Here is a 72,089-nt window from a genome sequence, read left to right as displayed (position 1 = left end):
GATCACCCAAAAGTTGAGCATAAAAACACACCCCAAAAATCTTCAATAAAACCAAACCCATTTCAAAACGAAATCACTTCCGAATCTCCAATCGCATCATTTCGTATACTTCAAAAATTCAAGGTCACTTCGGTCGTCAAATCCGCGTAATATGAAAATTTCAAGTTCGAATTTCCATATAAATTTCTCCCCCTTTTTATAATCGAAACGTGATTATAAAACCTTCAAGGAAAGAGAACGTGCTCTATTCGGAATTTTTCGTGTCAAAACTCCTCCTTAACATGTGGCATAAACTTTGTGCTTCAATTCGGAAAATCGAAAAACTATTCAATTTTTAACTTCGTTCACGGACCGCCTTTGACAAAATTTCTCAAAAATGGGTAGAAATGGTCAATTTCAAAATTCTCCAATGACCCGGTGCGCCCAAAACAGCAAAATATGCAAAAGTCTCCCCCTTTCCAAAGATGGGTAGAAAGCGTCAATTTGCATAAACTGCAGGGGCCTAAAATGTATTTTCTTCAAATTTCAGCAAAAACAGTCCTTTTTCGAATTTGGGTACGAACTGCCAAACATTCGAAGCCTCAGGGACTATTTTCGAAAATTCTGCCCTTTGTGCTCCAAACATACGAAGAGTTGTCCCAAACATACGAAGCTTCAGACAATTTTCAAAGTTGGGTGAAAAGTGTCAAAAGTTCGAAACTTCAGTCAATTGTCAAGGTTGCCAAATATTCGAAGGTTAAGGGACTGAATTTGAAAATTTGTCATTTTTTCAAATCATACGAAACTTTGATCATTCATACGAAGGTTGAACCTTTTATACCACTTCGTTAAAAGAGCAGGGACCAAAATTGTAACTATTTGATTTCTTCTTCCATTCATACGAAGCACTGTATCTCTTCGTACATTCAAAATCATAGACCCTTCGTACGAAATCCTCTCTACCCCTTCGTATGAAATTCAACTGCCCATTTTCTCTCTCCTCTTCGTATGAAACTTCATCTTCCCCAATCAAACGAAAAATTCTCAGCATACGAAGCATACGAAGCCTATCCAGTGAACAGTAACATCTTAATCATTCAACCTCTGAATCAACTGTAGAATCAACATACCAACATCAACAATTGACCCATCGTATCTTTAAAATCCAAACACAGGGACCCTTCGTACATTAACCCAGTTCTTTCCAAATCAAAGTCACAGCCTCAAACACCAAAATCAAATTCTTTAACCTTCGTATAAAAGCTTCATCTCTCTTCGATAGATTTCAATCAAACCTTCGTTATTTTGATTTCATGAATTCGTCTTTCTCAAACTTATTCACACTATCTGTTCGTTAATCAATCGTCGACTCCTGTTCCAAAAACCTTCGAAATTAAGACCCCGTCTCTTATTCTTGACTCCAATCAATAACATAGATTTCTTCAAAATCCTTTTATCATCAACCCCAAATTAAGTTCGATTCCAGTTCGTTCCTAAGCTTTGATTCACAACTCCAAAATCATCGATCAAAATCACGATTATACCATTCGATTTCACAGTTTGACTTTTCAAAGTCAAAAGACTGTAAACACGAAATTGATGATTATAACATCCACTTTCAGATCAAAAAGTGTTCCATTAACTGTTCTTCATCATATCCCCAGGTTGTTCTTGACCAAATTCATTCAAATCAAAAACTCAATTTTTCAATTTCTCAAACTTTAGTATGAACAAAATCGATTGCAACATATGACAAATCATACGAAATTGATTTTCAATCTCATATTAACAATTAACAACAATCATATCCAATCGATTTTTAGAAATAAAGAAACTGAAACAAAAACATAAGAACGACTTGAAAGAAATCGGTAGTCAAGAACATTGAGTCGTACAACCGCTTTAAGCATATGACAAAACTACTCAATCAGTGAATAAATGTCGACTGAATTACAATGACTCAATGAAATCGATAGAACGAAAAGAAATTGATTATAAACAGATGAATTATTGAAGGAACGATGAAGAACAGGCACAATGGTACAACCAGATAAAGCTGGTGTACAAGTCGACTGACGAACATCACATACGTCAATTGAATAATATGATGAACTCAATATATTGAAAAACAGATACGATAATGTTTTGTCTTTGAAGGAATCGGATCAAAAATGGGCTTCATTAGATGAACAGTAACCGATTCTTTTTGATTGCGCTCAAATCGGTTGAATCAAAAAATGGAATATATGAATCATGAATAGTAACAATCCACTTATTCGAAACTTTAAACAAATGAGATTTTGGGCTTAAACATGAACAGTAACGAATTTTGGATTTTGAAAGATCTAAAATGATTTTGTTTTGGATATGATCAATTAAAAAAAATATTGGATTAACAATGGGATTTTTCAAGAAAAATTTGATCCAACGAATCAAACGATCAAAAATCAAGAACGCAACGCACGAATCCAAATATTACGAGAGATCATAGAGAGAGACTCACCAAAAATTGCTTCAATTGTGACAAATATTGCCAAACCGAGAATCGTTCTTCAAAAATCACGTTGATCTTGAAGACCCGCTCTGATACCAATTGTACTGAACATGGTTTGACATGCGGAATTAAAGATTGCACAATGAACATGGTGATTTGGGTGTTCAAGAGATGTATTGATTATGTATTGTGTTACAAAAAGGGATCTAGATCTAGTCAACATAAATAACACACACTTGTACACTCAACTTTTACATCTCTCAAGCACACCTCTACAGGTGGATTAAACCCACCTTATATAGAGGTGTTTACATGTCTCTCTCTCACTCTCTATCTCATGCCACAAGGCTAATGCACCACATGCAAGTGGGTTTTACAAAAGTCAAACATTACAAAGTCATTCATGTAAAACTTTGTACCCCAACATTCTCCCCCTCAAAGTTAGGAATGAATGACCCACTTCAAATCTTCAAAAACCGAGCAACTACGCGATCCGAGCCCCAAGGGTGATACATATCGAAATAAACTTCAATCTTTAATTCTTCAATTTGGGCTCTAGGATGTGAGACCATACGAACCGAGCATCAACGAACGATCACGAGCTTCTCAAACTCCAAATTGATCACCCAAAAGTTGAGCATAAAAACACACCCCAAAAATCTTCAATAAAACCAAACCCATTTCAAAACGAAATCACTTCCGAATCTCCAATCGCATCATTTCATATACTTCAAAAATTCAAGGTCACTTCGGTCGTCAAATCCGCGTAATATGAAAATTTCAAGTTCGAATTTCCATATAAATTTCTCCCCCTTTTTATAATCGAAACGTGATTATAAAACCTTCAAGGAAAGAGAACGTGCTCTATTCGGAATTTTTCGTGTCAAAACTCCTCCTTAACATGTGGCATAAACTTTGTGCTTCAATCCGGAAAATCGAAAAACTATTCAATTTTTAACTTCGTTCACGGACCGCCTTTGACAAAATTTCTCAAAAATGGGTAGAAATGGTCAATTTCAAAATTCTCCAATGACCCGGTGCGCCCAAAACAGCAAAATATGCAAAAGTCTCCCCCTTTTCCAAAGCTGGGTAGAAAGCGTCAATTTGCATAAACTGCAGGGGCCTAAAATGTATTTTCTTCAATTTTCAGCAAAAACAGTCCTTTTTCGAAATTGGGTACGAACTGCCAAACATTCGAAGCCTCAGGGACTATTTTCGAAAATTCTGCCCTTTGTGCTCCAAACATACGAAGAGTTGTCCCAAACATACGAAGCTTCAGACAATTTTCAAAGTTGGGTGAAAAGTGTCAAAAGTTCGAAACTTCAGTCAATTGTCAAGGTTGCCAAATATTCGAAGGTTAAGGGACTGAATTTGAAAATTTGTCATTTTTTCAAATCATACAAAACTTTGATCATTCATACGAAGGTTGAACCTTTTATACCACTTCGTTAAAAGAGCAGGGACCAAAATTATAACTATTTGATTTTTTCTTCCATTCATACGAAGCACTGTATCTCTTCGTACATTCAAAATCATAGACCCTTCGTACGAAATCCTCTCTACCCCTTCGTATGAAATTCAACTGCCCATTTTCTCTCTCCTCTTCGTATGAAACTTCATCTTCCCCAATCAAACGAAAAATTCTCAGCATACGAAGCATACGAAGCCTATCCAGTGAACAGTAACATCTTAATCATTCAACCTCTGAATCAACTGTAGAATCAACATACCAACATCAACAATTGACCCATCGTATCTTTAAAATCCAAACACAGGGACCCTTCGTACATTAACCCAGTTCTTTCCAAATCAAAGTCACAGCCTCAAACACCAAAATCAAATTCTTTAACCTTCGTATAAAAGCTTCATCTCTCTTCGATAGATTTCAATCAAACCTTCGTTATTTTGATTTCATGAATTCGTCTTTCTCAAACTTATTCACACTATCTGTTCGTTAATCAATCGTCGACTCTTGTTCCAAAAACCTTCGAAATTAAGACCCCGTCTCTTATTCTTGACTCCAATCAATAACATAGATTTCTTCAAAATCCTTTTATCATCAACCCCAAATTAAGTTCGATTCCAGTTTGTTCCTAAGCTTTGATTCACAACTCCAAAATCATCGATCAAAATCACGATTATACCATTTGATTTCACAATTTGACTTTTCAAAGTCAAAAGACTGTAAACACGAAATTGATGATTATAACATCCACTTTCAGATCAAAAAGTGTTCCATTAACTGTTCTTCATCATATCCCCAGGTTGTTCTTGACCAAATTCATTCAAATCAAAAACTTAATTTTTCAATTTCTCAAACTTCAGTATGAACAAAATCGATTGCAACATATGACAAATCATACGAAATTGATTTTCAATCTCATATTAACAATTAACAACAATCATATCCAATCTATTTTTAGAAATAAAGAAACTGAAACAAAAACATAAGAACGACTTGAAAGAAATCGGTAGTCAAGAACATTGAGTCGTACAACCGCTTTAAGCATATGACAAAACTACTCAATCAGTGAATAAATGTCGACTGAATTACAATGACTCAATGAAATCGATAGAACGAAAAGAAATTGATTATAAACAGATGAATTATTGAAGGAACGATGAAGAACAGGCACAATGGTACAACCAGATAAAGCTGGTGTACAAGTCGACTGACGAACATCACATACGTCAATTGAATAATATGATGAACTCAATATATTGAAAAACAGATACGATAATGTTTTGTCTTTGAAGGAATCGGATCAAAAATGGGCTTCATTAGATGAACAGTAACCGATTCTTTTTTATTGCGCTCAAATCGGTTGAATCAAAAAATGGAATATATGAATCATGAATAGTAACAATCCACTTATTCGAAACTTTAAACAAATGAGATTTTGGGCTTAAACATGAATAGTAACGAATTTTGGATTTTGAAAGATCTAAAATGATTTTGTTTTAGATATGATCAATTAAAAAAAATATTGGATTAACAATGGGATTTTTCAAGAAAAATTTGATCCAACGAATCAAACGATCAAAAATCAAGAACGCAACGCACGAATCCAAATATTACGAGAGATCATAGAGAGAGACTCACCAAAAATTGCTTCAATTGTGACAAATATTGTCAAACCGAGAATCGTTCTTCAAAAATCACGTTGATCTTGAAAACCCGCTCTGATACCAATTGTAGTGATTATAGAACATGGTTTGACATGCGGAATTAAAGATTGCACAATGAACATGGTGATTTGGGTGTTCAAGAGATGTATTGATTATGTATTGTGTTACAAAAAGGGATCTAGATCTAGTCAACATAAATAGCACACACTTGCACACTCAACTTTTACATCTCTCAAGCACACCTCTACAGGTGGATTAAACTCACCTTATATAGAGGTGTTTACATGTCTCTCTCTCACTCTCTATCTCATGCCACAAGGCTAATGCACCACATGCAAGTGGGTTTTACAAAAGTCAAACATTACAAAGTCATTCATGGAAAACTTTGTACTCCAACATTTTCAACTGCAATTATATAAATTATTAGCAATTTTATATATATATATATATATATATATATATATATATATATATATATATTAGGATTCACAGCACCAAGCTTCAACTGCAATTATATAAATTATTAGCAATTATATATATATATATATATATATATATATATATATATATATATATATATATATATATATTCAAAGTTCAAACAAACACTAAAACATGATGCAACAACACCAGTTGTGCGACAAAAGCGGCGAAGCTCAAATTTAGAGCCGATTTTTAAGACCATGATTCTGTAAATGAATGAATCACACATATTAAATAATAATAATATACAAACAATTTGAATATATAAAAATATAAAATATAAAATGCAGTTAATAGTTCATACTTGTAACGTTCACAGAAGTGCAGAGCCATCTCTCCTACAGCTGCTCCACTAACAATAACCTTTGCACCCGAGTCTGCAACTGCTTTGATCAGCTCTTCAACCTTTGCTTCTTCAGTCTTTGCATGATTTTCAAGCTGATGTAAACAAAAATATGCTTCTTATTATACTAAACATCTACATATTCTTCCTAAACAATACAACAAAGGATACTAAAACTTCCCACACTTTGATGCATTAGATCAATTTCACACTAACAATCCAGTATTTGAATGTCATTCTTAATTATAAATGATCTCATCTTCCCAAACATGTGTAGAAGAAGGAAATCAAATTTTTTTCCCTTGAATGTTGTGTCTTTATTACATAATGAAAACAAGACTTGATATATTAAGCAATATATAGAGGAGTGTTTGCTTTTGACAACTTAATAGAAAAAGCCTTTCCACATTAATAACCAAACTTTTATATTAATTTTTCAAGCATGCCATTATTTTATCAAATACTTTTTTTGAGATCCACTTAATCCAGATAGCACTTAATACATGTTCAGCACTGTGAATGAGGACAGTTCCTTTGGTCTCGGTTGCAGTTGTATCAACACCACCAGCTATCACAACCACCTGACAAAACCAACAAATAATTTATGATGTGAATATGACAAATTTACCCCAACAACCAATACTTTGAGATTAAACAATATTGAACGAAAATACTTACAGTTCAATTACGATTCACCTGGGACCTCTTGCGTTAACACCTAAGTTCTCTGAATAATTCTTTGAATTCGAGGTTTTAGATTTGGTCGACGCCATTGATGAGGAGACCTCGCAGATCAATTACGATTCACCTTCGCTTTATCTTATTATTCTCCTCTTGATGATTTCAGACTCCGTCTCCACGCTTTACATTATATTTTTCAGAAAGGAGTCTTTGTGGAGCATTAGGGTTTTTCTTTATTTCATAACCCTCGCACGTACTGGGTTGAGAGAAAACGAGAGAAGCGGAAGCTTGGAAGAAAATAAAACCCTATCACGTGCTAGAGAGAAGGGAGGTGGTGATGTGTAACGCCCGTGTTTCTAGGCTAGGCATTAATATTGACATAATGGTTTAGGTTAACCTTTGTAACTCATTTAGAAGAAATGAAAAGGAATTATGTGAATTTTATGTGAATTATGTGTTTTATGCTTAATTATTAGGGTTTAATTAATTAAGAATAAAAATGAGCGTCAAAAATTAAATTTTAGATAAAGCCGATATCTATTAAGAAACTGGTAGTGGGCGTGACAAGGATTACAGATATATAAAGAATGCCGAAATCCGAGTTATAACGAAGAAGTTATGACCTGTCGAAGTTTCACGATAAACCGGCACGATGCCGAATGATTGGACCGCAGCCTCGCGTGGCACCCGCTGATTGGTCCGAAGTCGTCACCATCTTTCCCCATTGGACCGAAGTTCAGTCCACTTAGAAGCCTCCACCTGTCCGAGCTTCGCACGTGGCCTTCGCAGGAGCTGCCCCGTGTCCGACCTTGCTGAGTCATCCGAATCGTGGCACGTCCGAAGACCGACGCGTGTTTGCTGACTCCTCGCATCCGAAGCCACCTGCCTCGCCTCGCATCGGACACCTGGCCTTCGGATCTGCTGCCGCGTGTCCTCGGTGATGACTCTCTTCTCTCGGCCGACTTCGGATTCTCCCCTATAAATAGAGGGCATGCGAGATTGCCCGGGTACTTTTGGGAATTTGGCATTTTCACCCCCTTTTTCAATATTTTAGCCATTTTCGCTTACCCCGATGCCCCGAGATCATTTCCAATGCCCGGAACACGTCCCGGAGTGCCCGAAGGCCCGGAAAATTTATCTTTTCGGTTTTGAAGCCCGACCTTTCGCAGAGCCCGGTTTCTCAATAAAACTCTCGGGTTTATTAGAAACGATTGTTTTAGGAAACGAATTGCTGCCCGATTTTCATTAAAACAAGTGAGTGTGTAGTTACTTTCACCTTACACATATATATGAAGTATTTTCTTTAAAATACGTGCTATGTGTAATTATATTGATTGTTTAATTAAGGTGACTGTTGAATACATGTTTTATACAAGTTTTAAACTGTATATATATTTTTATCTACAAATATGTTGGGTAAAACATGGGTAGATGAATTAGATGATGAGTAATGAGAGGTATCGATGTTTAAGATGATCTAGTCATCTAGCAGAGTATAGACAACGGCCACAGACTATTTTAGATAGTTCAGTGGAACGTTATTAGACTTGTAATCGGTACGTATGTTTGAACTATATGTTCATAAAGTGTTCTTGAACTATATGTTCATTAGGTATTTTTGAACTATGTGTTCATCCATTAGTTCTTCATTTTGGCACTATTACGTGTCGGGGTACGGGAGCGTACGGGAGTACTTTATCAGTATTTTCCCTATACTTTAATTTGGAAGAGCTTTGGAGTCTTTGTTCTTTTATGAAGTGATCGGACGAACTTCATGAGTTAGTGATATAGATTATGAGTTAAATAGTTGGTGTGTGATAAAATAAAGTGATGAGAGGTCTCGATGTGATTTGAGATTCAGTCATCTAGCGGAGTTTGGATGACGACCACAGACTTTCTAGACAGTCCAGTGGGAAACATTAGCAGGCCCGCAACCTGTAGGTGTTAATGAACTTAAGTGTTCATTCGTTGTACTCTATTCCCCTCATGATTGCCTTTAGTGCATGTGTGGCTGGGGAAACCCCTTAGTATGTTCATCAGCTGTATGGAAAACCCATTGACATGTATTGCGGGGGGGAAAACCCGTGGGAAATACTGTCGATGAATAAGAGCTATGGACTTAGCATATGGAAAACCCATTGACATGTATTGCGGGGGGAAACTCCTGTGGGAAATACCGTCGATGAATAAGAGCTATGGACTAGCACATGGCGACGATGTGACTTCGTGCCTATTTGACATAAATTGCTGAAGGAAAGCAATGTTGTCAACTTGTTGGTTGTTTTATGTTAGGATGTCTTGTTTGACATAACTTGCTGATGGAAAGCAATGTTGTCACCCCGATGTTTGTTTTATTTGACATAACTTGCTGAGGAACCCCCAAAGCAATGTTGTCACCCTTAGTGATAATCCTTAGGCTAGGTCCCTTGTGATAGTTGTTTTAGGGACGTAAAGTGAGGATAATGGGAATGGGTAATTAGGGTTATTTTTGGTTGATGAAATTAATAAATTTATTATTGACTGAGAACTTAATAAGTTTATTATTTATAGTGGGTTGAAAACCCTATATGCTCACCAGGCTCCCAAGCCTGACCCACTCAGTTTATTTGTATCACAGGTATCGATACGAAGTTGCTTTACACTGAGAGATTAAAAGAGAAGTAGATCACTAGTGTAAATGAATGTAAGTTTTGTTTATGCTTATGTTTTTGTATTGACAATGACATCCCAATGGTTTAAGTGAATAAAATTCATTTCTTCGGAAATGATTTGATAACATAGTTATCATGTTTATCTGGGAACAAATTCCGCAACACTTTTAATGAAATGATTACTCTGAAATTATTTTAAAAGCATAAATTAAATCGGTCTTTTCTGGCCGTGAAATTGGGGATGTCACAGTTGGTATCAGAGCATTAGTTTAAGCGAACTAAGAAATTGTAGGATTTCTAGACTTAAACTTAGAATGCTAAGTGATGATTGTGAGATGAGTGTCTACCATATTTTAGACACGAGCACTAGTTTATTTTAGGAAAGATGCCTAAAATGCTTTTATGTGCTAAATGATATATGTTTGTCATATATGCTATTATTTGTTCAGATCTATGGTCTGTTGCCGACCGGATCTGGAAACCTTATGTGTGTAGGATTCTAAGCATATGATTACGAGATTAGAACTAACATGTAGACATTTCGAAGTAATAAGGAGATTTATACGTTTATCGTAAATAAAGCTTTCCTATCTTAAATTCTCGCCTGGTACACCGAACGTCTGCTTGGGTGTACAAAACGTTATGGTGAAGACTCATAGAGAATTGAGTAGATGGAGGAAATGAAAAGCTTATGATAGTGAATGATACCTATCAGAAGATATCGTAAGAGTGGTATCTTATCTTTAGAATATGTTTGATAAAATAATGAAACGTTTAGAGGAGTATGGTACGTATGAAGTACACCTTCGATTGGCAGGATGATGGAACGATTGGTGTAATTCTTGAAGTTTTCCCATCGTTTGAAATTTCCATCACCAACCAAGTTAAAGTAGAATTGATGATTGAAGATACGCATGGAAGAAGTCCTAGTAGAGTCTAGGAAAATTTTATGATTAATTGGACACATTCGTATGTGTTAAATTGTTTTGTGATTTTAGGACTTGGGGACTGCGAGACAGTACTTGGGACGAGTATGAGTAGGTGTGAATAGTAGTAGAGATCTATACTACTAGAAGCACATGACTCACACTTGGATCAGGGAAAGTCACAAGGTTACCAAGGAACTTGTAATTAATTTCGTCTTATTCTAGTCTGTCGTTACCATCGTTTCGGTAATGACTAAGAAGATGATTGTTATTCCGACCCTAGTGGTCATATCAAATTGAGTCCGACTACGATGAGTTGGTTATGTGGTTCAAAGAACCAAGTTCAATGTAGCAGTTCACTTAAGCCGAATTGAAGTAAAGGCTGATCAAAGCGATCAATAGAAGTATCGCATTCGTTGTTAAAGAAGTTGGGTTAGGTTGTGTTCTGACCCAAAGGGATAAAGTGATAGCGTATGCATTGAGGAAATTGAAGGAGCATGAAAAGAACTACCCCACTCATGATATGGAGTTGGCAGTGGTAGTATTCACCTTAAAGATAGGGAGGCACTATCTTTATGGTACTAAATGCAAACTTTTCGTTGATTATAAGAGTCTTCAATATCTCTTTAATCAGAAGGAATTGAACATGAGGCAACGGCGCTGGCTAGAGTTACTCAAGGACTACGACTGTGAGATACTTTACCACCCTAGTAAAGCAAATGTTGTTGCTAATGCTCTCAGTCTGAAGGTGAATCTTGAAAAGAAAAGGCCAAGAGCGTTGAGAATTGAAGTTGTCTCTACAATTGTGGGAAGTATAAAAGAAAGCTCAAGAGAAAGCTTTAGAGAAAAATGACTGAAATGAGGAACGTTTGGGATAAAACGTTGGTGTTTGATACGAACGGTCAAAGACTGAAGGTATTCAAAGGTAGGATTTGGGTACCTAAGACGGGAGGAGTAAGAGATCTTCTGATGGAAGAAGCTCACAAGACCATGTACTCAATTCATCCCGGCAGTGCGAAAATGTATAGGGATCTAAAACCGTATATTGATGGCCGACGATGAAGCTCGATGTTGCTAAGTATGTGGCTGAGTGTGTAACTTGTGCTAGGGTTAAGGCACAACATCAGAAACCATATGGGAGTTTAGATCCTTTACCTTTACTGATGTGTAAATGGGAAGGTATCACTATGGATTTTGTGACTAAACTGCCCAGAACAAGGAACGGTCACGACATGATTTGGGTGGTCGTTGATCGCTTCACTAAGAGTGCGCAATTCATAGCAGCCAACGAGAAATGTGATGGGTTTTGAGCATTCTAACACTCCTGTGGTGTACATGCAACCCTAGAAACCTTGGATCTATGTTTGACTAAGATACATGCAAATAATTATTTTTCCAAGGTTCTTATCCTAACTAGCATGGCATGGGGTACTTGAATCAAATAAAGCTAGTAGAATTACTTACCTTGTAGTTGTAGTTGATTGCTTGGAGTTTGAGAGCCTAGCACCAATAGTGTGGATGCCTCAAATGGAAGTCACAAAACACCACAAACTTGGATACTTGAGAGAATAGTCACAACCTTTCTTGAAATCGGCCCTCTTAGTTTTCTCACATCAACTAGTGTGATTTTAAGAACCAAAGCCTCCTTTATATAGTGTGGTGGATTAGGGTTACATCCATGTAAACCCTAATACCCATGTCTTTTCATTTCCATGAGATCCATGGGTTAAAGCTCCATGGAGTATCCATGGACTTTCCATGCAAGCCTAGCCCATTCCAAATAAGCATTAGCCCACACTATATAAATACAAGAGCCCATATTTAATTAGTCATACTTTTGATCTCTAAATTAAGTATAGATCAACACTAATTAAATAATATGATTTTATATTAATATATTAGAACTTATAATATATTAATAAATCATAACTTATACTATTCTCAAAAGATTATCCGTAAATTGTTCGGGTGAAGTGCAACCCAAATGGACCATGCCGGCTCGGGTCAAGTACATACCAAATATAGTTATGGACTTAGACACTATCTCCAACAGTCTCCCACTTGGATAAGTCTAATAACTATAGTTTCAAGTATGACTTCAGGAACCGATCAGCAATCGTAGCTCTTAAAACTCTGTTGAACTATGAAGCGCCATTTTAGATAAGTTATCATATAATCCTCTGTTCTAGATATCAGCCGATCAAATACATAGAACATGGTCTTGCTTATTGTCCAGCATTTGTTTCTCAATTTCTTATTTGTTTGACATAGAACTTAACTGAACACATCAATGTAGTTCTGACCAGGCCCGGTACATAGGTCAAAACAAAATCATCGAGGGGCCCAGATATCGCTTCTAATCCTAGAAGGAACAGATAAACTTCGAGTCATATGTTTGCTCTACTACTTTTTGAACTACACACAAAGGCACGGTTTATAACATCGAGTTACCAATGCGTTTTCGTGCAATCAATGCATAACCAACTCATAGGCAACAAATCATATCTCTAGGTTTGAAGACTTATATGATATTACCGTCTCACGATCACTCGAGAAAAATTCCATGAAGTGATACAAGTGAGCGTGGGTTGAATCCAATACTCAGAACTTATGAGCACTCGTGAGTGCTGTAGCCCCGCTTTGTCTAACATCTTAGACCTCTACAAGCCAACCCATGACAGTCTTGATTCATATCTACTTCCAACATATGACCGACTGTGGAGAGTTTGAATAATATGATATAAACCATAAAATAATTATTCTGGAAGTCAAAACATGCAAAACGAAATAATAGTAAACGATCGACAAGAGATAGCAACAGTTTACTCATAAATAACAACTTTTATTTATCATCAAATGTCAATTACACTTTACAAATTTCAACATTATCTAACTACTAAAAACTAATATCATCCTTCAGCCCTATTCTCCGAGCATGCTGGAGATGCTTAACCCAAGTCAGTCCCTTCGTGAGGGGATCTGCTGGGTTCTCATCTGATGAAACCCTCTTTGCCACGAGGATTCCTTCTTCTATTCGATGTCTGATGAAGTGATATTTTCTGTCAATGTGTCTGGATCTCCCATGATCTCTTGGTTCCTTGGCTAAGGCAACCGCACTATTGTTGTCACAGAAAATCTCCATTGGCTCCTTTATAGCTGGTACAACTCCAAGGTCTCCGATGAAGTTCTTTAGCCATATAGCCTCCTTTGCTGCCTCGCTTGCTGTTATATACTCTGATTCACAAGTGGAATCAGCCACTGTCTCCTGCTTGGAACTTTTCCAAGTAATTGCCCCTCCGTTTAGAGTAAAGACCTAGCCCGACTGAGAGCGGAAATTATCCCTGTCAGTCTTAAAGCTAGCATCACTGTACCCTACAACTCTCAAGTCCTCACTGCCACCGAGGGTAAGGACCCAGTCCTTAGTCCTCCGTAGGTACTTGAGGATATTCTTTACCCCAGTCCAGTGTGCCTTGCCAGGGTTCCCCTGATACCTACTAACCATGCTCAAAGCAAAGGCTACATCAGGTCGAGTACACGTCATAGCATACATGATCGATCCTATAGCTGAAGCATAAGGTATTCGACTCATTTCTGCTATCTCAGCCTCAGTACTAGGGCTTTGTGTCTTACTCAATCTGGCGTTACTCTGGATGGGTAACTCTCCTTTCTTGGAGTTATGCATGTTGAACCTTTTCAACACTTTGTCCACATAGGTGCTTTGACTAAGTCCAATTAGTCTTTTACTCCTGTTTCTCAAAATCCTTATCCCTAGGATATAGGCAGCTTCTCCAAGGTCCTTCATAGCGAAACACTTCCCAAGCCAGGACTTTACTTCCTGCAGGGTTGGGATGTCATTTCCTATGAGTAGTATGTCATCCACATATAGTACCAAAAAGCTGACTATACTCCCACTAGCCTTGATATAGACACAAGATTCATCTTCACTCCTTGAAAAGCCAAATTCTTTGACTTTCTCATCAAAGCAAAGATTCCATCTGCGAGGTGCCTGTTTTAATCCATAAATGGATTTCTCGAGCTTACACACTCTACTGGGGTACTCTGTACTGACAAAACCCTCTGGATGAACCATGTAAACATCTTCAGCCAACTTTCCATTTAGGAAAGCGGTTTTGACATCCATTTGCCATAGTTCATAATCATGAAATGCAGCAATGGCTAACAGAACCCTAATAGACTTAATCTTGGCCACTGGTGAAAAGGTCTCATCATAATCAACTCCCGGAGTTTGAGAATAACCCTTTGCAACCAGTCGTGCCTTATAAGTGTGTACATTACCATGCATGTCGGTCTTCTTCTTGAAGATCCATTTGCACCCAACTATCTTACGATCAGGTACATTGTCAACCAAGTTCCAAACTTGATTGTCATACATGGACTGTATCTCGCTATCCATAGCCTCTTTCCATTTAGCAGCCTCAGGGCCTGCCATAGCTTCCATGTAGCTGTTAGGCTCATCCAGATTTACCAGTGTGTTATCACTGATAAGTGTCTCACCTTCTACAGTAATATGAAAACCATAATAATGCTCAGGTGCATTCCTAACTCTGGTGGAACGCCTCAGAGGTATAGATTCTTCAGTCGGCTCAACAGGAGTTTCCTCCTCGGGTTGAGGGCTAGGGTTTGAGGTTCCTTCACCACTTGACTCTTGAATTTCCTCAAGGTCAATTTGCCTCCCACTGTCTTCTTGGCTCATGAATTCTCTCTCTCGAAAGAATCCTCTTCTTGCTACAAAGACCACATTATCACTAGGTCTGTAGAAGATGTAACCAAATGATTTTTGTGGGTAGCCGATGAAAATACACCTTTCGCTTCGGGTTTCGAGCTTATCGTGAGTCTCGCGTCTCACGAAAGCCTCGCAACCCTAAATCTTGATGTGGTCTAGCTTGGGAACTTTTCCAGTCCACACCTCGTGAGGTGTTTTGGCAACCTTCTTTGTAGGGACTAGATTAAGGATATGGGCGGCAGTCTCTAAGGCATACCCCCAAAATGAGATTGGTAGCGAAGCTCGATTTACCAAGCAAACAAGATTCACAACTATCATCTGACTTTAGGTCAAATGACTCCAAGACTCTATCCTTTTGGATTTGGCCTATGCGTTTCTTGCTTACATGTCCAAGACGACAATGCCATAAGGATGGTTTATCTAAGCTAGTGGAAGAGTTAATACACAATACATTATTTCCTAGATTATCTACAACAGATACAGTTTCATACACGCCATCACAAGGTAATGCTTTAAAATAAAGAACATTATTAAAGAAAGCATCAATACTACCATTATTATTATCAAAATAAAAGGTAAAACCTTGTTTATACAATGCATGAAAGGAAATAACATTTCTTGCCATTTCTGGCGAATAATAACATTTATTCAAATCTAATGTAAACCCACTATTTAGCACTAAGGAATAAACTCCTATCTTGGTGACATGTGAAGCTTTCCTGTTTCCCATGATCAAGTTTATCTTTCCCTGCTCCACATTCTCACTTCTTTTTAGTCCCTGCAAATCACAACATATGTGAATACTGATGGGTTTTGAGCATTCTAACACTCCTATGGTGTACATGCAACCCTAGAAACCTTGGATCTATGTTTGACTAAGATACATGCAAATAATTATTTTTCCAAGGTTCTTATCCTAACTAGCATGGCATGGGGTACTTGAATCAAATAAAGCTAGTAGAATTACTTACCTTGTAGTTGTAGTTGATTGCTTGGAGTTTGAGAGCCTAGCACCAATAGTGTGGATGCCTCAAATGGAAGTCACAAAACACCACAAACTTGGATACTTGAGAGAATAGTCACAACCTTTCTTGAAATCGGCCCTCTTAGTTTTCTCACATCAACTAGTGTGATTTCAAGAACCAAAGCCTCCTTTATATAGTGTGGTGGATTAGGGTTACATCCATGTAAACCCTAATACCCATGTCTTTTCATTTCCATGAGATCCATGGGTTAAAGCTCCATGGAGTATCCATGGACTTTCCATGAAAGCCTTGCCCATTCCAAATAAGCATTAGCCCACACTATATAAATACAAGAGCCCATATTTAATTAGTCATACTTTTGATCTCTAAATTAATTATAGATCAACACTAATTAAATAATATGATTTTATATTAATATATTAGAACTTATAATATATTAATAAATCATAACTTATACTATTCTCAAAAGATTATCCGTAAATTGTTCGGGTGAAGTGCAACCCAAATGGACCATGCCGGGTCGGGTCAAGTACATACCAAATATAGTTATGGACTTAGACACTATATCCAACAGTCTCCCACTTGGATAAGTCTAATAACTATAGTTGCAAGTATGACTTCAGGAACCGATCAGCAATCGTAGCTCTTTAAACTTTGTTGAACTATGAAGCGCCATTGTAGATAAGTGATCATATAATCCTCTGTTCTAGATATCAGCCGGACAAATACATGGAACATGGTCTTGCTTATTGTCCAGCATATGTTTCCCGATTTCCGATTTGTTTGACATAGAACTTAACTGAACACATCAATTTAGTTATGACCGGGCCCGGTACATAGGTCAAAACAAAATCATCGAGGGGCCCAGATATCGCTTCTAATCCTAGAAGGAACAGATAAACTTCGACTCATATGTTTGCTCTACTACTTGTTGAATTACACACAAAAGCACGGTTTATAACATCGAGTTACCAATGCGTTTTCGTGCAATCAATGCATAACCAACTCATAGGCAACAAAACATATCTCTAGGTTTGAAGACTTATTAGATATTACCGTCTCACGATCACTCGAGATAAATTCGATGAAGTGATACAAGTGAGCGTGGGTTGAATCCAATACTCAGAACTTATGAGCACTCATGAGTGTTGTAGCCCCGCTTTGTCTAACATCTTAGACCTCTACAAGCCAACCCATGACAGTCTTGATTCATATCTACTTCCAACATATGACCGACTGTGGAGAGTTTGAATAATATGATATAAACCATAACATAATTATTCTGGAAGTCAAAACATGCAAAAAGAAATAATAGTAAACAATTGACAAGAGATAGCAACACTTTACTCATAAATAACAGCTTTTATTTATCATCAAATGTCAATTACATTTTACAAATTTCAAGATTATCGAACTACTAAAACTAATATCATCCTTCAGCCCTATGCTCCGACCATTCTGGAGATGCTTAGCCCAAGTCAGTCCCTTCGTGAGGGGATCTGCTGGGTTCTCATCCGATGATACCCTCTTTGCCACGAGGATTCCTTCTTCTATTCGATGTCTGATGAAGTGATATTTTATGTCAATGTGTCTGGATCTCCCATGATCTCTTGGTTCCTTGGCTAAGGCAACCACACTATTGCTGTCACAGAAAATTTCCATTGGCTCCTTTATAGCTGGTACAACTCCAAGGTCTCCGATGAAGTTCTTTAGCCATATAGCCTCCTTTGCTGCCTCGCTTGCTGTTATATACTCTGATTCACAAGTGGAATCAGCCACTGTCTCCTGTTTGGAACTTTTCCAAGTAATTGCCCCTCCATTTAGAGTAAAGACCCAGCCCGACTGAGAGCGGAAATTATCCCTGTCAGTCTTAAAGCTAGCATCACTGTACCCTACAATTCTCAAGTCCTCACTGCCACCGAGGGTAAGGACCCAGTCCTTAGTCCTCCGTAGGTACTTGAGGATATTCTTTACCGCAGTCCAGTGTGTCTTGCCAGGGTTCCCCTGATACCTGCTAACCATGCTCAAAGCAAAGGCTACATCAGTTCGAGTACACGTCATAGCATACATGATCGATCCTACAGCTGAAGCATAAGGTATTCGACTCATTTCTGCTATCTCAGCCTCAGTACTAGGGCTTTGTGTCTTACTCAATCTGGCGTTACTCTGGATGGGTAACTCTCCTTTCTTGGAGTTATGCATGTTGAACCTTTTCAACACTTTGTCCACATAGGTGCTTTGACTAAGTCCAATTAGTCTTTTACTCCTGTTTCTCAAAATCCTTATCCCTAGGATATAGGCAGCTTCTCCAAGGTCCTTCATAGCGAAACACTTCCCAAGCCAGGACTTTACTTCCTGCAGGGTTGGGATGTCATTTCCTATGAGTAGTATGTCATCCACATATAGTACCAAAAAGCTGACTATACTCCCACTAGCCTTGATATAGACACAAGATTCATCTTCACTCCTTGAAAAGCCAAATTCTTTGACTTTCTCATCAAAGCAAAGATTCCATCTGCGAGGTGCCTGTTTTAATCCATAAATGGATTTCTCGAGCTTACACACTCTACTGGGGTACTCTGTACTGACAAAACCCTCTGGCTGAACCATGTAAACATCTTCAGCCAGCTTTCCATTTAGGAAAGTGGTTTTGACATCCATTTGCCATAGTTCATAATCATGAAATGCAGCAATGGCTAACAGAACCCTAATAGACTTAATCTTGGCCACTGGTGAAAAGGTCTCATCATAATCAACTCCCGGAGTTTGAGAATAACCCTTTGCAACCAGTCGTGCCTTATAAGTGTGTACATTACCATGCATGTCGGTCTTCTTCTTGAAGATCCATTTGCACCCAACTATCTTACGATCAGGTACATTGTCAACCAAGTTCCAAACTGGATTGTCATACATGGACTGTATCTCGCTATCCATAGCCTCTTTCCATTTAGCAGCCTCAGGGCCTGCCATAGCTTCCGTGTAGCTGTTAGGCTCATCCAGATTTACCAGTGTGTTATCACTGATAAGTGTCTCACCTTCTACAGTAATATGAAAACCATAATAATGCTCAGGTGCATTCCTAACTCTGGTGGAACGCCTCAGAGGTATAGATTCTTCAGTCGGCTCAACAGGAGTTTCCTCCTCGGGTTGAGGGCTAGGGTTTGAGGTTCCTTCACCACTTGACTCTTGAATTTCCTCAAGGTCAATTTGCCTCCCACTGTCTTCTTGGCTCATGAATTCTCTCTCTCGAAAGAATCCTCTTCTTGCTACAAAGACCACATTATCACTGGGTCTGTAGAAGATGTAACCAAATGATTTTTGTGGGTAGCCGATGAAAATACACCTTTCGCTTCGGGGTTCGAGCTTATCGTGAGTCTCGCGTCTCACGAAAGCCTCGCAACCCTAAATCTTGATGTGGTCTAGCTTGGGAACTTTTCCAGTCCACACCTCGTGAGGTGTTTTGGCAACCTTCTTTGTAGGGACTAGATTAAGGATATGGGCGGCAGTCTCTAAGGCATACCCCCAAAATGAGATTGGTAGCGAAGCTCGATTTACCAAGCAAACAAGATTCACAACTATCATCTGACTTTAGGTCAAATGACTCCAAGACTCTATCCTTTTGGATTTGGCCTATGCGTTTCTTGCTTACATGTCCAAGACGACAATGCCATAAGGATGGTTTATCTAAGCTAGTGGAAGAGTTAATACACAATACATTATTTCCTAGATTATCTACAACAGATACAGTTTCATACACGCCATCACAAGGTAATGCTTTAAAATAAAGAACATTATTAAAGAAAGCATCAATACTACCATTATTATTATCAAAATAAAAGGTAAAACCTTGTTTATACAATGCATGAAAGGAAATAACATTTCTTGCCATTTCTGGCGAATAATAACATTTATTCAAATCTAATGTAAACCCACTATTTAGCACTAAGGAATAAACTCCTATCTTGGTGACATGTGAAGCTTTCCTGTTTCCCATGATCAAGTTTATCTTTCCCTGCTCCACATTCTCACTTCTTTTTAGTCCCTGCAAATCACAACATATGTGAATACTGATGGGTTTTGAGCATTCTAACACTCCTATGGTGTACATGCAACCCTAGAAACCTTGGATCTATGTTTGACTAAGATACATGCAAATAATTATTTTTCCAAGGTTCTTATCCTAACTAGCATGGCATGGGGTACTTGAATCAAATAAAGCTAGTAGAATTACTTACCTTGTAGTTGTAGTTGATTGCTTGGAGTTTGAGAGCCTAGCACCAATAGTGTGGATGCCTCAAATGGAAGTCACAAAACACCACAAACTTGGATACTTGAGAGAATAGTCACAACCTTTCTTGAAATCGGCCCTCTTAGTTTTCTCACATCAACTAGTGTGATTTCAAGAACCAAAGCCTCCTTTATATAGTGTGGTGGATTAGGGTTACATCCATGTAAACCCTAATACCCATGTCTTTTCATTTCCATGAGATCCATGGGTTAAAGCTCCATGGAGTATCCATGGACTTTCCATGAAAGCCTTGCCCATTCCAAATAAGCATTAGCCCACACTATATAAATACAAGAGCCCATATTTAATTAGTCATACTTTTGATCTCTAAATTAATTATAGATCAACACTAATTAAATAATATGATTTTATATTAATATATTAGAACTTATAATATATTAATAAATCATAACTTATACTATTCTCAAAAGATTATCCGTAAATTGTTCGGGTGAAGTGCAACCCAAATGGACCATGCCGGGTCGGGTCAAGTACATACCAAATATAGTTATGGACTTAGACACTATATCCAACAGTCTCCCACTTGGATAAGTCTAATAACTATAGTTGCAAGTATGACTTCAGGAATCGATCAGCAATCGTAGCTCTTTAAACTCTGTTGAACTATGAAGCGCCATTGTAGATAAGTGATCATATAATCCTCTGTTCTAGATATCAGCCGGACAAATACATGGAACATGGTCTTGCTTATTGTCCAGCATATGTTTCCCGATTTCCGATTTGTTTGACATAGAACTTAACTGAACACATCAATTTAGTTATGACCGGGCCCGGTACATAGGTCAAAACAAAATCATCGAGGGGCCCAGATATCGCTTCTAATCCTAGAAGGAACAGATAAACTTCGACTCATATGTTTGCTCTACTACTTGTTGAATTACACACAAAAGCACGGTTTATAACATCGAGTTACCAATGCGTTTTCGTGCAATCAATGCATAACCAACTCATAGGCAACAAAACATATCTCTAGGTTTGAAGACTTATTAGATATTACCGTCTCACGATCACTCGAGATAAATTCGATGAAGTGATACAAGTGAGCGTGGGTTGAATCCAATACTCAGAACTTATGAGCACTCATGAGTGTTGTAGCCCCGCTTTGTCTAACATCTTAGACCTCTACAAGCCAACCCATGACAGTCTTGATTCATATCTACTTCCAACATATGACCGACTGTGGAGAGTTTGAATAATATGATATAAACCATAACATAATTATTCTGGAAGTCAAAACATGCAAAAAGAAATAATAGTAAACAATTGACAAGAGATAGCAACACTTTACTCATAAATAACAGCTTTTATTTATCATCAAATGTCAATTACATTTTACAAATTTCAAGATTATCTAACTACTAAAACTAATATCATCCTTCAGCCCTATGCTCCGACCATTCTGGAGATGCTTAGCCCAAGTCAGTCCCTTCGTGAGGGGATCTGCTGGGTTCTCATCCGATGATACCCTCTTTGCCACGAGGATTCCTTCTTCTATTCGATGTCTGATGAAGTGATATTTTATGTCAATGTGTCTGGATCTCCCATGATCTCTTGGTTCCTTGGCTAAGGCAACCACACTATTGCTGTCACAGAAAATTTCCATTGGCTCCTTTATAGCTGGTACAACTCCAAGGTCTCCGATGAAGTTCTTTAGCCATATAGCCTCCTTTGCTGCCTCGCTTGCTGTTATATACTCTGATTCACAAGTGGAATCAGCCACTGTCTCCTGCTTGGAACTTTTCCAAGTAATTGCCCCTCCATTTAGAGTAAAGACCCAGCCCGACTGAGAGCGGAAATTATCCCTGTCAGTCTTAAAGCTAGCATCACTGTACCCTACAACTCTCAAGTCCTCACTGCCACCGAGGGTAAGGACCCAGTCCTTAGTCCTCCGTAGGTACTTGAGGATATTCTTTACCGCAGTCCAGTGTGTCTTGCCAGGGTTCCCCTGATACCTGCTAACCATGCTCAAAGCAAAGGCTACATCAGTTCGAGTACACGTCATAGCATACATGATCGATCCTACAGCTGAAGCATAAGGTATTCGACTCATTTCTGCTATCTCAGCCTCAGTACTAGGGCTTTGTGTCTTACTCAATCTGGCGTTACTCTGGATGGGTAACTCTCCTTTCTTGGAGTTATGCATGTTGAACCTTTTCAACACTTTGTCCACATAGGTGCTTTGACTAAGTCCAATTAGTCTTTTACTCCTGTTTCTCAAAATCCTTATTCCTAGGATATAGGCAGCTTCTCCAAGGTCCTTCATAGCGAAACACTTCCCAAGCCAGGACTTTACTTCCTGCAGGGTTGGGATGTCATTTCCTATGAGTAGTATGTCATCCACATATAGTACCAAAAAGCTGACTATACTCCCACTAGCCTTGATATAGACACAAGATTCATCTTCACTCCTTGAAAAGCCAAATTCTTTGACTTTCTCATCAAAGCAAAGATTCCATCTGCGAGGTGCCTGTTTTAATCCATAAATGGATTTCTCGAGCTTACACACTCTACTGGGGTACTCTGTACTGACAAAACCCTCTGGATGAACCATGTAAACATCTTCAGCCAACTTTCCATTTAGGAAAGCGGTTTTGACATCCATTTGCCATAGTTCATAATCATGAAATGCAGCAATGGCTAACAGAACCCTAATAGACTTAATCTTGGCCACTGGTGAAAAGGTCTCATCATAATCAACTCCCGGAGTTTGAGAATAACCCTTTGCAACCAGTCGTGCCTTATAAGTGTGTACATTACCATGCATGTCGGTCTTCTTCTTGAAGATCCATTTGCACCCAACTATCTTACGATCAGGTACATTGTCAACCAAGTTCCAAACTTGATTGTCATACATGGACTGTATCTCGCTATCCATAGCCTCTTTCCATTTAGCAGCCTCAGGGCCTGCCATAGCTTCCGTGTAGCTGTTAGGCTCATCCAGATTTACCAGTGTGTTATCACTGATAAGTGTCTCACCTTCTACAGTAATATGAAAACCATAATAATGCTCAGGTGCATTCCTAACTCTGGTGGAACGCCTCAGAGGTATAGATTCTTCAGTCGGCTCAACAGGAGTTTCCTCCTCGGGTTGAGGGCTAGGGTTTGAGGTTCCTTCACCACTTGACTCTTGAATTTCCTCAAGGTCAATTTGCCTCCCACTGTCTTCTTGGCTCATGAATTCTCTCTCTCGAAAGAATCCTCTTCTTGCTACAAAGACCACATTATCACTGGGTCTGTAGAAGATGTAACCAAATGATTTTTGTGGGTAGCCGATGAAAATACACCTTTCGCTTCGGGGTTCGAGCTTATCGTGAGTCTCGCGTCTCACGAAAGCCTCGCAACCCTAAATCTTGATGTGGTCTAGCTTGGGAACTTTTCCAGTCCACACCTCGTGAGGTGTTTTGGCAACCTTCTTTGTAGGGACTAGATTAAGGATATGGGCGGCAGTCTCTAAGGCATACCCCCAAAATGAGATTGGTAGCGAAGCTTGACTCATCATGGAACAAACCATGTCCAACAAGGTCCGATTGCGCCTCTCAGCTACACCATTCAACTGTGGTGTCCTAGGAGGTGTCAATTGTGAGACAATCCCACATTCCTTTAGATAGTCAAGGAACTCAGTACTAAGATACTCACCACCACGATCGGATCGAAGCATCTTAATGTTCCTGCCCAACTGATTCTCCACTTCTTGCTTAAACTCTTTGAATTTCTCAAAGGTTTCTGACTTATGCTTGATTAGGTAGACATATCCATATCTACTAAAATCATCAGTAAAAGTCACATAGAACCGATTAGCATCTCTTGTGGCGGTTCTGAAGGGTCCACACACATCCGTATGTATGAGGTCCAACAAACCTTCACCCCTAGCACAAGTGCCAGTAAAAGGTGACTTTGTCATTTTACCAAGCAAACAAGATTCACAACTATCATCTGACTTTAGGTCAAATGACTCCAAGACTCCATCCTTTTGGAGTTGGCCTATGCGTTTCTTGCTTACATGTCCAAGACGACAATGCCATAAGGATGGTTTATCTAAGCTAGTGGAAGAGTTAATACACAATACATTATTTCCTAGATTATCTACAACAGATACAGTTTCATACACGCCATCACAAGGTAATGCTTTAAAATAAAGAACATTATTAAAGAAAGCATCAATACTACCATTATTATTATCAAAATAAAAGGTATAACCTTGTTTATACAATGAATGAAAGGAAATAACATTTCTTGCCATTTCTGGCGAATAATAACATTTATTCAAATCTAATGTAAACCCACTATTTAGCACTAAGGAATAAACTCCTATCTTGGTGACAGGTGAAGCTTTCCTGTTTCCCATGATCAAGTTTATCTTTCCCTGCTCCACATTCTCACTTCTTTTTAGTCCCTGCAAATCACAACATATGTGAATACCACAACCTGTATCAAGGACCCAAGACTTAGAATGAGGTGAGTTATTAGACAATATAGTGTATATACCTGCATGGTTGGGTTTTACTTTCCCATCCTTCAAATCTTGCTGGTACTTTGGGCAGTTTCGCTTCCAGTGCGACTTTTCATGGCAATAGAAGCATTCAGCCTCATTAGGGTTAGCAGAAGGAGTGACAAAACCTTTCTTGGTTTCGCTTGAAGAGGAGCCTTCAAGGGTCTTACCCTTGGTACCCTTAAAAGGGTTCTTTCTCTTCTTCCCTTTGCCATGCCCGATTGCCAAGACATTGGCCGCAGTTGGAGTAGGAGTAGGAGTAGTAACAACCGACTTACCCTTTAGACCACTTTCGACGGTCTTCAAGAGTCCTTGAAGTTTGTTGAGGGTGACTTCTTCCTTGTTCATGTGATATGTCATGCGGAATTGATCATAACACGATGGCAAGGAGTGCAAAATGATGTCTATTGCTAACTCCTCAGGGAAGTTCACATTCAACTTCAGTAAACGGTCCACATACCTTTGCATTTTCTGCATGTGGCCCGTGATGGGTTCACCATCCTTCATTCGGGTTGTTATCATGGAGGAGATTATTTCATATCGCTCTTGACGAGCACTTTGATGGTAGCGGTCCATCAAGTCCTGGTGCATCTCAAAAGGATAATAGTCCTCATACGACTTTTGGAGCTCGGCTGTCATGGTGGCCATCATGATGCATGCCACTTTTGTAGCATCTCTTTCATGTACCTCATATTCAGCAAGCTCTTCAGGAGTAGCAGTTGGCTCGGGTACCTTCAGCTCCTTGTCGAGAACATATTCTTTGTTCTCATACCGAGTGACCATCCTGATGTTTCTGATCCAATCTGTAAAGTTGGACCCATCAAATATGACTCTCCCACAAAGATTCATGAGAGAGAAGGAGCTAGTAGGGTTTGATCCAGAAGCATTGTTATTGGAAGACATCTGATAAGAAGAGGGAATAGATTAGATTAGATATAGAGATAGTCCTTAACAAAACACCCAAATGTAATATTAAGGCTAGGACCCAACACAATATTTTATAACTTAGAAGAGGGATGCCGTAATCTAAGCTATAAGATATTTGAAGGTAGGTGAATGACGATTCACCAATTTCCACCATGAAAAACGAAATATTTAATTAGGTTTTAATTGGTTTAGAAACTCCTAGATTCTTTGAGATTCATTTAACTTTCTTCAATGGCATGTTTCAATCTCGAGTGTGCCCTTCAAGTTTCGTGACTGGGATGCCGAGGATCACAAAACAAGGTGTGAAGTAACCATGCAAATTACTTGGTACCCTTAATGTATTACCCCTCAATCGATGTGCCGGTTAACCACACACGCTCCATCGATACTATGATAAACATTAAGTCACCATTTACCTACCTTGTTAACTTCAAGTTAGTGTGTCGGTTAACCACACACGCTCCACTAACGACTTAAACAAAGTGTAAAGTGTAATTTCATGGATTAGCACCTTATTCACATTTTCCTAAAATAACTAGGATTGGGAATTCAATAAAGTTTAGTTACTTTAGTATTATCATTATACTTTTAATGAGAATTTATAAGTCCTTGTCCTACCCGTTCGGCTAACGACCCTCCACCGATCAAGGAAGCGGTGGGTGAGAGTGGACACCCATTAAGTTGTCATTTTATAGGCAACAACCTTATACCCCCCTTATAGACCGGCTTCGTGAATGAGACATACTAGCGGTAAGACGACTTGATCTTATACATATATAAATATTATTAAACTTATAATATTATAAAGTATAAGGGTTGAATTTTAACTTTTAAAATTCTAGGGGTTGGAACTAAAGTTTTTAATATGACTTTCCATGTTCCAAAACTTAAGGGCAAGTTTTGTAAACTTTCAAAACTTTTCATTTCTCATAACTTATGAGTTAATGGTTATTAAAAATGAAGACTCTTCATTTTTTTGTAACCTATGTGTTCTTTTAATGGTTATTTATAAATGTGACTTTTGGTTATCCATAACTTAAGAACTAGTTATGGACTCCATTAAAACACATAGAGATCAATAATTAATCTAATCAATTATTAGCACATAATTTCTATGATCTTCTAAACTCATATGTTTATGAATGTTCATATCAAAAATTTCAAGAATCGTAAGTATATATACAAAACCTGAAATTCTGATACGAGCTTTTGAACAAAACTTCGATTTTCAAGTTTTTTTTTTTTGCATCAAGTATCATATAAACAAACCAGGCTCTGATACCACTGATGGGTTTTGAGCATTCTAACACTCCTATGGTGTACATGCAACCCTAGAAACCTTGGATCTATGTTTGACTAAGATACATGCAAATAATTATTTTTACAAGGTTCTTATCCTAACTAGCATGGCATGGGGTACTTGAATCAAATAAAGCTAGTAGAATTACTTACCTTGTAGTTGTAGTTGATTGCTTGGAGTTTGAGAGCCTAGCACCAATAGTGTGGATGCCTCAAATGGAAGTCACAAAACACCACAAACTTGGATACTTGAGAGAATAGTCACAACCTTTCTTGAAATCGGCCCTCTTAGTTTTCTCACATCAACTAGTGTGATTTCAAGAACCAAAGCCTCCTTTATATAGTGTGGTGGATTAGGGTTACATCCATGTAAACCCTAATACCCATGTCTTTTCATTTCCATGAGATCCATGGGTTAAAGCTCCATGGAGTATCCATGGACTTTCCATGCAAGCCTAGCCCATTCCAAATAAGCATTAGCCCACACTATATAAATACAAGAGTCCATATTTAATTAGTCATACTTTTGATCTCTAAATTAATTCTAAATTAATTATAGATCAACACTAATTAAATAATATGATTTTATATTAATATATTAGAACTTATAATATATTAATAAATCATAACTTATACTATTCTCAAAAGATTATCCATAAATTGTTCGGGTGAAGTGCAACCCAAATGGACCATGCCGGGTCGGGTCAAGTACATACCAAATATAGTTATGGACTTAGACACTATCTCCAACAAAATGGTCTATGGATAAACTTGCGAATTCTTATGTGAAGGAAAGTGTGAGGCTTCACGGTGTTTCGTTAACGATTGTATCTGATCGTGACAGCCGTTTTACCTCAAGGTTTTGGAGGAGTCTATAAGAGGAATTGGGTACCAAGTGTGTTTGAATACAGCTTACCATCCACAAACCGATGGTAAGAGCGAACGAACAAGTCAAACATTGGAGGATATGCTGAGAGCATGTACCCTGGAATTCCAAGGTAACTGGGGTAAACACTTACCTCTAGTAGAATATTCCTATAATGATAGTTTCCACTCGAACATCTAGATGGCACCTTATCACGCTTTGTATGGAGAAAAGTGTCGAACGCCGTCATGTTGACTGGAAGCGGGGGAAAAGCAGTTTATGGGACTTGAAATAGTCCATCGGACTGCTGAAAAGTTGAAAGTGATTAGGGAAAGGAGGTTAGCTTCTCAAAAGAGCTATGCTAACAAGAAAAGACAACCGATATCATTTGAAGTTGGAGATTCGGTTTTACTTAAAGTCTCGCCGTGGAAGGGACTTATAAGATTTGGTAAAAGAGGAAAGTTGAGTCCAAGGTTTATTGGACCATTTTAAAGTTCTTCTGAGAATCGGGAATCAAGCTTACAAGCTAGAATTACCGGAAGAACTGGAGGGTATTTATAATACCTTTTATGTGTGTTATTTGAGAAAATTTACGGGAGATGTGCCCGACATAATTCCCATTTCTGAATTAAGGTTGGATGAAAACAAGAGGTTGATTAAAGAACCTGAGGCAATCATTGACCGTAAGACTAGGAAGTTGTGAAGTAAAATGGTCGATTTAGTGCTTATGTGTTAGAAACATACGAATGCGCCAAATCTCACCTGGGAAACGGAGAGTGACATGAGGAGTCGCTACCCGTATTTGTTTGCTGATGTGTGATTCCGGGGACGGAATCATTCTAAGGGGGAGAGAGTTGTAACGCCCGTGTTTCTAGGCTAGGCATTAATATTGACATAATGGTCTAGGTTAACCTTTGTAACTCATTTAGAAGAAATGAAAAGGAATTATGTGAATTTTATGTGAATTATGTGTTTTATGCTTAATTATTAGGGTTTAATTAATTAAGAATAAAAATGAGCGTCAAAAATTAAATTTTAGATAAAGCCGATATCTATTAAGAAACTGGTAGTGGGCGTGACAAGGATTACGGATATATAAAGAATGCCGAAATCCGAGTTATAACGAAGAAGTTATGACCTGTCGAAGTTTCAGGATAAACCGGCACGATGCCGAATGTCGTAAAAAGTGAGTTTTTGATAAACTACTTTTTAGCCTTAGTGATCAAAACGAAACTTGTAGTTTTCGTTAAACCGAGAATAGGTATAAAAAGAACGCCCAAATCTGACTTCGTATGAGGAAGTTATGATTTTTCGAAGTTTCAGCTTAGCAGTAGACAGCTAAAAACTCGAATTTTAGATCGAGTGATTTTTATCCGACATGATCTAAACGAGAATCGAAGGTCTCGTGATTAGTAGCACAACGGCAAAAAGTCTGACGAAAACGGACGTTGGATGAAGAAGTCAAAATTAGCCGACGAAGTCTAAACAAAAGTTGTAGAGCGTAATTTTACCTACGCGTTCATATAAAGAACGTCAAAAACGGAGCTCGTATGCGAAAGTTGTGGATTTTAGAAGTTTTGACGCGAAAATCGAGAAATTATTTTAAAATCCGAGAAATTCCGCATAGGCCACGTGGCACCTTCTGATTGGACCGCAGCCTCGCGTGGCACCCGCTGATTGGTCCGAAGTCGTCACCCTCTTTCCCCATTGGACCGAAGTTCGGTCCACTTAGAAGCCTCCACCTGTCCGAGCTTCGCACGTGGCCTTCGTAGGAGCTGCCCCGTGTCCGACCTTGCTGAGTCATCCGAATCGTGGCACGTCCGAAGACCGACGCGTGTTTGCTGACTCCTCGCATCCGAAGCCACCTGCCTCGCCTCGCATCGGACACCTGGCCTTCGGATTTGCTGTCGCGTGTCCTCGGTGATGACTCCCTTCTCTTGGCCGACTTCAGATTCTCCCCTATAAATAGAGGGCATGCGAGATTGCCCGGGTACTTTTGGGAATTTGGCATTTTCACCCCCCTTTTTCAATATTTTAGCCATTTTCGCTTCCCCCGATGCCCCGAGATCATTTCCAATGCCCGGAACACGTCCCGGAGTGCCCGAAGGCCCGGAAAATTTATCTTTTCGGTTTTGAAGCCCGACCTTTCGCAGAGCCCAGTTTCTCAATAAAACTCCCGGTTTTATTAGAAACGATTGTTTTAGGAAACGAATTGCTGCCCGATTTTCATTAAAACAAGTGAGTGTGTAGTTACTTTCACCTTACACATGTATATGAAGTATTTTCTTTAAAATACGTGCCATGTGTAATTATATTGATTGTTTAATTAAGGTGACTGTTGAATACATGTTTTATACAAGTTTTAAACTGTATATATATTTTTATCTACAAATATGTTGGGTAAAACATGGATAGATGAATTAGATGATGAGTGATGAGAGGTATCGATGTTTAAGATGATCTAGTCATCTAGCAGAGTATAGACAACGGCTACAGACTATTTTAGATAGTCTAGTGGAACGTTAGTAGACTTGTAATCGGTACGTATGTTTGAACTATATGTTCATAAAGTGTTCTTGAACTATATGTTCATTAGGTATTTTTGAACTATGTGTTCATCCATTAGTTCTTCCTTTTGACACTATTACGTGTTGGGGTACGGGAGCGTACGGGAGTACTTTATCAGTATTTTCCCTATACTTTTATTTGGAAGAGCTTTGGAGTCTTTGTTCTTTTATGAAGTGATCGGACGAACTTCATGAGTTAGTGATATAGATTATGAGTTAAATAGTTGGTGTGTGATAAAATAAAGTGATGAGATGTCTCGATGTGATTTGAGATTCAGTCATCTAGCGGAGTTTGGATGACGACCACGGACTTTCTAGACAGTCCAGTAGGAAACATTAGCAGGCCCGCAACCTATAGGTGTTAATGAACTTGAGTTTTCATTCGTTGTACTCTATTCCCCTCATGATTGCCTTTAGTGCATGTGTGGCTGGGGAAACCCCTTAGTATGTTCATCAGCTGTATGGAAAACCCATTGACATGTATTGCGGGGGGAAACTCCCGTGGGAAATACCGTCGATGAATAAGAGCTATGGACTAGCACATGGCGACGATGTGACTTCGTGCCTATTTGACATAAATTGCTGAAGGAAAGCAATGTTGTCAACTTGTTGGTTGTTTTATGTTAGGATGTCTTGTTTGACATAACTTGCTGAGGGAAAGCAATGTTGTCACCCCGATGTTTGTTTTATTTGACATAACTTGCTGAGGAACCCCCAAAGCAATGTTGTCACCCTTAGTGATAATCCTTAGGCTAGGTCCCTTGTGATAGTTGTTTTAGGGACGTAAAGTGAGGATAATGGAATGGGTAATTAGGGTTATTTTTGGTTGATGAAATTAATAAATTTATTATTGACTGAGAACTTAATAAGTTTATTATTTATTGTGGGTTGAAAACCCTATATGCTCACCAGGCTCCCAAGCCTGACCCACTCAGTTTATTTGTATCACAGGTATCGATACGAAGTTGCTTTACACTGAGAGATTAAAAGAGAAGTAGATCACTAGTGTAAATGAATGTAAGTTTTGTTTATGCTTATGTTTTTGTATTGACAATGACATCCCAATGGTTTAAGTGAATAAAATTCATTTCTTCGGAAATGAGTTGATAACATAGTTATCATGTTTATCTGGGAACAAATTCCGCAACACTTTTAATCTAATGATTACTCTGAAATTATTTTAAAAGCATAAATTAAATCGGTCTTTTCTGGCCGTGAAATTGGGGATGTAACATGATGGCTTAGGGTTTACAGGGAGACAGGAGGTAGAAAATGAAGGGAGATCTATAGGAGAGAGTATCAGAGAGGAGAGTCGATTGAGAAGATGAAAGATAGATAAAATGTAGAAAGAACGAGGCGGGTTTTCAAAATTTCAGGGATTTCGTTTCCCCCCTTGTCCATTAAATGCGCGTTTCATTAAAATTTATAAAGCGACAGGTATAGACGATGCACCTTTAAGATAAAGCGCCCTCCGTGTTTTTAATTTTTTTTCTTGAGACACTAAATTAAGGGCACGTAATATGCGTGACGTAAATCCTTAAAATTTTTGAAGAGATGACACTATTTTAAGGACGCTCTCTTTTGCGTAACATAAATCAGTGTGTGTCGTAAATTGCGTGTCATTAAAGGCATATATTCTAGTAGTGGTTATTCAAATCATCCATAGTCAATCATACTTTGGAAGTAGGTATTGAGACAAGACTGTCATGAATGGGTGTGTAGTTTGTCTAGGTGTTTTAGACATAGCTGCAGTGTTCATGAGTGCTCCTGGAATAAGATTCGAGTACTGGATTCAACTCCCGCTCATTTGAATCACTTCATGGATTTTATCATGAGTGATCATGAGATGATAATATGTTATATTCTTGAAACGGAGACATGTGAGCTGTAGTTACAAGTCGGTTGCACATTGAGATATGTAAACGCACCAGTAACTTGGATGTTATAAAACATATTGTTGTGTGTAATTTGATGAGTAAGTACAATCAAGCATTTGGGTCAAAGTTTATCCGCTCCTTTTACCCCATGAGGATAAAAGCGATATATGTGGGCCCCTCAATGATTTAATGATGACAACCCTAAGTGCTCGGTCTGGCCTGGACTGATTTGATTTGTTCAATTAGTCGGTCATCATAAATCGGAAATCGAGAAACAACAAATGGACAGAAAGAATGATTATAATCCATGTCTCAGTCCATATGATATCTATAATGGAGTAATATATGATCCCTTATCTAATGGACGCGTCATTGACTAGGTCAGAGTTCGACAGCGGCTTTTAAGAGCTACGATTACTAGTCCGGATTTTAGAGTCGTAATTGCAATAATAGTTATTAGACTTATCCAAATGGAAGACTGTTGGATTAGGTGTCTAAGCCCATAACTATAATTGGTATGTACTTGACCTGAGAGTAGCATGGTCCATTTAGGTTGCATATCATCAGGACAAATTGTTAGGATGGACTTTTGAGAAGAGGTTATTTATGGTTTATTAAGATATTATAAGTTCTAATATATTAATATGAAATCATATGATTTAATTAGTATTGATCATGAATTAGTTTGGAATTAATTTAGTGATCAAAAGAGACTAATTAAATCAATGGGGACTAATTGTGTAAATTAGTTATATTTATATGTTGGGCTTATGATCCATGTTGGACTAAGTTTATGTATGGATACATAAAGAGTTGGGCCACATGAACCATGGATCATAAACCATGGGTATGGATTAGGGTTAACCCATGACCCTTGGAATCCTACATATTAATATGTTGCTCCATGACCAAAATCGTGTGCATCTATTCTTAGAGAACTATGTGCTGATTTTGTGTGAAAGGAATACTCTCTCAAGTTATCCTTTGTCCTAGATGTGTTGTGATTCCATTTGAGGCATTCATACTATTGGTGCTAAGCTCTTAAAGGTTCAAGGATTCCAACTACACTAAAAGGTATGTCATATAACTTGTATTTCATGTTGTTTATGCTTCATTGTATGCTAGTTAGGATGATGCTTTGGAATATTGAATGTATGCATGTATAATAGAGAAAACATAGATCCAAAGCATCTAGGGTTGCATGTACACCATAGGAGTGTTAGAATGCTCAAAACCCTTCAAATATAACAATAATGTTATATTTATATTGAAAATTCAAATTAGAATATATAACAAACAATAAAGCATAATATACAAAAAAAAATGAAAAAAATTATTACCTTCAATGGAAGTTTACTTGTGATATGCTACATACAATATCTATGTTTTGTGTGTGGTAATACTATCTCAATATCTTTTTTCATTGTTGGATCTTGATCAGTCACGACCATGATTGGTGCTTTTCCAAAACACTTCAAGAATAACCGAAGTAACCAAATATATGAATTTGTATCTTCTCTACACAGCAAACCGGCTCCAAATGTGACACATCTTTTGTGATTATCAATGTCAGTAAAAGGTACAAACATCATACAATGCCTGAAAAAACACAAAAAAAAAGACCATTAGAATATATAACTAAAAAATGTTTATAATTCTAGAATAAATATCTGTTTGTATGATATGTTACGTCAAACGAAACAACGTCCCCAAATAACTCAAAATTTAGTTTGAAAGCGACGTCGGCCCAAAAGAGAGCATTTAACTGCTTCTTGTCACATCTGTATTCGTATGTAAAATTTGTAACATTCTCTTTACAATTCTAAAGCTTTGTAATCAAAAAATTTGCATCAATTCCCCCAATGTGACAATTTATATCCCTTGTAAAAATATTCCAATCTATCTTTAATCCACCAGCAAATTCACATCCTCCTTTTATAACGCACATTAGCCTATATGTTGTAGTTGCCCCACCTTTGCACTCAAAAACTTGTGTATAAAAGCTTGATCAACAATATCCAACTAACGCTTAGCTTGTGAAAGATGCATACAATCTTGATTGATCAATTTGTGGTTGTGCTGTTGTTCAAAGCGCCACAGATAAACTTCTGAAGAATCTGGTATAACTTTGAATGCAACAAAAGCTTTGCAATTTGTGTGTTTGCAATTACTATTTCCCAATTGCTTGTTATGATCATCACTAATCGTGTCTAGAGTATAAGTGTTTGGCAATCCCCCTCTATTGCATAAAAAATATTTTGAAGTTGTGATTCCATTTTTTCTCCTCTCTGTTGATTTTCTAATATCAAAACCAGATCTTAATGCATATCCTTTATACCACTTAATAGCATGTTTGATATCTTTAAAAAATGAACCCATAGAAGGTATCCAGCTAGCTTCAACCTCTGGAATCCAAAAGAAAGAACCATCAGCTCCAATGAATTGTTTGCAAGAGCCATATTGTGCTGCAACATTGTCACTTTGAACTACAAAAAATATTATACCACCATGTTAACATATAATCAGAATAATTTGCATTCATATGACTGTAATCATAAAACACCACAACGTTATATGTGTATTATTCTATAAGAATAATATGCAGTAATATGAACTTATTCAGCAACATCATTCTATAAGAATAACTGCTATCAGTAACATAATTACCTTGGGTTTCCGATTGATTTTCATCATTATGCAGAATCTCTGAATCACCATAACTGAATTGATGATTTTCTTCATCGTAATGATTATTTCCGATGTCATTCATATCTAAATCATCCATAATTGTTACTAGGTTAAAAATTGAATATGTTATATGCAAGTAACAGTAAAAGCAATGAAAACTCAAACCTTGATCAATTGATCAAATCATGATATAAAGTATAAATTAACAAAATTACCTTGGGTTTTTGATTGATTTTCTTCGTTATGAAGAATCCCGGAATCATTAGAACCGAACTGATGATTTTCTTCATCAAGATGATCGTTTTCGATGTCATGCATATCCAAATCATCCATAAATGTTATCATTATTGATATATAAATGTATGTACAATATACTATAAGAATAATATGAAGTAACATGAACTTATCACCAAGATGATGTTAATGAAAAGCAAATAGATGATGTTAATGAAAGCAAACAGATGCCATATTGCTGAAAAACATAATGATTGAATGAAAGTTAAAAATCAAATAATGAAATAGATGATGTATTGCAAACTAACATATTATTGGTTAAATTGTTTTCTAGGTCAAACAAATTCAACAACAGATGATGTTTGATTGCTGAAATCACAAATCATACATATATAAATTGGAGAAATCGCTAATAGCTTGATGGTTCAATTCATGAACTAGGTTAAAAATTGAATATGTTATATGCAAGTAACAATGAAAGCGATGAAAACTCAAACGTTGATCAATTGATGAATTCATGATGTTGAGTAAAAATCACAGCTTGAAAGATCGTAAACAATTATTGAAGATGAAGATTAGCAGAAATCGTTGAACACTTGAAGCTATACCAAAATCAATGATCACAGAGTTAAAATCGATCACAATCTTGTAATGAATTGCTAATGTCGATAGATGAACATAAACCTCAATCACTCAAATTATCAATTGCAGATGTAGAAGAATGAAGAACATGAACTTGAAAAACACCAAAAATCATGAATTTAAAAGTTATGATTTCGCATCGTTCGATTAATGTCCAACTCAAATCGATTTTCGGTTGAAAAAATATAATATTAGAGATAGAAAATCGATCAGTGTGATTTGAAGAACAATGAATGTTGATCCATCGAATATACTGGTAGAAGAATCAAAACTGATGAGATGATTTCTTGATGATGTGAAGATGACGCTAACATTATATCAAATCTGATCATCTTAAATTTAACATAATGACTAATCTACCCTAATTAACTAATCAGTTAGATTAATTAATGTTAATCCATTTATTTATGAGCCACAAGATCAAATTTGACCAAAAGCTAAGATTTGGTTCCTATGTCTAACAAAATATTGGTGGTCTCAAATGAACCTCTCTCTCTCTCTCTCTCTCTCTCTCTCTATATATATATATATATATATATATATATATATATATATATATATATATATATATATATATATATATATATATATATATATATATATATATATATATATATATATATATAGAGAGAGAGAGAGAGAGAGCTAGGTTCAGGTATTCAAAGTAAGTATTGTGTTATTGTATGCATCAATGTGGGGCAATCAAAATTCAATAAAAATTAAATAATTAAATAAATAAATAAGGGTAATTTAGTAATTTGTTTAGTAACTTCCAAAAATAATCCCTATAATCATGGTATTGATTTATAACCTAAATAAATAAAGGCGTCTTTGCTTTCAACAAGTGAATCCACTTAAAAGATTAGGGCTTTTAAACTCGTGTTCCTTTTGATCGGGCAAAGATGGATTCCACCTACATCGTGAATCCTCCAAAGTCCAAACGATTCCGTCGCCGGCCAAACGTAGGCGTCTCCAGCCACACCAGAAGATTGTCAATCGGTGCTGGTCACTTCCGCTGCTCACCACTGGCGCTTCCTCCACGCTGCTTACCTCCGGCCACACGAGACGACCCTCAGTCGACTGCTCACCTCCGGCTATCCCCCCGGCATCCACTGCTTGATCTTCGTTGTTCATCTCCGTTGAAGCATTTATCATCCTTGAAGCCATCTGTCAACAATCCAGAGTGGTTATCGATAGAATGGTAAGCATCAGTTTCAATCCTTATTTTTTTGTCTATAGATTTCCATCACGTTGATGTGCACATTCTTCACTGATTTGTTTCAGTGGGATTGAATAGAAACAGATTATCGTTTGTAAAAACTTAAGTTGGTGAAGTGGAAATCGTTTGTTTAATTATAATTTCTCCATCACATTTCAATCCGGCTTAATTTATGTTTAGCATATAAACTGTTTGATGAAATGACTTAGGGCGGTCTTCTTTAGAATTTCAAAATAGAAACTTATTATATTAAGTTTTCACAAAAATTTGAAGATATATTAATATTAGTTGTTCCTTGTTATACCAGGGTTAAATTTTGACTTGATGCCTTCTTTCTGTTATGTGATGCCAATGAGCGAGAGTTTGCAAACGATTACATTTGAGTTTAAAATTAGATATTGACATATTGTCTAAAACACTTGGTCTTAATGAAAGAAAATACTAATTTGAGATAATATGCTTCGAACTAGACATGTTTTTCACTTCAAAATAGAAACAAAAACTAATTTGAGCAATAAGATCTCACATATTTCCTATTTACAATATTGGTATTCATTTCTCCTTTTTGCTATCAATGATCAACAATTGAGTAAACTACTTTCTAGTAATCCCTTAGTGGTTTGTGTATTTTATACAATTCCAATTCTATCGGAATGGAATCACGAATTCAAATTCTATCGGAATGGAAACACGAATTCAAATTCTGTTGGAATGGAGTATGGATATTTTCTCATTGATTATACATGTTCTATAATTTTTGGTTATTGGTTTTGGTGCAGTTGTAACATCCATAAATTTTACGCCAAATTCAAACTTTTTCAACCATAAATAAAAGTCAAATAGTATTGTTTACAAAAAATTTTCAAATCAATATCCATCAGAATGTCCCAAAATCATAACATAAGGATGAGGAGCGGTACGGTCACGCCTTCGCCTTGTCACGATCTCCTGAAGTACCTGAAACAATAAACTGAAAACTGTAAGCCCGAGGGCTTAGTGAGCTACCCCCAAATACCAATACCACATTGACAATACCATATCAGTAACAATCAATCAATCAATCATGCATACTGGGCCATCGACCTGACTGGACCGCCCTACTGGGCCTACAGTCTATCTGAACCTATCCAAGCATACTGGGCCATCGGCCTGACTGGACCGCCCTACTGGGCCTACAGTCTATCTGAATCTATCCCTGCATACTGGGCCATCGGCCTAACTGGACCGCCCTACTGGGCCTACAGTCTATCTGAATCTATCCCGAGCCTTCGGCATGACTGGTCCGCCTCGTGGCCTGCAGTCTCCCCAGACCGCTCATAAGGTATGTTGGCCTACAGCACAAAGCAGGACCGCCTCAACCCAGCCAACAAGCAAATAACCATGTACACATAACTATCATATACTGCATATAAAAGCATCAAACATATCTGTCACACTGATCATCAACCATAGAATCCTCTCGTAACTAGAGTCCGACCTAACAGGTCACTAGCATACCAATCCTTACGGATCATAAAGTATAATACACTATCTATCCTGATTCTGATCTAGCAGATCAAATCCATATGTAGCATACCATAACAACCGATCTAACCGATCTCTAGCATAGCAACCATCCTAAACCAGGATGAAATCTAACATAGCAACCATCCTAAACCAGGATGAAATCTAGCATAACAATAACATAGCAACCATCCTAAACCAGGATGTAAATCATAAAGGGCCGGCCTTGGTGCCGTAGACCCTATTGATATAGTGAGGATAACTCACCTCGCAGATGTCGACTCGAAAGGTAAACTCCAAATCTCGGTTCACTTGACACAGGTTCCACCACCTATAATCATAGTACATTATACTCATAAGTCCTTAACCTTATGAGGTACTCCATAACCCACCAGTCAACCCCTGGTCAAAGTCAAAGTCCTCAGTCAAGGTCAACAGTCCATGTTGACCCCAACTCGCCGAGTACCCTCGGCTACTCGCCGAGTTCCTCGAAGCACATTCCACTCGCCGAGTCATCGGGGTGACTCGTCGAGTTCCTTCGATTCCCGTTCAAACTCTAAGACCACCCGTCGAGTTCCCTCCTTGCCACTCGACGGGTACACACACATACATATCCCAGGGAAAACTCATCCGACTCGCCGAGTTGTTCTTCAACTCGTCGAGTCTTATGGTGATCTTCATCGGACTCGCCGAGTTGTTCATCCAACTCTTCGAGTTCACGGCCATCTTCATGTGACTCGCCGAGTCAACCTTGCGACTCGCCGAGTCCATTCAGTCCTTTTTCCATACAGACTTGTTTTGAGCCGTGCAGCGGCTCCAAATCACAGATCCAAGCTTCTAGGACATGCTTTTCACGTAAAGTTGCAAACTTTACGTGCATGCATGACTAATAAGGCTCTTAATGCCAAAACTAAGTTCTTAATGGGGCTTTATGCACAAGGAGGGCCTCATTCTCGCCCAAAATCAAAGCTTTATGACTCTAGAACCCAAGAAGGTTACAGATCTGAAGTTACAACTTCAGATCTAGCTCATATCCCACATTACCATCTCAACCAAACCATAAAAACCCTAGGTCTCAACCAAAAGAGGTCTATAAGGAAAAAGGAGAAAAGGTGACGACTTGATACCTCCAAATGATGCTATTTGAGGTAGATTTCTTATTTCCCACACTTCCTTGCTCCTAGCCTTTTGTTTCCCCAAGCTCCTCTCCTCAAAAGATCTCCTCTCCAAAGCTTTACACACACAAGAATGAACACCACACGAATTAGGGTTTTCTAAGCTCTCAAGGACTGCAAAGAGGCCAAAGGAGGCTTATGTTTCCTTAAATAGGGTGCAAAACCCCGGGATTTAGGGTTTCATCTGCCAGCTCCTACTCGCCGAGTCCCAATATGGACTCGTCGAGTAGGTCACTTAACATGCGATCCCACCCCGCTGCTACTCGACGAGTAGGTCAACCGACTCGTCGAGTAGAGCTTCATCCAATAACTCTTTTTAAAGTCATGATCAAGAAATATGTTCAAGAATATTTTTATTATTTTATGGTTCAAAAATATTTTTATTTTTGAACATACTCAAACATATTCTGCCAGAATGTCCGAATTAAAAAATTTATAATTCGTAAAATCGAATTTTTAAAATTAATAGAATCTATGATCCCTTAAAATATGCAAAATTCTTTTATTAAATCTATATTAACTGACTAAATTACTCTTGTAATTAATTAAGATGATATTTTTCAATTATATTTAATTCAATAATATATATTAATCATTTTCTTAAAATAAGTAAATTTGATTGGCCCATATTTATGCATACAATAACACAATAATTACTTTGAATAGAATAACCTAAGTCTATATATATATATATATATATATATATATATATGTATATATATATATATATATATATATGGAAAAGTTCAATAGAGAACCATAATTATTGGTTCTTCAAGGAACCAAATCTTTTTTTCAATTTGTAGAGCTTATTCTTTACCGAAAAAAAATCTAAAAATATCTAAATTTATATATTAACATTGTGAATGTGAAAAATATTTTTCGGATTCACTATGTGAATCCGGATTCATGTTGTGAATTTTCAAAGATTCACATTGTGAATTTAACGTAAAAATAAAAATAAAAATAAAAAATAAAAAAAAATCGAATTTTATATCATTGGAAAAAGGATAAAAAGTTATGAATTTCTGTATTTTTAATTTTTTTTTTGATAAAAAATAAGTTGAAAAAGTTGAAAAAAAATTGGTTCCTTGGTTAATTATGATTCTCTATTGAACTCATCCTATATATATATATATATATATATATATATATATATATATATATATATATATTAGAAAATCAATAAATTTAAAAGATCAAGTCATAGTTTTGAATATTGAAAATTGATTGAAGTTAGACATAATGCAGGGGCGGCGGAGGACTATCTATCTTCCTTTGACTGTATATTTTATTTGATAGGGTTTATGTCACATCCCAATATTTTTCATCAATTAATTCATCAATATAAATTTAATTTTGTTAAGTGTTTATATTATTATTGATTGATATCAACATTAAATAAGTTTGTGTAATAAATAAAAAATAAATTTGTGAATAAATTTTTCTAAAATGATGAACTCATATCTACTTGTAAATCTATGCAAATCTATATATTTAACCACTAACTTTTGGACGATAAAACCTTTCCATGAACGGTATAAAAAAAAAAATTAACACGCCTGAATGTATTTATATAAAATGAGCGCATATGAATATTTCTAAAATGTGTGCCGTTATAAATATTAAGATATAAATGATTCCAAAAAAATTCATATAAAATGTTGATTTAGAAAGAAAAAAAAACAAAAAAAAATGAGTATCCGTAGAAAAGCTTTTATAAAATGCATATAATAAATTAGATAATGTATTGAATATTAGTTAAAAGAACACAAAATAAATCTAAATAAAATCAAGTTTATATCATATAAGGGTATAAATACCTTTGGCGGGTTTTTCCAAATTGCAAGCATCCTCACTCACATTTCTAGGGAATACCTTCGCATATATACACAATCATCTTCACAAAAATGGCTGCCACCATTGCTTCAGTCGTCTCAGGCTACGATCGACAATCGGAGCTCAAAGCTTTCGACCAAACAAAAACCGGCGTCAAAGGACTCGTCGATGCCGGAATCAGGAAAATCCCTACAATCTTCTTCCATCCCCGGGACACCACCCCCAAAACATCCACCGCTGCTGTCGAGATTCCGGTCATAGACCTTCAATCGACCCATAGAGCATCGATGGTGGAGATGATTCGTGAAGCCTCGGCGAACCTAGGTATTTTTCAGGTGGTGAATCATGGGATTCCTGTGAGTGTTATGGAGGAGGTGGTTCAAGGAGTTCGTAGATTTCACGAACAAGATGATGAGGTGAAGAAAGGGTTTTACACCAGGGATCTTTCGAGTACATTTGTGTATAACAGCAATTACGATCTGTATAATTCCCCCGCTTTGAACTGGAGAGATACCTTCTTTTCATTTATGGCTCCGTCACCTCCGCCGCCTGAGGAATTACCGGGGGTTTGCAGAGACATTCAAATCGAGTACTCAAATCAAGTCATGAAATTAGGAGGCGTACTTTTCAGATTATTCTCAGAGGCGTTGGGATTGAACGCAAATCATCTTGGAGATCTCGATTGTGGCAAAGGGCTTTTATTCTCCGGCCATTATTACCCTGCTTGTCCACAACCAGATCTAACAATGGGCACAAGCAATCATACAGACGACGGATTCCTAGCTGTGCTTTTACAAGATCAAATCGGAGGTCTCCAAATCCGCCATCAAAATCAATGGATTGATGTTCCTCCGACACCTGGTGCGCTTGTGATCAACACCGGAGATCTATTACAGGTATACCATTCGATATATGATTCTAACTATGAGACTTCAAAATTGGAGTCTGATTCTATTAGGGTTTTTCAGATGATGTCGAATGACAGATTGACTAGTGTGGAGCACAGAGTGTTGGCAAATGAGAAAGGGCCGAGAGTGTCGGTGGCGTGTTTCTTTGGCACCCATTTAACGCCGTCGGAGAAGGTGTATGGACCCATTAAAGAGCTGCTTTCCGATGAGAATCCGGCGAGATACAGGGAAACCACCGTCCATGACTACAGTCGATATACTGTGTCTAAGGGCCTTGCTGCAGGGGCTACTCGTTTGCATCATTTGAAGCTCTAAATTGAATGGCATATTTATATATACATATTTAAATAAGATAGCATGTTATATCATACTGGGATGAGACTTGAGAGATAAAATGCTTTTTTTTTTGTTTGTTTGTTTGGTGTAATGCATTTTAAATACGATTAATGCATCAAACTTTTGTATTTTTTTTTATTGATACAATACTCATTTTTATACAAATACACAATCATTTCTTATGTAAAATATACAATGATGTTTTATAACGTATCCAAATCATGCAACTAGCTTTTAATTATGTTATCCTTGAATTTTAAAACCACATAATTAATATATGTACAATTTTCCATATCACTCCTTCCTCTAAATAATCGAAATATATGATTCAAAACTGCCTCCAAATAATCCAAATATATGATTCAAAATCTTGAATCTTTATCATGTATCAAGTTTCTATATCGATACACGATTTTTAGTCATTACATCTTCTCTACAAGTGTATTTATCTTCTTTGTGATGTCTTCTCTGCCATCACTTCTTCTTGTTCAGTCTTTTTTTTTGTTTGTACTCAGGATTTCAGTAATCTATTAAGGTAATGGTTTGAGGCAATTTTTTCATTAAAAATTTTACATTTTCTACTTATTTATCTTTCTATAATCAGTTAGGGCATGCATTGTCTTTTATCGATTAGGGCAAGATTTTAAGTTTTTTTTTTTTTTTTTTTTTTTTTTTTTTTTTTGAACGGCAGGGCAAGATTTAAAGTTAAAAATGTTTTGTGTAATTTTTCATATCGACATGATTCTAAATTTCAGTGTTATTGACTTCTTTCAGATTTTGAGATCAGTTAGGGTGGCTATTTAATGATTTTGCAATCTTGGTGATAGATTAGGATACAAATGTTCACAATTGTTGAAGGAAATACTTTTCGTATCCATTTGCTTTTAATTTATCTGTAAGTTTTAGCTTCGTACAATCCTAACAATAGATTATTTGGTGTCATGTAGACAATGTAAGAAACAAAAATAGGCAAATTAATGTTGTAATAGCAAGTTTGACATTTTATATTAAAGAAGCTATGATTCGAACTTACCTCTTCCTTTGCAGACCATGGATAATAATTTTTTTAAAGCTTTGCCTAAAAACTGCCAAGTAAGATGTGTTTTTTAAGGCTATATTGAAATATAACCAAGGTCGATCCATAGGTATTATATGCCCCGGACAAAAGACTAATAATGCTTCTACCTTTCTTTATACCATACAAAATACATTTTACCAAACCAATATTCAAAATTAACTTATTAAAGAAAAATGTAATCTTTTTTTTTTTATGAAAGAAGGATGAATACTAAAGCTTTCATCTAGAACCATGTATATTCGTATTTTTTTAAGCAAAAAACCTAATGGTATGCAATAAAGACTATCAATAGAGAATATATGTGAAATGACAAAAAAGGAGGGGTTGTTTAACAAAAATGACTAAGAATTAGGTGTTTTCGAAAAATGACCACAACTTTCACAGAAAGGGTCTCTGCGGAAGTCATTTAACTCTGAGGAACAAGAAAACTCTCTGAGAAAATGATGTGACGGGGGAAAAGAGAAAAAAAATTATAAAATTTTAATTCCGCAGAGGGTGCATCGTTTCACAGAGATGCCATCTGTGGATCTGCTCTTCAGAGGTAGGGGTGAGCAAAAACCGCACCGCAACTAAAATTAACCGCAAAAACCGCATAAACCACAACCGAAAAACCGCAACCGCAATAAAAACCGATGGTGAGGTTTTCTGTTTTTCAAAAACCGCAAATTTGCGGTGCGGTGCGGTTATTAGTTTTCAAAAACCGCAAAAAAAACCGCACCGCATCGCACCGCACCGCATATATTATATACAAATTTTTTTTTATCAATTGTTAGTTTATTAAATATTAAAAATAAGACAAGTTTCATGAATGAAAGACGGAAAAAATATTAGAAGACAAAAGTGTTGGTTTTTTCTTTATGTTTAACTTTAAAAAATGATGAAATTAGACAATTTTAAGATATTTATTGTTAATTACTATTGATTTGACGTTTTTAATATATTAATTGTTTGTGGTTTAAGTTAAATAGTTAATTGTGTTATATCTTATGGTTTTTTTATTATTACAAGTAATATGTTTGAACTCTTAAAACTATTTGAGCTCTAAACTGTAGTTAAAAACCACACAAAATAACCGCACCGAATCCATGCGGTTAATAACCGCAACACAGAAAAAACAAAACCGCACCACAAAAATAACCGCCTAACCGCACCATGCGGTTTTGAAAATGGATTAACCGCATTTGCGGTTAGTGGTGAGCTTTTGGCTAATAACCGCATAGAACCATACCGCGCTCACCCCTATTCAGAGGTACTCCTCTGTGGAACGATGCACTCTTTGCAGAATTAAACTTTTATAATTTTTTTTTTGTCTTTTTCCCCCGCCACGTCATTTCCTCATAGAGTTTTTTTGTTCCTCAGAGCTAAATGACTTCCGCAGAGGCCGGTGGAAATCTTGATATTTTTCAAAAACACCTAATTTTTGGTTATTTTATTCAAACAACCCTTTTTTTTTGTCATTTCACAAATTTTATCTTTTAGGAATATAGAGTGTTAAGTGATTAGGAGCATGTCTCTACTCCTAAACGTATGTAAAAGTTTTCGTCTACAGAGCATCCATTAAAATTTTAACAGTAAACACTTTCCCGTCTTATATCCGTTCACTCTAATATTATGGAGCATGACTTTTGGATCAAATCATTCTCTTATAAGCTCAACATTGGTTTCTTGATCAACAAAATCATATGGACGTGACCACACACTCATATATATATATATATATATATATATATATATATATATATATATATATATATATATATATATATATATATATATATATACACTAGTCGTTTACCCGCGCCAAGCGACGGGTGCAATTAGTTTTTTCAGAAATTAGTTCTAGAAACGATTAGTTCTTTTGTGCAAATAGTTGAGTGTTTTACATTATTAACAGTGTAGAGATCTTCAAAACATGAAAAGCCACTAATATTCGATAAAAATAGACAAAGGTAGCCACTAATCTTTCCCTCTAGTACCATAAAAATCAATCATATTGAGCTCGACACAAATGACCAAAATATCATATTAGAAGCTCCCAAATGACTCTACCACAACAAATTAATTAAAGTTTTATGTTATTAATAAGAAGAAAAAAGGAATCTACAATGAAAGTAACTTGTTTTTTCTTGCATTTTGACCGTAATAGATGCACGATCAAGCTTAAAATAAGGATAATAGAATCCATGATTATGGCTATATTTGACTTCTTTATCAAGCTTATAATAAGGATAATAGGATCCATGATTATGGCTATATTTGACTTTAGGATCCATGATTATGGTTATATTTGACTTCTTTATCAAGCTTATAATAAGGATAATAGGATCCATGATTATGACTATATTTGACTTCTTTCAAATAGCAGGTGCCAAATTTTCAACTTACATTCATATACTAGATGCAAAATATAGCAACTTATTTTCCTTTATTAGCAAGAAATAGCAACACACTTTTATAAACAAAAGCAAGTTGTTATTTCTTGCAATTTAAAAAAATATAATGCAAGATATAGCACCTTACATTCATTTATTAGCAAGAAATAGCAGCTTACTATCATTTGTTTTTACAAATAACCACACACGATAGAGTCACATGCATACACGGTCACATACATACACAAACATACAAACACTATTTCTTGTATTACGGTATGTGTTACCTAATGTCAAATACAATGATGGCTTCAAATAGTTCCGTGTATTGCTATTATAAAACCACTTGGTTTAAACAACACTGTGTATTAATATTATATAAAAAATAATAACATTAACCGTTGCTTTCAAACCAAATGATTTGGCATCAACAGTAACATTAGGGTGACCGACCCATTTGAGAGATGGTTACATAATGAACTTGCCTCATTGGTAACATACACCTACATCTATGAAAGAGAAAAAATAAATATCTGAAATGCCCTTCAACTTAGCATAACTTGATAAAATTTTAGCAAGATACTTTTAAAAATGATGTTTACAATATTTTATAACTATTAACACTATTTTAGTAGCAAACCATTACACAATAAACATTTCATTTAAATAAATGTCAATGAGTGCTGAAAGGTAACATGTATTAGTCCCAAACATAAAATATAAATAGAAAAGGAGATGCTATATAACATACTCATCAATACCTTCATAATTTTATCAATATAGTCATTTCAATATTTTTTTACTCTTTAGATATAGTTAGTAAACCATTAAATTTATTTAGTCATTTAAAGGCTAAAATGGTTTATTTACCAAAAAAAAATTAGGTGGCTAAACCATTAAAACTTTAAGTATCTTAAATTGAGATCAAAGCCAGTTAACTTGAAAAAAAGGTTTTTTTTTTAAACAGTTAAATGGTTTAATTAGGACAAAATATTTAGTGGTTAGATCGATAAACTAATGAAAGTAGGTTGTTCGTTTTTGGATTTTGTCCTTACTTTATTTTGACAAACATCAAGCTATAAACAGGGAAAAAACAATATCAAATTGATGTCCACCTTCTAAGAAATAGAAAAAAAGGAAAGAGATGGAAGAAGAACTAAAATTAAAAGACGAATGGACCTATGCATTTCTATCAAGAAATGATATTTATGTTAGAGGAAATGATGGACCTATGCATTTCTAGTAACATAATGACTTCCATATTCAGTATCATTTATAGGCGTTGAATAAATATGACCCTCACCTTATTCCTCCATCAAGCAACACCAGTTAACATCCTTTAACTGCAAGAACCACCATCAACATCATATCATATGCACTATGAAATTTGTCAACATTACAATAAAACATATACTACGTTTAAGGGACAAATACGTAATTTCAATACACATACCAACCTATTTCCTTCTTTGTATGAAGAAATGAGACTGGATACATATACCAACTGTTAAAAATGTGGATGCATATTACAATCTCATATTTATTGTTTAAAATAAAGTGTTATGTGATTGAGGGGTTATTATGAAAATCTGGTATTCTTCTGGGTAGTAAAGTGTATATGCAGGTTGATTGATATGCGGGTTATAGCTTGGGTCAAGTTCGGCTCGGGTTGTATCTGTGGTTGATATCCAGGATATAAAGGGAGAGAGAGAAGACTGTCCGTGATATTATTCGTCTCAGATCAGTTTAGGGTTTTCTCTCTGTTCTCTCGTTGTTTCTTTCTTTCATATGCTCATCTTCATCTGTATAGACTAGGATAATTTGTACAAGAGTCTTGTTGATTAGTTCTTGATCATTGTGTCTTGGTTGATATAGATTAGGTTGAGTGTATTGTAACGAGAGTAGATTAGGTGTTTTTGCAGTGAGGTTTGATCTGTAAGTTTCTTGAAAACCACCTGTTTCTTTGTCCTTAAGTGATATAAGAAATGGTGATGTTGGCAAAGTTTATCTTGTGTGTTTCAACATGGTATCAGAGCTCTAAGGCTCGTGGTTTTTGATCCTGACGTCTCGCTTCGTGTTCGTTAATCTCCTGTTGTTGACGATTTGTTGAAAGGTATTTCATCTTCTTCCTCTTTCTACAGTTTTTGTTCATTTGGTTAAATGATTGAGAGTTTTAGGGTTATTGGTTGTTTACCCTAAAACTTGAGTCTATTTGTTAAGATCCTGGTACTGCGAAGTTTTTTGTTCTTGATCTTTCAGATTTGGTGAGGATCAGATTCTTAACCAAGCACTGCTGTTGAGAAATCGAGCTTTCGTGGTGTAATCGATCAATCCCTTAAATCTGAAATAATCCTCATGGGGCCGAATTTCATCACCGATAAACCCTTGAAGGGAATAGATTCAGGGAGTCGGTTCTGTTAATCGGTTCTAGCCTATTGCCCTGTGAGGTTTTCTTGTTCTCTTCTTTCTTTTTCTAGCTGTAGATGTGGGAGATCCTGGTGTCTTGAGTACCCAGTTACTTGTTGTTTGTTTTTTAAAACTGTGTTGATTGTCTTGGGCCCCGACATACTGTGGTGACCATCTGGACTTTAAGTCAACATAGGTGTGTGTGATTTCTGATTTCTTGGTTGATCTGTTTGCTATTTGTTTTTTTTCTGTGTGTTATTTTCTGTGATCTACTATGGCTGGTGTTACTTCAGAAGGAAGTGGTAATAGTAAAGATAATCCAGTTGATTTTGATGATCCTTTATATGTTCATCCTTCTGATAATACTGTAGCTTCTATTATAACAATTAAGTTGATTGGTAATGAAAATTATCGTCTGTGGCGTAGTGCTATGTCTAGAGGTCTTAAGGCTAGAAACAAATTGGGTTTTGTGGATGGTACTATTACTCTTGAAAAAACAGAAGCATCTAAAGCATCTAAGTGGGAGCGTGTTAATGCTGTTGTTTGTAATTGGATCCTAGGGTCAATTTCTGAAACTATATATGCTAGTCATGTATATTCTGATAAAGCTAAAGATATTTGGGATGAATTATTTGAGACTTATAATAAAGCTGATGGGTTTGTCATTTTTAATATTCATCAACAAATTAACAACTTAAAGCAAAATGGTTCTTCTCTTTCTGATTATTATAATAAGCTAGATTCATTATGGAAAGAATTTGATGGATTAACTAGTTTAACTGAATGTGTTTGTGAGGCTGCTACAATGCTTAATGATCATTCAAAATTGATGAAACTAATGCAGTTTCTTTGTGGTCTTGATGATGCGTATAGTCAAGTTAAGAGTCACATTCTTTTGATGGAGCCTTTGCCAAATGTTAAAACTGCCTTCTCTATTCTTTCTAGAGAAGAGTCACTTCAAAAGAATGGGTTTCTTGGTAATATTGTTTCCTCAAAACCACAAGTCTCTGTTTTTAATAGTAAAGCAAATGAATTTAAATGAACACAAGGTCAAACTAGATCTAGAAATCAAGGATTACAATGTAAACACTGTAATCTTAAAGGTCATACAATAGATAGGTGTTCTAATGTAACATCCCAAGTTCGGAAGCAAGAAGTTGAAGGGTGCTAAGTGTAAATTAAGGAAGCTACTCGACGAGTAGGTATGCTACTCGTCGAGTCGGAGCGGGATTTGATCGCGGGTTAAATGGCCAACTCGCCGAGTCGGAAGATGTACTCGACGAGTTGGTGCTGGAATGAGAAACCCTAATCCCGAGGGTTGCACCCTATTTAAAGGACTTTATGTCCTTCTCCCAGCCTCCTATTCCCCCCAAAGAGTTCCAGAAAACCCTAATTTCGTGTGAGACTTCATTATTGAGGAGATTGGAGCTTGGAAGAGGAATTTGGTGGAAGGAGCTTGAGGAATTAGAGGCTAGCATCAAGGGGCTTGTGTAGATCTGGAATCTACCTCATTTTTGGGCACATCTCAGAGGTAAGGAGCCATTATCCTAAGCTATTTCCTTTTTGGTTCATCCTTGGTGGTTGATTTGGAGTTCCTTGGCTTGTTTGAGATCTATTTCGGGTTTGGAGTTTAGATCTGGGGTTGCTACTCTAGATCTAGGCTTGTGATGGTCCAAAATGTCATAAAGCTTCTGTTTAAGAGTTGTTGGTGAAGCCCCCTAGTCCTTAGCCCTAGCCCTAGTGTGTTTTGGGCCTATACCTCCTTGGTTTCACGTAAAGTTTGCAACTTTATGTGAGGGTTAGACTGTAGTAGAGTGGATTTATGGATTGGAGCCCCTGCATGGCTCGAAAAGCCTCTATATGGATTGAGAACTGGAGAGACTCGGCGAGTCACATGGGTGTACTCGACGAGTTGTATGAAGATTGCCTTGGATCCGACGAGTTGGAAGAACAACTCGGCGAGTCTGTTGAAGATTGCCTTGGACTCGGCGAGTCTGGTCGCAGAACCTAACCTCTTTTGGTTAAGACGCAAATCAGTGAGTCGAGGGGTGACTCAGTGAGTTGGACAGGATGGGACTCGGAGATCGTTGGACTCGACGAGTCTTGGGGTGACTCGGCGAGTTGAGTCGTGTTCTAAGAGTTTTCAGAGTATAAGGACTCGACAAGTCAACGAGTTGACTCGGCGAGTAGGGTCACTCAGGAAGTTTGACTTTGGCCTGGACTTTGACTTTGACCTTCAAGGGTGTTATGGTAATTGGTTATTTATGTCAATGGTCCATTGATGTCAATAGGTGTTGGAGTTTGGAGCAGTGCTTCGGGTGTGTGCTTCCGTTATTCGGTTCTTCATTTCAGGTGAGTTATCCTCACTATATCGACAGGGTCTACGGCACCAAGGCCGACCCTTTATCGGATGGAAATCCGGGTATTGTTGTTATGTTATTGCTTCGCTAGATCTACATCCTGGTATTTAGGATGGTGTTATGTTAGTGGCCTAGTTAAGGTCGGTACCCGGTATATAGGGTAATGCTATGCTGGTGACCGGTTAGGTCGGAATCCTGGTTAGGATGATGATATGCTATGTGATCTGTTAGACTGATAGTCTGGTTAAGGATTTGTTATGTGATGAATTGTTTTATGTTCACATGGTTGTTTGACGGGGGTTGGGTTGAGGCGGGTCCTGCTTTGTGCTGTAGGCCAACATACCCAAGGCGGACCGGATATTCCGAAGGCCCAGCGAGCGGTCCGGATAGGCTGAAGGCCCCAAGAAGGCGGACCAGACATGCCGAGGCTCGAAGAGTGGACCAGACCGACTAAAGGCCCGGTGTGGGCGGACGAGTCATAGTGTAGACTCAGAGAGTGGACCAGGTGGATTGAAGGCCCGGTGCGGGCGGACCAATCACACTGTAGACTCGATGTACATGGCTGGACTCGGAGGGTGGACCAGGTGGACTGAAGGCCCGGTGCGGGCGGACCAGTCACACAGCAGACCCGATGTGCATGGCTGTTCTATTTGTGATATGTTATGAGTATGTTTATGTGTGGTTGGTATTTTGGGGGTAACTCACTAAGCTTTCGGGCTTACAGTTTAGTGTATTGTTTCAGGTACTTCAGGAGATCGTGGCAAGGCGAAGGCGTGATCGTACCGCTCCTCATGTTTTATGATTTATGTGATATGGTCCTGGGGGATACTCTGATGTTTAAACTATTTTGAAAACGAGATGTATGAACTTAATGGTTTTTGAATGAATTAAAATGTTTTAATTTGGCTCAATTTTTATGGGTGTTACAAGTTGGTATCAGAGCCTTGGTTTGAGTGAATTGGAGGAACATTCGTGTGAATCCAGTCTCAAATCAAGGAGGGATTTTCAAAATGGTTTTCAAAAGGTTTTCAAAATAAGTAAAGGAGGATGCAGAGGGTACGATCAGCCAGAGCCAGTAAGTAGACCCTAAAATACCATACAAGTTATTTGATTATGTGATTTATTAGAACAACATGCTAGTACTAGGCTAGGGAATTTCAGGAATTGCATGATAGAATTGCCTGATTATGTGATGCCTACTAGCCTAGGGTTTTCCTTATATGAGATATTCAGCTTTCCCCTAGGAGTGAGGATTGAGCGCTCGCCGTGTGTGTGTGTATATGGTTAGAGTGTTGTGGTGATACTTGAGACAAATATGGGTAGGTGTGAAAGGTAGTATCGGCACGTACTACTGAAAGCACAGGACCCATACGCGTATCAAGGAAGTCACAACTCTCTAGGGTATCAGTTATGAGATAGTTCCCCGGGCGGGTATGTGATGTGTCTTTAGGGTCTTGTTGGTGTATTGCAGTATGGCGATTACGAGACGTTTCGGGGCAGGATCCGGTTCGGATCGGGATCAGGAGAGGGTGGTCAGGATGGACCAATACCACCCGAGGTTTTTGGTCAGATGAGTACGGATGAGTTGGATGCCAGGATTCGTGAGATCCTGCATGATGAGGTTGCTTCCATGTTCAGGGCTGAGTTGCCAGAGATGTTTGGGTCGATTAAGACCTCCATGGTTGAGTACTTTGATGAGCACTATGTAGCTCTTGCGGAGACGGCTGTCGCAGCAGCTACAGCGGCTGTAGCAGCGGCAGGGGGAGGAACCGGTCAAGGTTTTCAGTATCGGGACTTCCATAATACGAAGCCCCTTAATTTCGATGGAGTTCAGGATCCGATCGTTGCTATGAGATGGTTGTCAGACGTGGAAGGATGTTTCTTCACGTGTTCATGCCCTGCTGATCAGAGGGTGAGGTGTGCTCTGTACCTTTTGAGGCTCGGGGCGAAGGATTGGTGGAGGTTGACTACGGGATCTTATTCGGATGCGCAGCGGGCTGCGGTTACTTGGAATCAGTTCCGGGAGATGTTCAGCACTCGTTATGTTCCACGGGTTGAGAGAGAGAGGTTGGCTCAGGAGTTCTTGGAGCTGAAGCATGATTCAGAGTCTGTGACGGAGATCACCAGGATGTTCACTGAGAGGGTGATGTTTTGCCCGGAGTTCGCGTCGGAGCAGGCTCAGATGTCCCGGTATCTGAGTATGCTCAAGAGGGATATTAGACAGTTTGTGTCCACGCAGAGATGTGATACCTTGTTAGAGTTGCAGGAGGCCGCCAGGTGGCGTGAGTTGGAGATTGAGTTGCAGTTGCGAGAGCAGATGCAGGCCCCGGTGCAGTCGCAGCCGGCGCCGAAACGGTTCAAAACCGTTGACTCCAGGATTGGGGGTCAGAGCAGCCACACTTGTGAGAAGTGTGGGAAGGATCATACCGGAGTTTGTAGGTCCGGTGGTGCGTGCCTCAAGTGCGGGAGAGAGGGGCATTATGCGAGGGATTGCCGTCAGTCAGCCCCGGTACAAGATATGAGGATTTGTTATCACTGCCATCAGCTTGGACACTTGAGGGCCAACTGCCCACAGTTTGCTGCTGGATCGGTGCAGGCTCCAACATCGGCCACTTTAAGGATTATTGGCGGGGGTCAGGGTGGAGCAGAGCCTCCGAGGGCTCAGGGACGTGCATTCCAGCTTACAGCAGAGGAGGTCAGGGCAGAGCCAGATGTAGCTGCGGGTATGTTTCCATCTTGTTATCTTGTTATTTGTGTGGTATTGTAAATATGTCTGCATTGTTCCTCATGTTTCGTAGTATGATTGAGGATCTTAGTAGTTAGGAGTTGTAGTTAGCGTTCAGAAGGACTCTTCGTCGAAAGATAAGGTATATGATCTCGTTGCTAGGAATAGCAACTGCGATGCGAGAAGTGTTCAGTTGAGATTCGAACTTCCTTGGAGTTCGGGATGTGCGATGACGGGAGAGTGTTCTGCAAAGATTGCTCACCCGGAGGGATTTAGTTCCGGGAAAAGAGGGGGAACTTTATCAAGTAAGGTTGATCGAGTTATGCCGGTTTGTCAGCGGAAGTTAGTAGTTGGTACACTAAGTGGGGGAGAATTGGAAAATTCTCCGGTGAAAACAGCAAGTATTCAGGGTTGGTTAGCTGTTTAGATTCATCAGTGTTGTTAGCCGAGGGTGTGGCATGATTGGAGCAAGTGATAGACAAGTGGGGCAGGGAACAGACCATGGTTTCAGGTGAGGTAGTTGGTCGATGGTCGATGTGAGGCCTGGGTTTAGGCCATGGAAAGAATTTCGGGAACGGAACTGGAGTTCGGAACCCCAAGAGGGCTAGAACAGACTGCATGGGAGAGATTCCCGGGAAGGATGGTTCAGGGTGACGTACGACAGTTTTGAGCGGTCCGGATAGACTGAAGGCCGGAAGGCGTACCAGTCAGACCGAAGGCTCGGGGAACGGTCCAGATAGGCTGAAGGCCCAGGAGGGCGGTCCAGACATGCTGAAGGTTCTGAGAGTGGTCCAGATAGGCTGAAGGCCTGGTAAGGCGGTCCAGTCATGATGAAGACTCTATATGTGTTAGTAGATCTGTATGCGGAGAATGAGTGATTATGTCACCATGCAATAGTAATCGATATGGTCTGTCCCCAAGTATTGATCATGATGATGGAGTTGGCTGGAGGCCGTGTGTGGGCCTTGTTAGTTATGTGATCGGATTCGGAAGTATATGGGAGTTCGAGAATAGCAGTTGCTCTACATGGATAGTGTAGAGTGGAGTTTAGCTCTGTGGCATTTATAGATGCGGTAAGGGTTGTTGAGTAGACTTCCTGGAAAGGGAAGGTATGTAGCTCCGGAAGGAGTTTGGGTCCTCTGAAAGGAAGGCAGTGGAGTAAATGGATGATCGAAAGTGCTTGGTAGTAAGCACTGGGATTGTACCAGATATATGGAAGCACATACGGGTTGGATGCCCGTTGAGGTTGTGGCAATGTTGGATAATGCGGACGCATGTTTTCAGTCTCCTTGGAAGAGGAGGAGGAAAGTGGTTCCAGATTGGAGATTGGGATAGAGGAAGGTGAGACAGCAGGTTAATAGACTCGGGAGTAGTCTGGACTGGTGCTGAGGACTGTATAAGGATGTTACAGTCGGAGGTCAAGGACCTAGAGACCGTGATAGGGAGGTGTGAGTGGGTTGCACTCCGTTGTGTCGAACCGAAGAGTTCGAGGGTGACGCAAGGACAAGGTCCTTAGTTCCGAGTATGGTTGTAGACTTGAGTTATGTATGTGGAGGTATTCCAATCTGGGGTATTCCATCATGAGGATTCGTTCCAGGTTGCAAGTTATCAGGGTTATCGCCAATCTTGGGTGAAGGAAGATGGATTAGTGTCTTGGCGGAACTCAGTGGGTGTTGTGGTATCCAGTTTTCGCATGTTGCGAATGAATGCGTAAGACGGAAGTAAGGCAGTGTCTTCAGGTGGCACTTAGTTGATGAGTGTTGTCATCAGAGAAAAGAAGTCGGTGGTCGGCTTGAAGCAGTTATCAGGACCCTACAAGGGAAGAGATGGATTTTAGGGATTCGATAACTATGTTTGAAGGAATCTGGGCTGGTTTGAGATCAGTGGATGCATTGTAGGAGTATCATCCGGAAGTTTGTGTTGCCACAAGCTTCGAGGACGAAGCCTAATTTAAGTGGGGAGAATTGTAACATCCCAAGTTCGGAAGCAAGAAGTTGAAGGGTGCTAAGTGTAAATTAAGGAAGCTACTCAACGAGTAGGTATGCTACTCGTCGAGTCGGAGCGGGATTTGATCGCGGGTTAAATGGCCAACTCGCCGAGTCAGAATATGTACTCGACGAGTTGGTGCTGGAATGAGAAACCCTAATCCCGAGGGTTGCACCCTATTTAAAGGACTTTATGTCCTTCTCCCAGCATCCTATTCCCCCAAAGAGTTCCAGAAAACCCTAATTTCGTGTGAGACTTCATTATTGAGGAGATTGGAGCTTGGAAGAGGAATTTGGTGGAAGGAGCTTGAGGAATTAGAGGCTAGCATCAAGGGGCTTGTGTATATCTGGAATCTACCTTAGTTTTGGGCACATCTCAGAGGTAAGGAGCCATTATCCTAAGCTATTTCCTTTTTGTTTCATCCTTGGTGGTTGATTTGGAGTTCCTTGGCTTGTTTGAGATCTATTTCAGGTTTGGAGTTTAGATCTGGGGTTGCTACTCTAGATCTAGGCTTGTGATGGTCCAAAATGTCATAAAGCTTCTGTTTAAGAGTTGTTGGTGAAGCCCCCTAGTCCTTAGCCCTAGCCCTAGTGTGTTTTGGGCCTATACGTCCTTGGTTTCACGTAACGTTTGCAACTTTATATGAGGGTTAGACTGTAGAAGAGTGGATCTATGGATTGGAGCCCCTGCATGGCTCGAAAAGCCTCTATATGGATTGAGAACTGGAGAGACTCGGCGAGTCACATGGGTGTACTCGACGAGTTGTATGAAGATTGTCTTGGATCCGACGAGTTGGAAGAACAACTCGGCGAGTCTGTTGAAGAATGCCTTGGACTCGGCGAGTCTGTTCTTGGACTCGGCGAGTCTGGTCGCAGAACCTAACCTCTTCTGGTTAAGACGCAGATCAGTGAGTCGAAGGGTGACTCAGTGAGTTGGACAGGATGGGACTCGGAGATCCTTGGACTCGACGAGTCTTGGGGTGACTCGGTGAGTTGAGTCGTGTTCTAAGAGTTTTCAGAGTATAAGGACTCGACGAGTCAACGGGTTGACTCGGCGAGTAGGGTCAGTCAGGAAGTTTGACTTTGGCCTGGACTTTGAATTTGACCTTCAAGGGTGTTATGGTAATTGGTTATTTATGTCAATGGTCCATTGATGGCAATAGGTGTTGGAGTTTGGAGCAGTGCTTCGGGTGTTTGCTTTCGTGGTTCGGTTCTTCATTTCAGGTGAGTTATCCTCACTATATCGACAGGGTCTACGTCACCAAGGCCGGCCCTTTATCGGATGGAAATCCGGGTATTGTTGTTATGTTATTGCTTTGCTAGATCTGCATCCTGGTATTTAGGATGGTGTTATGTTAGTGGCCTGGTTAAGGTCGGTACCCGGTATATAGGGTAATGCTATGCTAGTGACCGGTTAGGTCAGAATCCTGGTTAGGATGATGATATGCTATGTGATCTGTTTGACTGATAGTCTGGTTAAGGATTTGTTATGTGATGAATTGTTTTATGTGCACATGGTTGTTTGACGGGGGTTGGGTTGAGGCGGGTCCTGCTTTGTGCTGTAGGCCAACATACCCAGGGCGGACCGGATATTCCGAAGGCCCAGCGAGCGGTCCGGATAGGCTGAAGACCCCAAGAGGGCGGACCAGACATGCCGAGGCTCGGAGAGTGGACCAGGCCGACTGAAGGCCCGATGTGGGCGGACCAGTCATACTGTAGACTCAGAGAGTGGACCAGGTGGATTGAAGGCCCGGTGCGGGCGGACCAATCACACTGTAGACTCGATGTACATGGCTGGACTCAGAGGGTGGACCAGGTGGACTGAAGGCCCGGTGCGGGTGGACCAGTCACACAGTAGACCCGATGTGCATGGTTGTTCTATTTGTGATATGTTATGAGTATGTTTATGTGTGGTTGGTATTTTGAGGGTAACTCACTATGCTTTCGGGCTTACAGTTTAGTGTATTGTTTCAGGTACTTCAGGAGATCGTGGCAAGGCGAAGGCGTGATCGTACCGCTCCTCACGTTTTATGATTTATGTGATATGGTCCTGGGGGATACTCTGATGTTTAAACTATTTTGAAAACGAGATGTATGAACTTAATGGTTTTTGAATGAATTAAAATGTTTTAATTTGGCTCAATTTTTATGGGTGTTACATATAAACTGATTGGTTCTCCAAAAGATTTTAAACCTAGAAATGATAATAATAATAATCAGAATAAGTGTTTTTCTGTGAATTCCTCTTCTGTTGGATCTAACAGTAACACTTCAGCCTCTTCTGAGTCTGTTCCTGGTAATGGTGCTCACTTTCTCACTGATGACCAATATTCTAAGTTCCTTCGTCTTATTTGTGAGCATTCTCCTAATGAAGATGTGTCTGCCACTGCTAATATGGCAGGTATATCATTATTTCAGTGTTGCAATTCTTTTGTTAGCTCTAATAAGTCTCAAAGCTGGATTGTTGACTCAGGAGCAAATCAACATATGATAGCTTCTGAGTCACAGCTTCAAGATGTTGTAGATGTGTCTAGACTAAATCTTCTTGTTAAACATCCTAATGGATCTTCATCTCCTATAAATAAAATTGGAAATATTCACTTGTCTTCACATCTTACCTTATTTGATGTGTTTGTTGTTCCAGACTTTAATGTCAATCTTTTATCTGTTCATAAACTTTGTAAAGATAGTGGGTGTGAAGTTATTTTTTCTGAACATAATTGTAAAATCCAGGATTCACTATCAAAGGAGATGGTGGAGAATGGTAGAGAATCAGGGGGATTATACTACCTTGATTGTGTATCCTCAGGTATTCTAACTAATGTAGTCTCTAGATGTTGTGTTTCTAAACTAACCTGACATAGTAGACTTGGTCATCCAGCTGATCAAGCTCTGAGTTCTTTAAAAAAGGTGTTAAACCTTGGTAATGAGTCCCTTCCTCCTTGTGATGTTTGTCATAGAGCAAAACAGACTAGAGAATATTTTCCTCATAGTCAGCATACTTCAACCAAGTTAGGTGAATTGATTCACTTAGATGTCTGGGGACCTTATAGGCTTGCTTCTGTTGAAGGGTTCAAATATTTCTTGACTATTGTGGATGATTTTACTAGGGCCACTTGGGTTTTTCTTTTAAAATCTAAAATTGAGGTTTTTAATTGTTTTAGTTCATTTGTTAATATCCTTTTAAACCAGTTTATTGTTACCATTAAGGTTGTACGTTCAGACAATGGCACTGAGTTTGTTAATAATCAAATGAAGTTTTTTTTTTGTTTTGAAAAAGGAATTGTCCATCAAACATCTTGTGCTTACACTCCACAACAAAATGGAGTTGTGGAAAGAAAGCACAGACATATTCTTAATGTTGCAAGATCTCTTTTATTTCAATCAAGAGTTCCTGTTAAATATTGGGGAGATGCTGTTTTGACTTCTATTTTTTTAATAAATAGAATGCCTACATCTGTCTAAAATGGCTTATCTCCTTATGAACTTGTTTTCAAAAAGGTTCATGTTTTTGATCATTTGAGGGTCTTTGGTTGTTTATGTTTTGCTGCTAAACAAAATGTTACTGATAAGTTGTCTGAACGTGCTGAAAAATGTGTTCTATTAGGATATTGTTCTGATAAGAAAGCTTATAAGCTACTTAGGCTGGATACTAATTCTTCTTTTGTTTCCAGGGATGTGAAATTCTATGAGTCTGTTTTTCCGTACAAATTAAAATCAACTAATGTTGATAGTGTTTCGAATAATTCTGGCCCTAGTGATCCATTTTCCTATGATGTTTTTGACACAAATGAGTATATAAATGATTCCATTGATCTTGATGAGCTGAGAGTAGAGTCACAGTTAGATGGTACTGATGCAACCATTAGTTTGGATGACATTAGTCCTAGTGAATCTGTCAACCATGGTGGCGAGGCAATTGTGCCTCCTACTGGTTCTTCTGTTCCTTCTTCTTCAAATGTGTCTGAGGAAATTAGTCAGTCTGTTTTAACACCTTCAGTGGAACAGCCTATAGGTGCTTCTAGGACTAGACGTGAGTCACATATGCCTATTAAGTTTGCTTATTATGTTGTTGAAGGGAAATATAAATATGGTATTGAGAGGTCTGTTAATTGCTCCTATCTTGATAATGAAACTAAGTGCTTTATTTCTAATCTTAATAAGTCTGTTGAACCCAAAGATTACAAAGAAGCTTTGTCTGATCCAAATTGGGTTAGGGCAATGAATGAAGAGATGGAAGCTCTTCATCATAATCACACTTGGGAAATAACAAAATTGCCTAAAAATAGAAAGCCCATAGGATGTAAGTGGGTATTTAAAATAAAATATAAGTCAAATGGAGAGGTAGAAAGGTATAAAGCTCGTTTAGTTACTAAAGGGTATAATCAACGAGAAGGAATTGATTTTGAGGAAACATTTTCTCCTGTTGCCAAAATTGTTACTGTACGCATTGTTATTTCTTTGTCTGTGCATAATTCTTGGCCTTTATATCAGTTAGATATAAATAATGCTTTTCTTTATGGTGACCTTACTGAGGATGTTTATATGTCTCTTCCACCTGGCTATTATTCAAACAATGATTCTAGGGTTTGCAAGCTTACTAAGTCTTTATATGGCCTAAAGCAGGCCCCTAGAAAGTGGAATGAAAAACTATATTCATCATTGTTTATGTTTGGTTTTCAGCAAAGTATTAGTGATTACTCTTTGTTTGTTAAAAAATCTGATACATTTATAACAATACTTTTGGTGTATGTTGATGATATTATACTAACTGGGAATAGTGAAGTTGAGATTCAGAAAGTTAAGGATTTTATGAGGAGTCAATTTTTGATTAAGGATCTTGGTATCCTTAAATATTTTCTTGGAATAGAGGTAATAAGTTTTAATGATGGTCTGTGTTTAAATCAAAGAAAGTATTGTTTGGAATGGTTGCATGAGTATGGGATGCTTGGGTGTAAACCTGTAAGTACTCCTTTGGAAACAAATTTTGTTGTAAGTTCAGGTGATACTGATGAAAGGGATAAGTTGCTGGAAAGTAAAACTGGATTTCAGAAACTGATAGGTAAACTTATTTACCTTACAATTACCAGACCTGATATTTCTTATGCAGTTCAAGTTCTTTGTCAGTATATGCACAAACCTAGAAAGTCCCATTTAAATCTTGCTTTTAGGTTGTTGAGATATTTGAAAAATAGTCCTGGAAAAGGTGTAGCTTTGACTAAGTCTAGTGTGTTTGAATTAAAAGGCTATGTTGATGCAGACTGGGCTAAATGTTTGGTTACAAGAAGGTCTGTATCAGGTTATATGGTTTATTTTAATAATTGTTTGATTTCTTGGAAGAGTAAAAAACAATCTACAGTTTCTAGATCTTCTACTGAGTCAGAATATAGAGCCCTTGGTTTTGTTACTTGTGAAGTAATTTGGGTTTTAAAAATTTTGTTTGAACTTGAGGTTAAAAATCTTACTCCTGTTTCTATTTTTTGTGATAATTGTTCAACTATCAAATTAGCTCTTAATCCTGTTTTTCATGAAAAAACAAAACATTTTGAGATAGATTTGCATTTTGTTAGGGAAAAATTGCTAGTGGAACTTTGAAGTTAGTTAAAATTGATTCTTCTTAACAGAATGCTGATATTCTTACAAAATCCTTGAGTTCAAAACAACATGAATTTTTAATTGGAAAAATGGGTCTTATTGATATTTTTAAAAGAAAATAAATATTTTGATTGAGGGGGGATGTTAAAAATGTGGATGCATATTACAATCTCATATTTATTGTTTAAAATAAAGTGTTATGTGATTGAGGGGTTATTATGTAAAGCTGGTATTCTTCTGGGTAGTAAAGTATATATGCAGGTTGATTGATACGCGGGTTATAGCTTGGGTCGAGTTCGGCTCGGGTTGTATCTGTGGTTGATATCCAGGATATAAAGGGAGAGAGAGAAGACTGTTCGTGATATTATTCGTCTCATATCAGTTTAGGGTTTTCTCTCTGTTCTCTCGTTGTTTCTTTCTTTCATATGCTCATCTTCATCTGTATAGACTAGGATAATTTGTACAAGAGTCTTGTTGATTAGTTCTTGATCATTGTGTCTTGGTTGATATAGATTAGGTTGAGTGTCTTGTAACGAGAGTAGATTAGGTGTTTTTGTAGTGAGGTTTGATCTGTAAGTTTCTTGAAAACCACCTGTTTCTTTGTCCTTAAATGATATAAGAAATGGTGATGTTCGCAAAGTTTATCTTGTGTGTTTCAACACCAACCTAGAAAAAAATCAATAAACAATTCAATTTTTTTACCCATACATGGAACTTGGCCTCCAAAAGATTAATCATCTAATTCACAAACTTGACAGACAATTAAATTAAGATGAAAAAGACCTAATGTTGAATCAAAAATACCTTTTTTTCATCTACTTAGGAATCAAATAAGCACTGTAAACAAAAAACAACCTTTTTTCATCAAATTGGGAATCAAATAAGCAATGTAAACAAAAAACAAACAACCATCATGCTTTCCTGCTTGGTGCTTTTTAAAAATTAAAATCAGCCATTTGACCTCAAAAGCCCGTATGAATTTCAAAAAGTTAACTTTTGAGGTGCCCTTGCAATTCCTCACAAGTGACCATAATAAAAAATAATAAAAAAAGATTAAGAACCATGTGACCCTATTAGCGATGGATGTTAAAGGCATATAAAGAAGAAAGAAAATTACCAAGTGTGAATAAAGGGCAATTTAGTCCGTAAGTTAGTATCAGAATATCCAACTTTTACCGCACAACAGAACAATCCTCCTTCTCCTCCATCAAGGTTGGGAAATCAAAACCCAAAGCAATAGAAACCAAAACGGGGACCCAAAAGTACAAAAACCCAAGAGAATGTCAAAATCAAGACCCTGTAACAAAAAGAAATGGGAATAAAAAAATTGCTATGTGAAAATAGATATTAGGGATTGAATATCAAACAAAAAATAAAAAAAGAACAGGTAAATTTATATGAATTTCACCGAAAAAACTTATATCCATCAAGTAATTGCTCCATTATCACAAAACATTTATGAGAATTTCACTAAATGCCTTATATGCTCTTAAATCAGCTTCAAGAACGCAATGTGGTAAAAAAAATTGACCATCGACGTATGAAAGATAACCAGGTACAAGAACACAAAAGTTCTATCTTCATATGTCGATCTCTATTTCCTTTAGTTTTTAACCAATCTGAAAGAGTAACCTTTATATGCTTCAGGTGATATATAGAAACTCTGGGACTCAATGAAAGACAAAAACCGATAATAGATAACTTATGATGAAATAAAAACATGTACCAACAAAGGGAATTTGTAAGGATAACGTACCTTGCTGTAATCCAGGGGGGAGGCGATATAAACCCTAATGATCGACAACATTATATGAGAGTGAAAGAGAGAATGAAAATATAAAAACATAATCTTGAATCCATACAGATTTAGGGCTCGATTGTGAGAACAGACTAATTTTTTTCCAGAGTAAATTACACGAATCGTCCCTCGTCCAGGTGCCAAAAAGCACACATTCAATGCCTATTTTCAAAAATTAACTCGGATCGTCCCTCGTTTGGTTAAAAGTTGCACATGTCATCCCTCGTTAGTTTAAATTTACACGTTTCATCCCTTACGATACATGAAATGACTATTTTGCCCTTTTTATTTTATTTTTGATTCATTTTATTTTTCTTACGATTAATAATAATATACAAAATAAAATAAAAACCTCATCCCTCCCACCTTATCTAACCCCTTCCCTTCTAAACCCACTTTCCCCTAAAGCAAAATCATCACCACCACCGGACAACTTAGCACCACCATTGACCACCGTCGGACCACCACACACCATGGTGGACCACCACCTCTTTTTCTTTCAAAAACACCGTTGATAACCCCTTAACCCCCCCCCCCCCCTTCTTCTTCCCAAGGGTCCTTAAGCCACCACCGTCGACCACCAGGCCTTATAGAAACACCAGTCGAAGCAAGAGAGTCGGAAACATCAACCATCACCACCTGTTCGCAGATCTACACTTCAGGTGGTGTTAGATTTGATTTTTTCAAAAGAGGTGAGTAATGGCAGACTCGATTTCTTCAAGGTTGAAACTCTGTCGAGTTTGATTCAACACAAAACCGTCTCGTATTACTCTGGCGGAATGTACCTCCGATCTAGGGTTTCAAACGGAGATAGAGGCGAAAAAAAGTAGATTCATTCTTTCGTTTCTGTCAGGCGAGGGGTGAGGGAGAAGACGATGATGGTTGTGCACAGATGAATGGGGTGGTAGTTTCGAACGCAGATGGAGGCGGTGATGGTTGCTACAATGATGGCAGAGAAAGAAAGAGAAGAGATGTGTGGTTGTGGTGTCCGGTAACTTCATTGTTGTCGGCGACTTCGTGAATCGTGTGCAGATCTTAGACGGTGGTAGGCAGGCGGCGAACGGAGAAGCAGAGATGGAGCGAAGGATGGTGGTCTTCATCTGGAGACATGGTTTCAATGTGTAGAAGGAAAGGGGGGAAACGAAGAAGAAGGGGTAGCCGGGAGGGGTGGGTTGATTGGTAGGGTATTTTGTTTTTTTTCTTTTTTTTAATCTAAAAAAATGATGAATACATATTAAAAAATTAAAAAAGAAATTATTAAGGGTAAAATTTTCATTTTATGTCCACAGGGACGACCCGAGTGAAAAAATAATTATACAGGGACGGTCCGAGTTAATTTTTGAAAATAGGGACTCAACGTGCTTTTTGGCACCTGGACGAGGGACGATTCGTGTAATTTAATCTTTTTTCCATCTTCATCAAATCACAGCAACCCTGGTGTGTTTATCGCTTGGCCTTGTGGTGGGGGTTTGATGATTCATGCTTACCTGAGCCTCATGATTGCACTGCCGTTTGTATGAACCAACCAATCTAAGATGGAGACAGAAAAATCGACGGGAGAAAGAGGAGTATGGTTTGAGAATGAGAGAAAGAATGTGGTGGAGGTGATGAGGGAAGCAGGTGGTTGAAGGTGGAAGGTATTCAATGGTGAATGAGATAAGGGAAGGGTTATATAAATTGTAAAGAAGATGAACAAATGTATAGCATCACCGGGCGAAAAAATAGTGATATAATGGAGAGGTTGTTGGGGGATAAGGAATGAGGACCTGGTCAAGAGGCAGAAATCGAAGGAACATTGGTTTAACTTTGACTCGTTCATTTGTTGACCCTTAAGTTTGTGATGCATAAATTGCTTGTAAATATTGCAGTAATGTTTGTACCTCTTAAAATTCAGCATTTATGGATAAATGCTTATTAAGGTATATATATATATATATATATATATATATATATATATATATATATATATATATATATATTGCACCTCTTAAAATTCAACATTTAGGGATAAATGCTTATTAAGATATATATATATATATATATATATATATATATATATATATATATATATATATATATATATATATATATATATATATATATATATATATATTCACTTCATCAAGGGCTTTAACTAAACAGTTAGGTGTTGTTTGTTTTTTTTTCTAAAAAGTCACTTATGACCACTTATTGATGTGCCGTGCAGCACTTGGCCCTTCGCACCTGTTTGTTTTTCAGAAGACTTTTGACTTAAAAACGGTTGTGTGTGTGTTGTGTAGCGCAACACTTGACCCTCTACTTCAAACCTCTTCACACCTTCCTTTAACTTATTGCAGCAGTCTGCAGAGGTTAAAAAACAAACATATTTTTTATTACATGTTGCACCTGTTTGCTCCCCCACCTCTGCTACAGAGGGTTGCAGAGGTGGTCCGCAAACTTCAGATATTTTCGTTTTGAAAAAACAAACGGTGTAACACCCCAAAATTCAAGGCCAAAAATTTCATTTTTAAATAAGTTATTACATAAAACCATCAGTATAAAAACATTCATAATAATATCTCGTGTCAAACCAAAGTGTCAGTAATCAAAACATATTATCATAAAACCATATCAGAGTGTAATCCCAAAGATCTCATGTGCGGAAAACATAGTGTGATGCGGTGCGATCAAGCCGACTCCTTTCCTTTGAAAACGAGTACCTGAAACCAAAACTGTAAACCGTAAGCACGAAGCTTAGTGAGTTCCCCCATCATACCACATACCATACAATAACATACTGTACATACTGCCAGACAATTCTGGGGTGCCCGACCTACCCGTGTCAGGCCATTCTGGGGTGCTGACCTACCCGTGTCAAGCCATTCTGGGGTGCTGACCTACCCGTGTCAAGCCATTCTGGGGTGCTGACCTACCCTTCGGTCCTAACAACCGAACTCCGGGGACTATCTCACCCCATACTACTACTATCACACATATCATAACATAATCATACTGTCAGGCATATCTGGGGTGCCCGACCTACCCTTCGGTCCCTACGACCGAGGTGCGAGGACTATTTCACCTCCAATTACTACCACATAATATCATAGCATAAACATAGTGTCAGGCATATCTGGGGTGCCCGACCTACCCTTCGGTCCCTACGACCGAGATGCGAGGACTATTTCACCTCCTACTACTACTATCACATATAACATATCATGCCGGCATATAAACATATCATAACATACTGTCAGACATATCTGGGGTGTCTGACCTACCCATCGGTCCTAACAACCGAACTTGGGGACTATTCCCCCCTACTACCACTATCACATATAACATATCATGCCAGCATATAACATATCAGGTAGTAGCAAACCTATATGAATATCACAAAGACAATCATCTAACATACAACTCCTACTGGTGGGCCGACATTGTGGCCGTAGACCCACTGCTACCGGAAGGTAACTCACCTCACACTGCTGGAGTCCTGTAGACACAACCCCACTCTGCTGAAGTCCCGCAGACTCAACCCCAGCTGCTGGATGACAAATTCCCGAACTGTCAACACCAAAATAACACCCAATTAATAATTAGGTCCCACTACATAACCATAAGTACATTCTTTGGGTAATTACCACATTACCCCTAGCTTGGCTTATTCAAGCCCAAGGCCCAATCCATAGGCCCAAAGTCAATTAGGAATCAAAGCCCAACACATGGCCCAATTTTCCAAATTGGGCCTAGGCCTATACATGGTCTCATTCTAAGGCCCAACATCATATAATCATTAAGGCCGAAAACTATGCCCCATCTATGGCCCAATTTTCTAAATTGGGCCTAAACCCCTTACATGGGCCTTACCGTAGGCCCATTAAATTATTCTAGACCATTTGCTTGATCTCGGATAGGTCATTTAATAATGCAATCATCAAGGCCCAATAGAAGGCCCAACAATACACCCATGTGAAATTAGGGTTTCACATAAAATGACGATTAGGGTTACGTGTTTCTCACTTAACCCATTAAGGACTTAATCCATTAAGTCCATCATTCTTCTAAATAAGTCATATGGTGTGATTGGGCTTAATCACACAATTCCATTATTCCAATGGCCCAAAAGTGGGTCCCAATAAATCCAAGCCCATGAATCCAATATTTCAAAACCCTAATTAGGGTTTTCTAAACCCTAATTAGGGTTTCCAACCCCATCTTAGCCCTTTAGGCCCAATTGATATGTCTTTTAATCAATTAAGGTTCACTAGACTCATTAAGGTTTCACTAGGCCCATTAGTCATCTTTTTGGGCTTTTAGGTGCATTAATCTTCATTAGGCCCATTAGGGTTTATTAGGCCCACTAAGCCTCATTGGGCCCATTAGGGTTTGTTAGTCCCTTTGTACAAACATCCAAACAAGTCACGATCCAACAAGGCACACCGCCACCCGACACGGCGGCCGGTGGCGGCAGCCACCACCCTACGGTGGTGGTTTGATTTTTCTTTTCATTATTCCGATTTCCAGTTACACTTTACAATGCTAATCTCCACTAAACACACACAACCACTAACACACACACACACACATGGTGGTTCATGGTGGTGGTGGCCTTCTAGGTTTTCTAGCCACACAAAACACCAACAAAACGAACAACAAAATCGGATTACACACATACATGCGACCCACAAACTGAAAAGTCCACTGCAACCTTCCTCACGGCGGTGGCTGTTGGCCGGAGCAACAAGAACAAGCCCTACGGGCGGCGGCAGTCGTGACAATTGCGCTACACCGGAGAAATGGAGAGAAAGGGTTGAGACTTCGCTAATGGCAATAGCAGCAACAACTGAAGATAGCCCTTTTTCGATCTTCGTTCACGACAACACCAATAGCCAAGAGCCACGGGAATGGTGGCGCTTCGCTGGCAACTGCACGCAGCAGGTGACGATGAGAATCTGCCATCGTTGGCAGCGGTGTAACAATGATAGCAACGAACGGCGTCAGAAAGCAGAATAAGAAGAGACAGGAGAAGGAGGATGACGGAACGGCTACTGCTACGGGTCCCGGTGGCTCTCCCGACAATCCACGACGTCCGATAGGAGGGTATCATGGTGGTGGTGCGATAACGACACCGCAGGCGGCGGTTGTTTGGCACATCATCGGTCGGAAACGAGAGGGAAGTGGGTGGCGGCTGGGGGAGTGCACGAGGTGAAGGTGGCTGCTGGAGGTCTTCCGATGATGGCGGCTGCCTTCATGTTAGGGTTAGGTCACAAATGACTCGTTGTAATGCATATATACCCGGTCCTTATTGCAACTCTCCCATAATTACATCTCCAGCCCCTCCTTCTCTTATTCCTTTCAATCTAAGACCCTATTTTACCCTTTCAATCCCATCCTCTAAAATTCTTCACAAATAAACTCCAGAATTCACTCATTAGCCCCTTGACCTCTAAAATCTTTATAATAATCCGGAGATTATATATTTTTTTAACACCCTAAACTTTCAATTATTTATTTTGGGCCACTATTCGTTCATTAATTAATTAATTTATTTAATAAATAAACGGGTGTTACAACTCTCCCCCACTTAAATCAGATTTCGTCCTCGAAATCATCTCTTACCATTTCTTATGCGCCCAACCACTCGAGTAACATGGTCACCATCCTGGGCACACCGTGGCCTTCCCAGAGTAGCCGTGACCAATCTTCGCAAGACCTAAAATCCTCATATGAACGAGTTTCTCACAATAAGATCTCGTTTACTCCGTCTAAAATCTGCTGTCTTGAGACGGTCTGAATCCCTGACAGACCACTCATACATAATCATTATCGACGAATCCAATCTGTTTATCCCTCTACTGACTACTCAACTTTCAATAACTCAAGGGTCCCACTATAATTCAGGGTCACAAGCCCAATCATCTCTGCATGTCAATTATACTTGGCCAAGGCTCAGCTAATCCCGCTGCGAGTGACTTGTCAATACCCAATCAACCAGCTATTCCGTTCATATTTGCAACCCAAAACACAATACTAATATTGCCTACACGCTGAAACTGCTCGAACACTGAACTGCCTGAAGCAGTAAGCTGTTACATAGCTGCTTCCCAAAATCTATCGAGACCTTCCTGGTCTCAATTCATCCATCAGTCATCTGAAATATCGGGTTTCTGCCCAGCTGTGGAGCCAAAAGACTCCCACTTAGTCGTCTCGCACGACTTCTGAACGTGATCCTTCTCTGAAAATAGTTGCGACCAGTTATCATGCCACTGTGGCTCTAACAACCTCCTGATCTAACCGATCGGGTCCATGCGTCGCATCCTGTCATCATCCAATCCAAGACTAAAAGTGATTGCTACCTAACCAATGGTAGCCTTACATCACAAACGCCCTTAAGCAGTCCATTACTTCCCTGATCTCATAACTGTAGTGGCGTTCCTACAGTCTTATCACTTGCTCAACCAGATCTAATCCATCTGGGTAATACCGAAATCCAATATGTTGATTTCCATATCCTCACTGCTGCACCCGAACTGGTGGGTACTATTGTTCCTTCCGCGTTCTAACAACACGCTCATGCCATCTACCAACCTAGTGAATGCTACGGCTACACCCGCAGACTTACAACACTCTATCACTATCTAGCTGCTATTGAATGCTACGGCTACACCCGCAGACTTACAACACTCTAATACTATCTGGCAACCTGGTGAATGCTACGGCTACACCCGCAGACTCACAACACCCTAACACTATCTGCCAACCTGGTGAATGCTACGGCTACACCCGCAGACTTACAACACCCGAACACTATCTGCCAACCTGGTGAATGCTACGGCTACACCCGCAGACTTACAACACCCTAACACTATCTGCCAACCTGGTGAATGCTACGGCTACACCCGCAGACTTACAACACCCTAACACTATCTGCCAACCTGGTGAATGCTACGGCTACACCTGCAGACTTACAACACCCTAACACTATCTGCCAACCTGGTGAATGCTACGGCTACACCCGCAGACTCACAACACCCCTCACACTATCTGCTGCTAGTGAATGTTACGGCTACACCCACAGACTTACAACACTTTCTGTGCTAACTGACCGCTAGTGAATGTTACGGCTACCCCCGTAGTCTTACAACACTTTCCATACTATCTGACCACTAGTGAATGCTACAGCTACTCCCGTAGTCTTACAACACTTTCCATACTATCTGACTACTAGTGAACGCTACGGCTACCCCCGTAGTCTTACAACACTTTCCATACTATCTGACTGCTAGTGAATGCTACGGCTACTCCCGTAGTCTTACAACACTTTCCAACCCGGGTCGAACACGCACTCGACCTAACCCACAACTGAACTCGAGTCCTAACCGGAACTCTAACCTGGTTCCCGAAACCTGCTATCACGTGACCCCACTGTATCAGTACCGCACCCATGCCAGTGATCAAAGCGTCACCGTAAACCACAAAATCATCTACACCCTCTGGCAGGGTGAGAATCGGTGCCTCGTATAACCGCTATCTAAGAGCCTCGAAGGCTGCCTGCTGCCCAGGCCCCCAACGAAAGGCCACCGACTTCTTGTTTAGTCGGGTCAAAGGAACCTCAATCTCGGAGAAGTACCGTATAAATCTCCGGTAATAACCCGCTATACCCAGGGAATTCCAAATCTCAGACGGGGACCTCAGAATCTCCCACTGCATCACGGCCTCTATCTTGGCCGAATCAACTAGAATACCCTTCTGGTTGACAAGGTGGCCAAGAGATTGCACCTTGCGTAACCAGAACTCACAGTTGGAGAACTTTATAAAAAGTCTCTCCCCCACTTATATTCGACTAAGTCTTTACATTACATGAGAATTGAAGGATCCCCAATCCTTCTCACTTTCTAATATCCCACTGATCACAACCTGTGCCTGCCAATGCTAGCGTTTAATCGCCGATTAAACCTTGAGATCTCCCATCCTCGGAAATCTCGATGAGTACTCTTGAAATCTGATCCAGTCGGACCCTCAATCCATCTAACATGCTGTCAATTAAAGACCTTAATCTTCATTCTAGCTGACGAATCCTCGTTCCCACTCCCAATCTTGCAGTACCACTGAACTCTAACCGAACACAGCCCATGCGAAAACACAATTCTCTTGAACATCCAATGACCAACCACTTATGCATCTAACACCCGCGACTGACACTACCCTCTTCCTGTCACCAGTTTTGTCCTAGCAATGGTAGTGCCTTGAACTCCAAAGTTCATCCATAAACAATTACCGACCATACCTGAACAATGGTAGAATCCCTGAACGTTGACCTCACTGGAGAACTATCACTCCAACCCTGACCGAGTATCCTCTAAATAATACTCCTGCATAGATCCCGACAAGGATCCGAAATGATAACGGTACGCGCGGAACCCACTCTGCAAGATGCCTCCCTCTGTGGGTTCATCAAGGACTTTTCGGCATGCATGATGGCATATATGATCCTT

General features: G+C 38.5%; 2 protein-coding genes and 1 long non-coding RNA gene across 4 annotated transcripts; 2 read left to right on the top strand and 1 right to left on the bottom strand.

The window, feature by feature from the left end:
• Positions 1–38,340: 38,340 nt before the first annotated feature.
• On the bottom strand, positions 38,341–42,131 carry LOC145167613 (uncharacterized). 2 transcript variants are annotated; one of them, XR_013741303.1, is made up of 4 exons: positions 42,034–42,131; positions 40,163–40,267; positions 39,303–39,366; positions 38,341–38,489 (listed from the first exon to the last, which is right to left on the bottom strand). It is a non-coding gene; the product is annotated as an uncharacterized LOC145167613 (long non-coding RNA). The 2 variants fall into 2 exon arrangements; XR_013741304.1 differs by lacking the exon at positions 39,303–39,366.
• On the top strand, positions 42,041–43,421 carry LOC145167612 (1-aminocyclopropane-1-carboxylate oxidase homolog 1-like). Its single transcript, XM_079086845.1, has 2 exons — positions 42,041–42,945; positions 43,018–43,421. Exons 1-2 carry the CDS (start codon positions 42,121–42,123, stop codon positions 43,270–43,272), a joined length of 1,080 nt encoding a protein of 359 aa, XP_078942971.1. The 5' UTR covers positions 42,041–42,120; the 3' UTR covers positions 43,273–43,421.
• A 6,002-nt stretch (positions 43,422–49,423) lies between these two features.
• Positions 49,424–50,191, top strand: LOC145164914 (uncharacterized). The gene has a single exon (XM_079083572.1). It carries the CDS (start codon positions 49,424–49,426, stop codon positions 50,189–50,191), a length of 768 nt encoding a protein of 255 aa, XP_078939698.1.
• The last annotated feature ends 21,898 nt before the right edge of the window (positions 50,192–72,089 follow it).

Source organism: Lactuca virosa, chromosome 3, assembly GCF_052849685.1.
Source record: "Lactuca virosa cultivar CGN04683 chromosome 3, Lactuca_virosa_CGN04683_v6, whole genome shotgun sequence".
NCBI classification, from domain to species: Eukaryota; Viridiplantae; Streptophyta; class Magnoliopsida; order Asterales; family Asteraceae; genus Lactuca; species Lactuca virosa.
Note: the sequence above shows the minus strand (reverse complement) of the source record. Positions and strands in the feature narration are given on the sequence as shown.

What these genes read in the sequence shown, in the direction of transcription:
- LOC145167612 (XM_079086845.1), top strand. Translation starts at nt 42,121, where the DNA reads ATGGCTGCCACCATTGCTTCAGTCGTCTCAGGCTACGATCGACAATCG. An exon ending in ACACCGGAGATCTATTACAG is followed by an intron (nt 42,946 to 43,017) that starts GTATACCATTCG and finishes AGGGTTTTTCAG; the next exon opens with ATGATGTCGAATGACAGATT.
- LOC145164914 (XM_079083572.1), top strand. Translation starts at nt 49,424, where the DNA reads ATGGCTGGTGTTACTTCAGAAGGAAGTGGTAATAGTAAAGATAATCCA.